General features: G+C 51.5%; 2 protein-coding genes across 7 annotated transcripts; both read right to left on the bottom strand.

The window, feature by feature from the left end:
* Positions 1-23,769: 23,769 nt before the first annotated feature.
* KCNA2 (potassium voltage-gated channel subfamily A member 2) lies at positions 23,770-34,525 on the bottom strand. 6 transcript variants are annotated; one of them, XM_066565394.1, is made up of 3 exons: positions 34,486-34,525; positions 32,178-32,565; positions 23,770-31,395 (listed from the first exon to the last, which is right to left on the bottom strand). In XM_066565394.1, exon 3 carries the CDS (start codon positions 31,311-31,313, stop codon positions 29,814-29,816), a length of 1,500 nt encoding a protein of 499 aa, XP_066421491.1. In that variant the 5' UTR covers positions 31,314-31,395; positions 32,178-32,565; positions 34,486-34,525; the 3' UTR covers positions 23,770-29,813. The 6 variants fall into 6 exon arrangements, 4 of the variants coding, with proteins under 4 accessions (XP_066421491.1, XP_066421488.1, XP_066421489.1 ...); XM_066565391.1 differs by lacking the exon at positions 34,486-34,525 and adding an exon at positions 33,348-33,723; XM_066565392.1 differs by lacking the exon at positions 34,486-34,525 and adding an exon at positions 33,125-33,262.
* A 10,665-nt stretch (positions 34,526-45,190) lies between these two features.
* Positions 45,191-63,690, bottom strand: KCNA3 (potassium voltage-gated channel subfamily A member 3). Its single transcript, XM_066565071.1, has 2 exons — positions 60,380-63,690; positions 45,191-51,146 (listed from the first exon to the last, which is right to left on the bottom strand). Exon 1 carries the CDS (start codon positions 63,658-63,660, stop codon positions 61,897-61,899), a length of 1,764 nt encoding a protein of 587 aa, XP_066421168.1. The 5' UTR covers positions 63,661-63,690; the 3' UTR covers positions 45,191-51,146; positions 60,380-61,896.
* Positions 63,691-70,366: the final 6,676 nt, after the last annotated feature.

Raw genomic sequence — 70,366 nt, 5'->3', positions numbered from 1 at the left:
TGAAAAAAAATAAATCAGAAAATAGTCAGTACAGGGAATGAAATCCAACAGTGCCGCTGTCTGGGGGAGGGAAGCACAGCAGCTCCATCCAGGAGGGTTTGCACAGCTCACCACTGTTGTAGCTGAGATGGAGACAATACAAAGCAACACACTCCATTTTCAGAAGGCTTCAAACCTGTTTTATTCTAGTATGCATGCTTTTTATATATCCTTCCAAAACTCCTAAGTTTGCACTTTACCCGTTGATCAGGAGAGACAAACAAAGTGCTCATTGGAACAGGCACTTGCAGGTTTCTCTTATTTATCCTTCTTTGTTTCTTGGTTTCTATGTCAATGACCTTGGTAGAAAATTCTTTCAGGGGTAAACATGGATCCTCTCCTCAAACTGCTCTGTGGCTCACAGGAGTTGCTGTAAAACCTCCTCCACACTCCACAATAATGATTTAATCTCACCAGCACTGGGGACAGCCCAAGGTACACCCTGTGCTCCCCAGGGCCTGCACTCTCAGAGTCCCTGTGGTCAGGATGACCCCGAGATGTGTCAGAGTCTCTTTTCCCAGCCTGGCAGCCAAAGAAGGAGTCAGGGTTCTTCTGTTCTGCTTTTCAAGGTTGTTTATTTGCTGTTATCTATAGCATTTGCTGTTGTCTATAACATTCTTTCTCTGACCTGCTGGGATCTCTCCAGCAGGTTTGGTTTGTGGCACACTGACCACCCTTGGGGTGTTGTTACCTTTTATACTGAAAACTACATGTACTTTATTTACCTTATATTTTTCCAAATAATCTTCCAATATTTACCAAATAATTTTCCAATACCTATCACCTATGTTAGATAGTCTGTCTCTACTCTAAACCAACCCAAAATTGCCAACATCACCCAGAAGATGGAGGCTAAGAAGAAGAAAGAAGAAGGACAAGGCACACCCAAATCCCTCCACTCTGGCTTCTGAACCCCCATTCTAAAATCCCAAAATTCTACTTTTCTATCTTGTGACAAACTAACTATCATTCTGCTTAAACTTTCGTGGCTTGTGAATCCTCATAGAAGGTTGGTAATTGTTTTTTCCAAGGGCTAAAATTGAAGGCACAGGTGGTTTGGACTCCTTGTCAAGGTCTCTGAGCCCCGTGCCAGAGTCCCGAGTCCTCCAGAGCAGCCAGAGGAATTTCCTGGGCTCTGACACAGAGCCCCAAGCCCAGGGTGGTGCTGCTGAGGGAGTGGGGCCTCCCCCCCACCCTCTGCAAGGACGGAACACGGAAAATTCACCCCAAAAAGGCTCCTGGAGATCCCGGCTGTGATATCACAGCTCCAGCCAGAAGAGGACAGTGGTGCCTGTGTTTTATTTAGGGCTGCACCACGAGGGGTTGAAAAGCTCCATTCCCTCTGTGCTGTTCAAATTCCCCTTTCCAACACACAGCTGGGCTTTGAGGGGGGTCCAGGCTGTTCCCAGTGACAAAACCCCTCCAGGTGTGGGTGCAGAGGGGACATCCGCTGCAGCAGGGCTGGGCTCTGGCTGCTGGGAGGGAGCAGGGAGATATTGCAGCAAAGACTGAACCTGAGGATGTAGAGAATTCAGCTTTTGGGGGAAAATTTTCTGCCTCAGATAAATTAGGAGTTACTGGGCTGATGGGAAAAGCGAGGAGGGAGCTGCTTCAGCTGTGCCATCTTTCTCTGAGGAAGAGATAAATAATTTGACAGAAATGTCCCTCTTGTGGGCAGAGACAAAAGAGAATGGAAACACCTACCTGTCAATGTGAATCTCAATATGACACTTACCTGCACGTTGATATGTAGATAAATATCATATAACTGCACAGGAACAGGTATTCAAGCTGTTCCCTGCAGCTCAGCAGATTTTCCTAACCCCAAAATTAACCCCACAGAGGAGAGCTGCCCCTGGCAGAGGGGCTGGCACAGCCTGCAGGGGTAATTTCTTGCTTGGAGTTAAAAAACATGAGGATTAAAGTGAAAGCAGAGCTGGAAACGTGCCAGACCCCAGCCATGCAGCAGGGTGCTGCTGCTGCTCCTGCTCTGGGGAGGAAGGCAGGGGTGGAAACACAGGGAGAGACCCTTCTGCTGCCAAAAACCACCACTTTTAGGGATCTAGGATCAAAATGTCCCAGGGATCTGGCACCAGCTCTCAGGTGCTGCAGGAAGGCGCTGATTCACAACTCTTTCATATGCTGAACCTCAAATCTAAATTTGTTCCTTTAAAAGTCTGGGATTCACTCTGGGATGGAAAGCCAGAATTGTCCCATGCTGGGGTTTTCTGGAGCAGGGGCAGAGAGGGCTCTTGGTGATAGACTCATTCTAAAACATCACTGTTGAAGATTGCCATGCAAGATGTTTTCAATTGCCATCTGCAGGGCAGATTACCTTTGTCAAGTGGGCAGTTTGCCTTATCTCTCTGAGTGACCACAGTCACACCTCCCTGGGAGGGGACATTGCTGATAACAGCCATTGAATGTCCCTGCATGGCTGATAAGAACTACAGCATCCCACTGGGAGATGTGAGCCCAGAGGGAGGAGCCAAGCATTCCTACCTGGATATAATCCAGAGGTTTGGAGACACCAGCACGGCTTTCTCCACGGGATTCCCCAGAAGAACAGCAGCTGCCTCTTCTTCCACTAAATCTTCAGAAGAAAAATAAATCCTTCTCTACAGAACCCCCTTGCTCCAACAGAACCACCCCTGATACTTCAAAAAGACTGCAGCCACAATTCCAATGGCACTGCCACCAACACCCTGACCCACAGGGTGTCAGGTTGGGTTCTGACTCTGGCAGTGTTGTTCTAGTGCACTGCATTGTTTATTTTATCCTTTTATTTTTTTTCCTATTAAAGAACTATTATTTCCTGCTCCCATATTTTCGCCTGAGAGCCCCTTAATTTAAAATTTTTAGCAATTCAGAAAGGTACAGAGAGAGTTTTCATTCTCCATTTCAAGAGAGGCTCCTCCCTTCCTTAGCAAGCACCTGTCTTTCCAAACCAAGACAATTACACTGTACCTTTGAAGTGGCTAAAACTGGGAGACCCCCAGGAGACCCTGGGTCAGCCTTGTATGCAGCTGGGATGGAGAATTCAACACAGCTCTTTTCTTAACACTCTCCCAGATGGATCTATTTTTCCTCAATTGTTTAAACTCCACACTTTGACTGCATAGGAGTTTGACAAATTTTTTGACAGACTTAGGTATGCTTTATAGATATGCATGATATTTCTGATTTTCTTTCCCCCAAAATGTATGCACTTTTATTTTTTTTTTTTAATACAAAGCTCTCCAGTTTGCATCTTTATCTCTCCTTAATGTTAACTTCTGAGAAACATTTCAATGGCAACCACATAAACTATCATTAAGTTCATGTGTTAACACCAACTGAAGTGAAAAGGGCTAGACTTTGTCTTTTAAAATATAACATACTTTGTGTTCTGTAGTTTAAAAAAGACAACTATGCATGAGCTTTCACCAGCTTCTACTCAGTGCATATGCAGAAGCTCTTTTTCAGAAGCATAAAAACTTGAAACATGTATTATTTGGGTGCTGCAGCAGCTGGAAAGGTCCCATTTTCCCCTCAAATTTCTCCAAACCCTCACTCTTCTGCTGCTCCAGAGCTCAGAGGGGCTCTCTGGAGCTCCCTCCTGTGATGGAGGCCGCATGCAAAGGGCAAAGATCCAGCTCAGGAAGGCTCTCAGTGGACACGAGGCTTTCCAGCCTTCTCCCAAAATGCTGTTTTCTTTCCCCAAGCGCCGCTTTTGTGATGCAAAAGCCGAGAGAAGTCCCGGAGCTGGGCTCATCCTCGTGATGAGCTGTCACATTCCTCTCCATCAGCCCCGGCTGAGCGCGCTCCCATGGGCACAAGTGATGGAAAAAGTCCTGACAGATGGAGCCCCTCCGCCTTCCTTCATGTCATGAATAAGAAGCTTGACTAGGCCAATGTTCAAGCAGCAATCAATTTATTAATTCATATGGTAAAGTATGAGCAATACAGCGCTGGGTACAGTGGGGGAAGTTTTCCCTCCAACTGCACACCGATAGTTGAGGCTTACAGGTATTTATAGGGGCACTCATCAGCTTTCTCAGCAGTTTCTATTCCAATTCTTACTCATCAGCAGTTTCTATTCCCAATTTTTACATCACAATTCTATACACTATTGTGATTTAGTTTTTCTCAGGATGTATCCCAAAAGGAGCATCCCCAGATGGTGCTGGTCCGGTTTCCAAAAGAAGGAAGAAGAATCCCATCTGGTGAGGTCCAGCTCTCCAGATGTGGGTCCACCTTTTAATTGCAAGGACTATAAATCTCATAACAGTGATGTCCAGCTTCCCTTGGTCAAAACCATAAATCCTTGAGGTGATGTTCACCTTCCTTTCTCAAGCTGCTTTTCTCTGCTTTATTAAGGTGTGACATAAGCATGTTTCCTTTATATATATTCCAAAGCTATAGTTTCAAGGATACAAGCAATATTCTAAAATTACACTCCAAAAGGTTATTATTGCAGAGCTCTTTAAGGATTAACTACAAGCAAAGAGCAACATCCTTAACGCTTTAATTCCAATGCTCCTAAATCAACGAAGGTTAACTGTAAACAAAAGATGGGTTCAAAGGCCTTCTTCCATGCTTTACTTTCCTCAGTTATTATTAGAATTCGCAACTGTCCCATGGTGGGTCTCCACACATATCACAATCACAAATACACACATTGCCTGTTTGTACCTGACACCAAGCACAGCTTTGTATTTCACATTCAGCCCTTCCCTCCTTTTCCATCCCCTGTGTGATGTTTAAAACCTGCCTTTTTCAACAGCTGCTCCTGGCACTGAAGGGTGGACAGGGGTGCTCTGTAAAATTTGCCCTCTTGGGGAGAAAAATAGGAAAACCCACTCATTCAGCCCCTTTATATGGTCCCTTGGGCTGGAGAGGTGGCACTTTAACATGGAAAAATCCTCAGGAGCTCTTGGGTGTTGCTTTAGGACACAAAATAAAACAACACAGACACTGGACTTTTTAAGGTAAAAAAGAGGGTGTTTAATTTTTGACTCCAGCATTTATAGATTTCCAAGAGTGACAGTGGATTGGAGGTGACAGTGCCACCTCTCCAATGACACTGGAGAAACCAACAGTCCACCAAATTTCTCCTCCTCCATAAAAGAATGCAAAACAATGAGTTATTTACAGAAAGTGTGTGAGAAAGTTTGTTACTAGAATGTAAACTTCAGAAGGCTTAAAAAAACTTAAAACAAACCAGGGCAACACTTGGGCACTGACAGATCCATCACCCCAGCAGCCTTTCCACCCCACAGCCTTCCTGGAGTAAAACATTTTAAAAGAAGCATTTGAAAAAAAAAAAATTTACGTATTTTACCCAACTGCAGCTGGCTCCAGAGGGGCTGGTCCCTCCCTGCTGCCCCCAGCCTTCCCTTCCAGCCCCCAGCCCTCCTCTGCTCCCTCCAGCTCCGCAGGCAGCACCACCCCCAGCTCACGGTGCTTGCCCTGGAACGAGACAGTGAAATTCACTGGTGTAAAACAAACCAGCCCACGGGAGCCCACCTCTCCTCAGCCCTTCCATTAACAATCCTCCTTCCCCCTCCCTGCACCCCGCAGGGAAGGAGGATGAGACAGGAGCTGCCAGAGAGCTGTCACAACATCCCCGGCACCGCTGCCGGAGACGCATCCCACACTCACAGCAGCACCTTTGATTCCTAAAAAAATTTATTTTTTAATTTATATTTTAAAATACTTTATTTTATATTTTTTAATTTGTATTTTTAATTTATATTTTTAATTTATAATTTTTGAATTTATATTTTCATTTATATTTTTAATTTATATTTTTAATTTATATTTTTAATTTATATTTTATTTTTAAAATGTTATTTTTAAAATTTATTATTTAAATTTTTAATTATTTTTAATTTTTTTTTTAATTTTATTTTTTAAAATTTTATAATTTTAACCACCTAAACCCGACCCCTCCTCCCTCTAAGCTCGGCCTGGCCTCACTCACCTGCTCCATCCCGAGACCAGCACATTCCTGGCTGTCCCAGTAAGACCAGAAGCCCAAGGGATGCTCCCAAACTGGTTTCCCTTTTGCCAAAGGTCCTTTCCCAGCCTCAGGCAGGTGGAGCTGCTCACCAGATTATCGCCTCATTCCTCAGGTGCCCAACTAAGCCGGGGCTGGGGAAGGCTCCAGATCCCCTGATAATGCAAATGAGCAGCTTTTCCTGCCGGTGGGGTAAAAATCTGGGTGAAAACCTAGGAATTGGATAGAAAATAGGAAGGAAAGGGTGATGAGGCTGGACTTGCAGTTTGACCCCAGAGATCCAGGGCTGCAGCATCCTCCATTCCCCATTCCCATTCTCCACTCCCCATTCCCAGTAACTCCTGAAATGGTGAAATCATGAAATTCATGTGTCAGATGATATGGCTCTCTGAACCTCCCCTGGCTCTGCTCAGCATCCATCTCACCTGTGCCACATTTCTGATGTCCTGTGCCCATATTCCCCAGCATTTCAAAATCCACTTTTCCTGAATGCCAGGAGGGTTTGTTTTCCCAGTGGAACACAGTTACAGCACTCAGCCTCCACACACTAAGGTTGATTTAGATGTATTGGATGATTAGATTTAGATGTAAAATCAGTCCTCACAGCTTCACTCAGAGGATGAAAGGGAACAATGGAATTGCTGGACCATCCATGGAGATGTTGGATCATCCATGGATATTCTGGACCATCTATGGAGATGTTGGATCATCCATGGAGTTGTTGGATCATCCATGGAGATGTTGGATCATCTATGGAGTTGTTGGATCATCCATGGATATTCTGGACCATCCACAGAGATGCTGGACCATCCATGGAGATGTTGGATCTTCCATGGAGATGCTGGACTATCCGTGGAGATGCTGAATCATTCATGGAGATTTTGGATCATCCATGGAGGTGCTGGACCCTCTCTGGGGGGGTGGCCCATCATCTCTGCCTTTTCTTTTGGTCACAATGCATTATAGACTTTTCTTTTGGTTACAATGCATTATTTACTTTTCTTTCCTGAGCATCTCAATACAGCAGAGCCAATCTATACCTTAACTATTATCTATAGCCTATCATAACTGCTGTAATTACCATATTCATGTCACTATTCCCCAATCACTCAAGGTTAGTACATTACAGTTTAAGCTAGAAGTTGTTCTTCAGTTTTCTTGCAGTGGAAAATTCTGAGACCTTTTTTCTTCTTGCAACTTTGCTGACTTGTTTGCCTGTGCTCTCTTTCTGCTTGGTAAAAGCATCTTCTTGTTTGGGGTGGGTTTATCCTTTGCTCTAAGCCATAAAACCTCTTCTAACTAACACATCCTCTGCCTCTTTAGTTATCCAGTAAGACTGGCTCAGCAATTCCTTTCTTCTATATCAAAACTTGCTTCCATCTCTATTCCTTCTTCAGATTCTACATTTAAAAACCTTTCTGCTAAGCATACATATCTGTGAGACCTTTTTGTCAAACTTTCATCCTTCCCAACACTCCTGGGTTCTGCCCTACTGGTGAGACTGGTCCCAAGCTCAGCTTTACTGGGATGGCACCAGTTTGAGAGCAGGGAGAGGAGACGCAGGATTGTGGGGTTTTTTCTCCAATGTGTCTCACCCGCACTCCTACCCTCCCAAAACTCCGTTTTGTGTCACCTGCTCCTCTCGGGATCCGAAATGGTGCCAAAATCCATCTGCAGGCTGGTGGGAGTCAGCCCTGCTGGGGAAAGGCTGCCAGGCACTGAGAGGCACGCAGGATTTTTCAGCCCCCTTCTGCAGCCGAGATCTGGAACACTTATTTCTGCCTCAAGGGTGTAATTGAAGCCCTTGGGGACCCAGAAAAAAAGTGTCTCGTGTCTCGCAGGGTGTTGTGTGATGCTTTCTGCGAAAAACTGCTCGGGAGTGAGCCAGGAACAGGAGGGACTCGCAGCACCTCCCCAGCACAGCGTTACCTGCAGAAACCTTTCCAGCCACACAGGTGAGCTCCGAGCCCACCTGGTGCCAGGGATGCCCAAAGCCACGGGCTTCAATGTCACAGACATCTTTTATGGAAAATCCTTGCCTTAGGATTTTTCCTCCTGAGAAGCTGAGAGGCCTCAGGAACAAAATGTAACCAATGGTTATCTGCTATTATTGTGGAATGCAACAGGTGCATCTGGGATTGGGCTCATGGGGTTGTTTCTAATTTATGGCCAATCACAGCCCAGCTGGCTCAGACTCTGTCTGAGCCACAAGCCTTTGTTATCATTCCTTCTTTTTCTATTCTTAGCCAGCCTTCTGATGAAATCCTTTCTTCTATTCTTTGAGTATAGTTTTAATATAATACATATCATAAAATAATAAATCAAGCCTGCTGAAACATGGAGTCAGATCCTCGTCTCTTCCCTCATCCTCAGACCCTGTGAACACGGTCACAAATCAACCCTTCGGGAGTCACCTCCTTGCTGATGGCCACAGGGACAAACCTGGGGCAGGGTTTGCCCCGTGCCGGTGGCTCTGCCACAGCCGGACTCCTCTGACGCGCTCCAGCGCCTCCTCCCCGGCTCCATCCCCGGCACCGAGGCACTGCAGGAGGGAAAAACCCCCCTGGCACTGGTGCCAGGTCCATCTCACTGGTGCCAGGTCCATCTCACCGGTGCCAGGTCCATCTCACCGGTGCCAGGTCCATCTCACCGGTGCCAGGTCCGTCTCACCGTGCCCCAGCTGTGCCCAGCCGGTTTCCCCTCGCCCACCGCAGCCTCTGCCTCCCTCCCTGCATTCCCGAGCACCCTTGGCAGAGGAATCCTCCCTGCCGAACACAACAGCCCCTGCCAGGATAAAAGCGAGGCTGTGAATAATTCATGTTTCAATCTTTTTTACCACCGTCTGCTGTAAATATTTAAATAGCTCCAAGATGTCTAGAGCTGAAGTTGGGGAGGATGAACCTGAGCAGAGCCTGGGGCTCAGGGAGCAGCAGGGTGGAGGGGGATGAGCTGGGGATGGAGCACAGGGAGGGTGGCAGATGCTGTGGGGGTATTTTTTTGGCTCTCTGTGCACTGGGGAAGGGACAAGAGAGCTCCATGGTGGAGAAACTGATTTATATCTCCATAAGGAGCAAATCTCCAAGCCTTTCTGCCCTTCTAAATAAAAAAAAAAAAATAAATGAAGGAAAAAGGCAGTTCAGAAAGGAGCATATTCCCACAGAAGGATAGAGGAGTATCCAAAGGACATGGTTCAACTCTCCTCCCCTCTCCTCTGCTGCCTTCCCCTGGCTCAAAACCTCAGTGGAATTTCACTCGAATTTATGATTGCCAAAAAAAAGATCAGCAAATTCCTCTGGTCTGCAGCTCCCTGCGCTCTGCTCTCCACCTGGAAAACAAGAAAACAACATCTGACATTAAAATGAAGACGTGATCCTGGGCCATCTCCCAGCTCCCAGTGCAGCATCCAGCCTGGACACGAGTTATTTACCTAATCCCAGTGGATTGGGAACAGCTGGGAGCTCACTGCAGGAATCAGGAACCCCTCCAGGGACAAACCCTGTCCCAGCAGTTTGTGTTGGTTTTGTTGTCAGTGTGGAGGAGAACAGCACAGCCCTGGGCAGCTGCTGAGTGGCTGCATCTTCTCCTGCTTCAGCATCACTTCAGTGTCCCCACAGCCCTTCCCAAAAGTCTTAGGCTGGAAATGGGGGTGTGTGCTCTATCCCCATCTGTCAGAGCTGGGGCAGTTATCCTCTGTTCATTGGGCAGTTTTCCTTATCTCTCCCACAGCCAATCCTCTCCCCAGGAGATCTCTTCTGTTCATGGGCCATTAATTATTAATTATCTTCTGTTAATGGGCCACTGAGTGTCCCTGCATGGCTGATCCAATTCCATCATCCCATGGGGAGATGCTCCGCCCAGGGGAGGAGCCAAGCATTCCTACCTGGGTACAATCTGAGCCTGGCACAGCACAGCAGCCTTTGCCCAGTGCATTGCCAGAGGAGCAGCTTCTGCTGCCCTGCATGGCCAGAGGGAGCCCAGGCCCATCTGCAGCAGCCCTGGAGCTGCAGAGGAAAACTCCCCCCTTGTGCAGGATCCCTGCTCCAGCAGAGCCACAGCTGGCACTGCAGGAGGGCTGAGCCCCCATGGGATGGGGCTGTGCCACCCCCTGACACACAGGGGACAGGGACTGCTCTCACTCTGGCAGTGGTTTGGTTTCTTTTTTGTACTATTGCATTTATATTTTTAATTTTCTTAGTAAAGAGCTGTTATTCCTATTCCCATATCTTTGCCTGAGAGCCCTTAATTTTGAAATTGTAATAATTTGGAGGGAGGGGGTTTACATTTTCCATTTCAGGGGAGGCTCCTGCCTTCCTTAGCAGACACCTGGCTTTTCAAACCAAGACACCAAATGACTGTTGGAGCAATTATTGCCACTGTGGCTGCAGAGATGGGGACTCCTGGTCCTAAGCTGATGTGTCCCTCAGCCACCTTGTCCCCACACCTCCACATCTCCCCAGGGCTCTGCTTTGAGTCCCCTCTGGGGACGTGCTCAGCTGCTGGAACTCTGGGCATTTTCCTCCTGGGGATTTCAGTGGCTCTCACCAGGACCAGGGGTTTTGCAAGAGCAGCTTTAAATGTGCCAAGTGCTCTTCACTCTTCCATGTCTCCCTGCACCAGCACATGGAAACGTGTTCGTGATGCTCTGAGTCCTCCTCTCCAGGAGACCTTGGCTGCAAATTCCTTCATCATCCTCCAGTGAAAGGTCAAAGAGAAACTCCAGGAGAGGTTGTGCTCTTGCTCCCCAGCCTGGTGGGGTGCCCTATCCCTGTCACCAGAGGAGCAGGGACCAGGCAGCACCAGCAAATCCTGCCTGAGATCCATCACTGCAGAGGCTTTGAGGCCATCCTTGGATAAAAACCGGTCCAAGGTACCTCGACAGAGATAATAATAATAACCCTAATAATAACCCTATAATCCTTTCTTAAAGACAACTTCTGGTCTGGAATGAAGGGGGAATGATTTTTAACTGAAAGAGAGTTAATGGGATATAAGGAAGAAATCCTTAGATGGGATATAAGGAAGAAATCTTTCCCTGTGAGGGTGGGCAGGCCCTGGCACAGGGTGCCCAGAGCAGCTGAGGCTGCCCCTGCATCCCTGGAAGAGCCCAGGGCCAGGCTGGACAGAGCCTGGGACAGGGGAAGGTGTCCCTGCCATGGCAGGGGTGGAATGAGATGAGTTTTAAGGTTCCTTCCAACCCAAACCATTCTGGAATTCCATGGAGCAGCTTTCCCACCTCTGGGGGCTCTTTGGCTTCCTCCTCTGGAATCGGAGTAAATGAAGACTTTGGGACACCAAAGCAATTTGCAGTTTCAGTATTTGAATAACTGTTGTTCTTAAGCCAAGCTCTTAACTCAGTTTACCTTTTAAAAGCCTTTTCTCAACCAACTTAACACCTGAAACAAAAGAGATTTTGTTTCCCCAATGGGATGCTTTGATAACTTCAAATCTTTTTTCCTCATCTCGATTCCCAAGCCAAGATATTCATCAAAACAATATGTTTCCCACAACAGCAACAGCAACAAAAGGCTTGGAGTCAATGAGTCATCATTTTTCTGTGAAGAAAAATAAACATTTTCCCAATTCCCTGCTCAGGGATGGCACAAATCTCTGCACCAGCCCCTGTGGCTGAAGCAGCTGTGGCAGGTCCCAGCCAGATGTGGAGGTTTCCTGGGTGTAGGTGCAGGTTCAGGTTGTCTGGGCAGGGTTTTGTCCTCCCTCTGAGGCTGGTGGCAGCACCTCCAGCCTTTGGGGCACGGTGGGCTTTGCCCTCTTGGCTTATTCCACTCCCCACAGAGATTTTGGAGCTCACCAAGGTGTGCAGATGGACTAAGCACCAAAGTGCTGGGCAGCTGGGAGTGGTTTCCCAGCTCTTGGTTGTCCTCCTACCTCTGGAAATGAAGAGGGAGGGAAAGGTTGGTGCACTGGGGAGATGTGAGCAGCCTGTGTGGATTGAGGCACCCCACGGGGTCACCTCACCCCCTTTGGGGCCAGAGATTGCATCAGGTGCTCCAGAGCCCAGCAGCAGCTGAGATTCCCATTCCATGGGACCTTGGCTGCTGAGAAGGCTCCAGCTGTCCCCAAAATCCTGGGACTGATGGGCACAGGGACAGGAGCTGTGGGCCTTTGTACCACTGCACAAACCCTGGGGCAGGATGGAGCCCAAGGGGAGACCAGGTGGCTTCAGAAAAATAGAGAAAGACAGAGAAAAGGAGCAAAAAAAAAATTAAAAAAAGAAATCAGTGAGCTGAAAGCCTTTGCTGATCAATTGTCCACAGAAGGCCTGGGAGGGTTCACTCTGTACTAAGTGGTTTATAGATTTCCTCTAAATAGGAAGATGCAGCACATGAACCATGGTGAGAGGCACAAGGCTGATGCAGGGGAACAGGAGACAGACTCTGGGGCTGCTGGCCTGGCCCTGTCCTCCTCCAAGCACACCTGGCAGGGGCTGATGGGGGGACACAGCCCAGGAAAGGCTTCTCCCCACCCCCAGGCTGGGACTCGATGCAGGGGTGGGGTTTTAAAGCCTCCCAGGACACTGAATCCTTTTATTTTTGGAGGATGGCGCTAAATGAACTTGCCCAGGGCCTTCCATGGGGAAGAAAACAGACAGAATATCCTTCCCTGCCTTTGTGTACCCCCAACCCTGGCCAAGTTCCAGCAGGGGGACCCCAGGGTGAGCAGCTCCATCCCACTGCCACCCCCTCATCCCAGCCCAGGAAGGAATGGGATCCCGTGAGAGGGGGAGTGAGCAAGACTAAAACCATCCCCGTGTCACAGCCACAGTAAGAGCAAAGGGCAAGGAGGGATTTTCCTGATTCTTAAACATTCCCACTGTGTCCCAAGGGGAATTGCACCCTGGTATCACCTAGGAGAGTTTGGAGCAGTTTCCATTTAAGTCAACAAATGGTCAGAAGTGAGAGGGCTGGAGGTGGAGGGGAGGCATTGATCAATCCCCTCATCCTCTATTGATGGAAAGAGCATGAGCAGAACCACTGGAGCCACGTCCTTGCAGGAGGCTTTGGGAGGAAAAATGGGCAGCCAAGGCAATAGTCTTGAAGGAAAGCCTTATCTGGAGGGCCAGATCAATAGGAAGAAGAACCATATGAGACTTCTTGTCTCTCCCAAAGCCATTGAACATCTGCCAATCCTTCCCAATGCTTTTAAGACCTAAGCAGGAAGTCACTAAAAATGAATGGCTTTGCTCCAGGGTGGAAACATCACCAGGGCATGCTGAGCAGGAAATTCTTCACTCCTGAGACTCTTGGATTCACCCTGATTTCCCTGCTGATGTCTCACCAGATCCCTTGTAATGTCTTTTCCTCCTCTGTTGGATGCAGAAATCCTCTTGTAGACAGATCTGATGGAGAGGACACAGCCTGGCTTGGGAAGGTGTGGCCATGAGGCAAATCCCATGGACATTCAGGCAATATTCTGGGAGCAGGGGGTTGGGGAAGATGGAACAGGAAAGCCTTATAAATATGATGGTCTGGCAAAAGATTTTGAGAATATGGAAACTATAAATGAGATTGGAATGAAAGCAAGTTTTGAGATCCCTCAGTTACTGAACAACTGGAAAACAATGGTGTGGCCGGCTGAAGGTGATCCCCTTTTGATGGAACAACACCCTCTGCTTGCAGACAGGCCCAAGGGTCAGAGCAGACCCTGCCAGCTTGGCAGAAGGGGCCCAAAGAGGAGTTTTTAGGGTTTAAAATGTAACACAATATGGTAATGTAGTGATTCTTATACGCTGTATGGAAATGCTATAGGATTTGTATCTTGTACTAGATTGGTCAGTGAGAATCAGAATATTCAACACAGAAGATGATTTATGGTAATGTAATGGGAACTTTGCACTCTTGCCTCTTAGCTCTTACCTTTTACTCTCTTACCCTCTCATCCTCTCTCCCCCTCTCTTCTCTCAGTCCTGCTCCAGCTGTGGCTGGCAGCTCCCAGCAGGGCCCTGCACCCAGGCCCTTTGCAATAACTCCAAGTTCCAGCCCTGGCTGCAGAGATCTCTCATCTCCATCCATCCCCACTGTCCTACCCCCGGTGCTCCTACACAGGGAATGGGATACCTGAGACAGGACACCCTGTGGCTCCTGCTTAGGAATCTGCATGGAAATGTGAGCACGATATTCACCTCCAGGGAGAGCCTGGGCTCTCCCATGGGACCAGAGGGATGAGCATTCCCACTCCCAGGGGACCCAGAGGGATGAGCATCCCCAATCCCACAGGATTTGGGCACCCACACTGCCACCATCACTCCCCTGCAGCAGAACTCCACCCTGGGTGAAGCCAGGGAAGCAGGGCCAGGATCTCCATGCATTTTAAGGTCCATTAACTTTACACTAAAGGCTGAGCCTCATCAGGCATAAAACTGGAGCAAATCCAGGGACGTGTGCAGGGTTGGAACACCAGGGGGGAGCTGGGAACCAAAGGCTGTCTGAGCTGTGTGCTGGGAGATGAACAATCTTTGTAGCCCAGAAGATGCAGCCCTGAGCTGTCCCAAAGCCCTGGGGACCCTCACACAGCCATGGGTGGGACCTTGGGGCTCCTCTGGGTTCCTGCAGCACCAGAAACGCTGCTCTGAGCAGGGATGACTCGAGGATACGAGAAGATGATGACTCTGGGGTGGGGAAAGATGGGAACACGGAGCCCTTGACTCATCCCTTCATCTCTCACACACAGGGACATTCCCAGAAGAATTTCATCAGGCCTTGCTGCCAGGAGCACACCGTGGGCAGCAGACAGACAGACAGACAGACAGACAGACAGAGGCCTTGCTCCACATCAGCCACCCAGCTCAGCTCAGACAAGGGAAGGGCATTCATGCAGAGCAGCAGAGCCTTAACAAGACCTGGGTTTGTGCATTCCTGGTCAAAGGATTCAGGGAAACAACTTCAGCCGGTCCATGGATGTTGGTGCAAGAGGTGCCACCCTGCAGAGCCACACAGGAGCTTCATTGTCCCCTAAACCTGGTGTGCCATGCCCACACTGGGGCCTGTGGCCAGCGCCCACACTGAGCTCCAGCTGGTGCAGGGGAAGGTGAGGGAGGCTGGTCCCATGTCCCAGATGTTGGCTGAGATGTTTAAGATGCATCCTGTGGAGCTCAAAACCAGGCTGGAAGGTGGAAAGCATGAAGAGAAGCTGGGTCACAACTCCTGCTTTCCCCTTGTGCAGCTGCTGCTCTCTGCCCCCTGCCAGCCCTGCACGGTGGGAGCTCTCTGCTCCAAACCTTGTGTTTCATCCCTGTGGGAGGACAGGGCAGGAGCAGGGCTGGAAGTTGATTTTGCAGCTTCAGCTCTCTGAAGCCAAGCAGTCTGGTCTGCTGGGGTCCCCTGCAGTGCTGTGCTGGTTTCCCATTCAGCTCATCCAGGAGCTCTCTGGGGGCAGAGCAGGCAGAGCACGGCTGGAGGGAGCCCGGGCAGCCAGGAAAGCTCAACCCTGCACACCAAATGTGGGAACCCAGGACATCCCTCTGCTGCCCTGGAGGGCTCCAGCCCCTGCCCAGGGGGCTCAGAGACCTTGGCACAGAGCCCCAGACCCCTGTGCCTTTGATTTAGCCCTTGGAAAAAACAATTACCAACCTTATTTACAAGCCTTAATTACAAGCCATGAAAGTTTCAGTAGAATGATAGTGAATTTATCACAGGGTGAAAAATAGATTTTTTGGGGGGTTTTTAGAATGAGGGTTCAGGGGGCAAGATGGAGGAATCTGGGTGTGTCCAGCCTTTCTCCTTCTTCTTCTTGGCCTCCATCTTCTGCTGTGATGGTGGCTCTTTTGGATTGGTTTAGGGTAGAAGCTCAGTGTCTAACATAGGTGATAGGTATTGGAAAGTAATTGTAAATATTGTACAGATAGTTTTTAGTATAAAAAAATAACACCACCCTGGGGCAGGGAGAGTGCCTGGGACTGTTGCTGAGTGGACCTTGGCAGGACAGGAGAAAACAATTTATAGATAAGAAACAATAAACAACCTTGAGACCGAGAACTGAAGAGCTCTGACTCCGACCGCCGGGCTGGGAAAAGAGACTTTGTAACACATCTCGGGGTCACTGTGAGCAGCAGAGATTCCAAGAGCCAAAGGTTCCAGAAAGGAGCATCCAGAGGGGTCTCCTCTCTTCTCTCTGGGCTGAGAGTGTGGAGGGAAATGTCCTCACGGCTCCACTGTGAGAATTTGGATCCGGGCATGGAGCTGGTGGTGGGAAGCAATTGCAGTCAGGGAAACTCCATATCCCAGCTCTGCTCTGCCTGGACATGTATCAAAGTCATCCCACCCCACACAGTTAGGTCTGAATAAGGGTTTTCCAGGCACTGGTGCCCCGTAAATCTGAGTGCCACCCCTTGCATCATGAGTGGGCATCTATGGTCCATCTGGGCTTGTTTCCCTGACTCCTTCCACCACAAACACAGAAAAGCAGGTTCTTTTCAGGCTTTCCTCTTCTTACCCCCAGGCAAATGGCTAAATTAAGCCGGATGAATCATGCGGAGGACTTTCTGCTGACCGTGACGGGGCTCCCAACACCGAGACCGATGGAGAGTTCCTCCTGGGAATGCTTCCATGAGCATGAGCCGTGCCCGGGGGACCGGCCCGGTGGGGAGCCCGGCTCCAGGGCTCCTGCCTCCCCAGGAGCACCACCAGGGTGACAAATCCCCTCTCCCTGCACAGGGTCAGCCCCGGGGTCAGCACAGGGCGGGTGGGTCCCTGTGCCGGCAGGGAGGAGGGAGCGGGATGAGGACAGGGATCGATAGGACACACTCATCTTCCCGAGCATCAGCGGCCTCCCGGGGTACATTTCATACACTAAAACACATTCCCCCCATTTTCTGTTTATGGGAAACGAGTGGCTGATCCTCGTGGAGCTGCAGCGCTGTGCTGAGCCAGCGCTCCTGCCGGGCAGGGAGGGAGAGGGAGAGGGAGAGGGAGAGGGAGAGGGAGAGGGAGAGGGAGAGGGAGAGGGAGAGGGAGAGGGAGAGGGAGAGGGAGAGCTCCTGGGATGCTGCTGGGGAGGGAGGCGGTGACCGTGTTCAAAGGGGTCCCAGGATGAGGGAAGAGACGAGGATCTGACTCCATGTTTCAGAAGGCTGATTTATTATTTTATGATATATGTTATATGAAAACTATACTAAAAGAATAGAAGAAAGGATTTCATCAGAAGGCTGGCTAAGAATAGAAAAAGAAGGAATGATAACAAAGGCTTGTGGCTCGGACAGAGAGTCTGAGCCAGTTGACTGTGATTGGCCATTAATTAGAAACAACCTCATGAGCCCAATCCCAGATGCACCTGTTGCATTCCATAGCAGCAGATAACCATTGTTTGCATTTTGTTCCTGAGGCCTCTCAGCTTCTCAGGAGGAAAAATCCTAAGGAAAGGATTTTCCATAAGAGACGTCTGTGACATCCATCAGCTCCTCCCTGCCCTCGGGGGATGCAAGGACGGAGCTGCTGAGGGGCTGCGATGCCGGAGGTTGGGAGGTTGTCCCACCCTGCTGCTGTGTCCAGGGCCTGGGATCCGCAGGGCCACGCTGGAGGGCAGCTCCTGTTCCCTGCTGGCCCCCGGCCAGGGCGGGGAGGAACAGCAGAGGAGAATTTGTGCTGCAGAGCTGTGCCAGGAGCGCCGTGATGCCCTTTGTGTCCGTCCTTGTGCAGCACAAACCCCTCAGGGCTGGTGCACCAAGTGTCCTCCCCCGGGGACCTCGTGCCTCCTCCCACTGTGGGAAGGATGCTGTTGCAGGGATGAGAAATGCTGGATTTTGGCGTGTCTGCTGCATTCATTGCAGTGGAATGGGGATGCTCGTGAGGAGGGGTGTCCCCCAGCTCTGCACTGGTTTGTCAGGAGCACAGCCCTGTGTGGAGCATGGGGAGACTTCTGGAAGCTGAAGAATAACTAAAATGCCATTAGGAGCTGAGCAGAGGAGCTCCTTGCCCTGCAACCAGTGAACTGCAGTAAGAGCTTCTGCATCAGACCATTGCCTGCCCTCCTCTGCTGAAATCACTGCAGACGGCCCAGACATCTGAGTCTCTTCTTTCCTAAAGCACTTTAGAGCTCCTAATGAAAAGCACTGTGTAAGAGCCATGCAACATCAGCATCAGAATAATAATAGTTACTCTGTGCCTGTTCCTTGCCAGTCTTACTGGATGCCACATCCTTTTTTTCGGTGTCTGTCTTCATGAAATTATGCCCTGTTATACCAAATGTTCCATTGCTCTGGGGGTTTTTTCATCCTTAAGGGTTTCAGGGCATTACAGTAACCCAAAACCTTTAAAAACATTTGTGAGTAAAGTGCTGTGGGTTGCCTGGCTGGGAGATGTTATACAACTGCAGAACATCCTTCTTTTCTCATTTGATGGAGGTTCTTCAGGGTTAAATTCTTCTGCCTTTTACAGAGTGGAAATAACCAGCATGTGAATGTTCAAGAGCATGGATCAGACCAGTCTGCAAGTGGAAGAAGTTGCAGCCATCTGTGCAGTTGCTGGAGGGAGGCCAACAGCCAAGGGGAGCCTCATCCCTGCATCCCTGTGAGGTGCCAGTCTCTCCATGGAGCACCCTGAGCCCCAGGTAACCCCAGCAGACCAGACTGCTTGGCTTCAGAGAGCTGAAGCTGCAAAATCAACTTCCAGCCCTGCTCCTGCCCCCTGCTCCTGCCCTGTCCTCCCACAGGGATGAAACACAAGGTTTGGAGCAGAGAGCTCCCACCGTGCAGGGCTGGCAGGGGCAGAGAGCAGCAGCTGCACAAGGGGAAAGCAGGAGTTGTGACCCAGCTTCTCTTCATGCTTTCCACCTTCCAGCCTGGTTTTGAGCTCCACAGGATGCATCTTAAACATCTCAGCCAACATCTGGGACATGGGACCAGCCTCCCTCGCCTTCCCTGCAACAGCTGGAGCTGGGTGATGCTCCTGCCAGGTGGGATCCAGCAGACCTCTCCTTGGGATGAGAGGCCTTGGATCCAGAACCAGCTGCCCAGAGAGCAGCAAACCTTTATTTGCTGGGACATGATTCATTCAAACCCTTCCCCACAGCACCCGCAGGGGCTGGTGGCACCTCACCACGGCTTCATGGAGTCACAGAACGGTTTGGGATGGAAGGGACCTGAAAGGTCACCTTGTTCCAATCCCCTGCCAGGGCATCCCTGCTGTCCTGCTCAGGGAGGAGTTGGGAGTTGAGCTGATCCATCCAACTGATCCTTTTGTAAACTCAGACAATACGGGGCTGTATCCTCTGTTGCCTCCTTCTACAACTCAGGAATTTATTATCCCCACAGCCAAAGCTGGTAAGCTGCAAGATAAAAATGCTATTTCTGCCCAGGATTTCTGCAGCTGCCTCCAAGCATTTGCAGCCACTTTCTAGTTATTAAAGCTCAGCTATGAAGAACTGCATTCCTTCAGCAGAGATTTGCCTTTAATTAGCCAAGGATAAAAGGACAGTGCAAGACAACCCCGCTCCTCAGCGGGAAAGGCTCCGCTCTCAAACGCTGCCCTTGGCACTTCTGCCCAGGCAGGGAGCAGGTGCCTGGCACAAGAAATTTGTTCTGCTTCCCTTGCCTGCCCCAAACCTTCCCTTCTCACTGGGTAAAACCCCATCCCTGGGGTTGGCCCTGCCCTGGAGGTGCTGGGGGGCAGCTGTGGTGGGCTGTGCCAGGCTGGGCTCCATGGGGATGAGAGCAGCAGGGTGAACTTGGCATCCCCAGCTCCCCAAACCCCAGCACAGCTCTTGCCAGGAGCGGGTTTCGGCTGCATTGAAGCAGCAGCAAAACAAACTCTGAGCTCTCGCCAGCCCTGGGGTTTCTCTGCAGAGCCCTTGGGTCCCTGTGAACTCAGCAAGGCATCCTTTAAACCAACAGCCTCCCAGAGACTCCTCTCTGGAACATCATGGAGTTCTGGGGTGGATCAACGCCCACAGCTCCTGGGCCCAGGCAGGGTGGTGAGCGAGCTGAGCCCAGCAACAGCAGCCACAGAGAGCAGGAGAGGGGCACAGCTTCTGCTGAGCCTTTGGGGGAAACTTCCCAGATCCCCTGGGCCCAGATTGTCCCACTATTTTTTTAGATGAAAAAGCTGAGGCAGTCTCACTGTGGCTTGTCCCCAGCACAGGGAGGCTCAGGGCACTGAGATGTCCAAGCAGGACCTTGGCATTCCAGGCTGAGGAAGGCACCAAGTGCCTTCTCCATGAAATTGTGGTGACATTGGAACAAGGAGCCCCAGCACTCTAATATTTGGGCACAGCTGGCTTTATTCCTTGGATCTTATTTGTCTTTCCTAATGCTTTGTAGATGTGGGGACTCCACAGACTCAATTCTGCCTCTGTAAAAGCACAGATTCATATTTAATGCACCCAAAGATTCATATTTAATACACCCAAATATTGCTCTCCTTTGCCTAACCCCCTTTCTCCCACCCTGGACACTGTGCTGAGGTGCAGATGACAGAGCTGCTCCCAGGAATAGGATTTTCAACACCCAGCACGAATGCAAAGGAGGGAGAAGAAGGAGCAAGGAGGAAGTGGGAAGGAGCAAGAGAGACCTGGCCTGATTTCCAGAGCTGCAGGATAAATGTTCATCTCGGAGCTCTGCAAGCTCCAAACCTTTGCCTAGAGGTTACCTAAAGATAGATTGTGGGGGCCCCACTTCACACGCCCACCCTTGCAAATGTTTTGTACCCAGCTGCCTGGTTAAGGCTCTTTGGAATCACCAGCACTGCAGCAGGGCTGGTTCAACCCAGCACCAGCTCCCAGCACCCCAGAGAGGCACAAAGCACCACCGGGAGGGCGGCAGCATCCCTGGCTCTGGCATCATTTTCCCTTTCCCACTCTCAGCATCTCAGTTAATGGCCTCCTCCAGCTCCAGCCCAGGAAGTGCTTTCAGGATCCCAGTGCCCACTTTGCCAAATGGAAGCAGATTTGCTGACAGGCAGTCAGGAGGGCTAAAACTTCCTGCTGGTCCCTGAGGCACACACGATGGGCTGTAATGGGGTTTGAGCATCCCAGGCTTTCCAGGAGAGCAGCAGAGGTAGTGCTTTGTTGGCACTTGAATCCCTCTCCTTCCTCGATGGAAATGAGCAGGATTTGGAGGGCTTGAGCCCTTGGCAGGGAGAGGAGCCCCTGCAAATTGTGTGGTGTGGTCTCTGAATGATGAGGAGCATCACCGTGCCCACCTCGGGGGTCTCTGTGAGCTCTGGATTGGATCCAGGAGAGGTTTTGTGGCATTTTGGCTGCCAGAGAGGAAAGGAAAGTGTCAGGAATGAGGTCAGTGAGCACAGCAGAACCAGCCGGGCTCGGTGGGGCCCAGCCAGGACTGCGGGCGGGTGTTGGAGCATCGGGGGAAGCACGGTCAGGATGGATGGAGATGAGAGATCTCTGCAGCCAGGGCTTGGAACTTGTGGGTTATTGCAAAGGGCCTGGGTGCAGGGCCCTGCTGGGAGCTGCCAGGCACAGCTGGAGCAGGACTGAGAGAAGAGAGGGGGAGAGAGGATGAGAGAGGGAGAGAGTAAAAGGGCAAGAGAGTAAAAGGGTAAGAGAGTAAAAGGCAAGAGCTAAGAGGTAAGAGAGCGAGGTTCCCACTACAATACAATAAATCTTCTGTGCTGAATATTCTGATTCTCACTAACCAATCTAGTACAAGATACAAATCCTATAGCATTTCCATACAGCCTGTAAGAATCATTACATTACCACACTATGTTACATTTTAAACCCTAAAAACTCCTCTTTGGGCCCCTTCTGCCAAGCTGGCAGGGTCTGCTCTGACCCTTGGGCCTGTCTGCAAGCAGAGGGTGTTGTTCCATCAAAAGGGGATCACCTTCAGCTGGCCACACCATTGTTTTCCAGTTGTTCAGTAACTGAGGGATCTCAAAGCTTGCTTTCATTTCAATCTCACTTATAGTTTCCATATTCTCAAAATCTTTTGCCAGACCATCATATTTATAAGGCTTTCCTGTTCCATCTTCCCCAACAGGCGGGGAGGCGCTGGACTGGGGGACAAAGAGCAGCTGGGAGAGGGGAGGTCTCCACCTTGGCTGGGTGATTGTCCCAGCCCCTCCTGGCCTCTCTGAACGGTGTAGAAGCCCAAGCAGCCCGGCTGGAGGAGGATGCACAGCCCTGATGGCATCTCCAGCACGCTCCGAGCGCGGCGGGGCCGGTGCCGCACGCTGACTGCCCAGCAATTTAAAATAATTACTGAGTCTGCCTCGCAGCCTCCGCTGCCATCACCGAGAGAGCCCGTGCAGAGCAGCCTCTGCTGCAAACTCCTGGTACCACTTTGTGTTTCGATATTTATGAGCCCACAAGCCAAGAGGACACCGAGAAGGGAAGGGTTTGGCATCTGCCAGAGCCAGCTGGAGCCTCTCTGGAGCTTGGAGAGGGGGCTGAGGAGCACAGAGTGGCCCAGTTTGGGGATAGCTTCCACTCAGCTCTACAGCAAATGGTGTGGCACTTCCCTCAGGGTGCATTGCTTATAAGCACTTCTGTTACTTTTTGTGTAGTCCAATGGTTTTCCACACGTAAATGTTCATAATTGGCTGCTCCTGGACGCCTCTTCTGCCCCCAACAAGAGCTTTCCATGGGTTCAGCCACCCATTTCTGCATTTTCACTGTCCCAATATTGAATGAAGATTTGCAATTTGCTGCATCCAGCCAAGAAAACTGTGTTACAGACAGGGAAACTGAGGCACGGAATGGGACATGGCATCCCCTTGGTGACACAGTGACACTTGAACCCAAGGTCTGACTCTGAGCCCTCACCAGGGGCTCCTCCATGAGCAGTAGGGGGTGGTTGAGGGGGAGGTTTGGCACTAAGCCCTGGGTACCAGGTGGTGCTACATCCCAGAGCCGAGCAGGGCCACCCCATCACGGCAGAAGGAGAATCTCTCTGTTCTCCTTGTGTTTCACCTCTGTCCTCTGTGCACAGAGTGGGTTCTGCCCATGAGAAGGGAAGCCCGGAGCAGCCACATTGCCTGTGAAACGCACCAAGAAAACCCCAAACCACAAGAACCAAGTGCCCCAAGCACCTTCCCTGCCCTTTGCTGCCCCAAGGTGCTCAAAATATCAAGAGAAAAAATCGTTGCAGTTGTTCCCTGGGGATGGGCAAACCAACCACTCCTCTGCAAGGACAGCTGAAGCCATCCCAGGGATCCCATCCCCATTTCCTCCCAGGGATCCCATCCCCATTTCCTCCCAGAGATCCCATCCCCATTTCCTCCCAGGGATCCTACCAGGACACATCTCCATGGACACAGCCCCACAGATGATGTGCTACCAGCACCATCCCTGTCTATTTGCTTCTCCCTCTTCCAAGAGGGATCATTTGCTTTCCAAACCATCCACTGGGTGCCCACAAGTTCTCCAAGAGCAGGCTGACCCCCCACACCACCCAACCCCTGTTACCTGCGTGGGTGTGGCTGATATCCAGGCTGCAGGAGTGGGGAGCCATGGGGAACGTGACCTTGATCAGGTTCCAGCCCCTTCCCCTCTGCTGGAGTCGCTGCTGGAACTTTTTTGGAGCAAATCCCATAGGAATGCTGCACACATCACCAAGGCCCATCAGCTCCTCCTCCCAGGGGTTTTTGGGACTCTGCTCCTGCAGCCTGGCTGATGGTGGAGCACACACTGATTTCCCCTGGTACAGGCTGTTTCTTTCTCTTCTCACAGAGGGTTTAGTTGTAGAGAAAAACATATCAAAAACATAATTACTTGTCCTTTTCCTCTCCCACCCTCCACAGAACTGATATCAAAATAACTCCTCAATAATATACATATTTATTTTCTCTTAATTAGTGCCGATATTTACAAAAATTGTGATACTCTGTGAAGAATAAATTATATACACTGATGATAAACCAGACAGCAAATGCTCATTTGGATATGTATGTACACAGCTCTGTATACCTATATACAACAGGCAGCCTTATTGACTCGGGGGCCCCCAGCCCCTTCCCACGCCCCCCCAGCTGTCAATAAAGCAGGAATTTCTATAAACACTGTGCAAGTCAGATCCAGCTGGTGTCTAAAGTTGTGTCTAGCAAATGCATGGTTAAATGACTTGAAATTCCCACGAGTCCTCCTTTAACAGTTTATAGGCCTCTCTCCATTCCTGGTCCCATTTCTCCCGTAACCATGGAAACAAAAGGTTCAGCTCCAGCATCCTTAGGATGAGTCCTTCTTGGATTTCCTCTTCCCATTGATTTGCTCAAATTAGGCACCACATGCAGGGTTGATCCAATACCCATTTTTTCCCCTTGTGCTTCAGGGATGACATTGGAGGACAAGAGCACAGTCTCAAACAGTGAGGGAGCAAGTGCAAATGGATAATTACATCTTATAGGCAGCAGAAAAAAAAACCTAAAAATAATAATAATCAAAAAACCAAACCCCAGGATACCAACCCCAAGCTCAGGACAGCCAGGCAGGGCTGGGGAGAGGACGTCGTGTGTCCATGTGTGTGAACCTGGTGTGGTTACACAATGTCCAGCAGCTCCTACAAGCCAAACCACCCCCTCTCTGGAGGAAAAACATGAGTTAGGGATTTATCTCTCATCATGCATAACTGGGCTGGGGGATCTTGTCCCCGGGTGTAAATCAGTGCTGTGCTCCCAGGGCTGCTTCACCCCTGGGCTGGGCCCTCTCCCCAGCCCTGATGGGAGCAGGATGGAGCACCCATTTCTGAGCAGGGGGGTGAATTTTGGGCAGCCAAACGCAGAAACATCCCGGGGACACCGAGGCCAGGAGTGCTGACAGGGCTGGGGAAGGGCAGAGCAGTGGCTGGTGCTTGGGTTAACCCTTGTCCCCCCTTGGGGACCCTGGCAGGGGCAGCAGTTGGTCCCCAACAGGAGGGACCAAGGGATGTCACATGGAGAAGGTCAAACGCTGCCAGGGAGCTGAGGGAAGAGCCACAGCCTTCACCTGGGTGCAAACCAGAATGGTTTGGGGCTGACTCCTTTCCTCGGCCCGCTTCACCCCTGCAGCAGACTGACCAGCTGCCATGAGTGACCACCATGGATAACTCCCATGGATAAACACCCCCAGGGATGTAGACCTTGGGATAAGGTCTCATGGGAAAGATCTTGAGAAAAGGATCCAAGACCAGGCTGGATGGGGTTTGGAGCAGCCTGGTCTAGTGGAAAGTGTCCCTGTCCATGGCAGGGGGTGAAACAAGGTGAGCTTTGAGGTCCCTCCAACACAAACCATTCCAGGATTCTGTGATAGCACCACACTGGCTCCAGAAAGGAGCCACCACACTGGAACCAAAAGTCACCATAGTTTAAGAGACTTAAAACCCAACCTTTACAAACAATAACCCCAAAGGCCACTCAGTGCAGCACAGCACCTGCGTCTCACCCAAATCCCTTCCACCCTGCTTGGCTCTCCCTGCACAGCCACAGAAATGGTTGTGACTGGCACCAGCCAGGACTTGGGGCTGGGAACAGAGACCCTGCAAAGCTGCTGTTTGCAGAGGGGTGTGAGGAGCTGAATGCCACCAGACCCTCAGAATGCTTCCACTCCCAAGGCAAGATCCAGATCTCCTTCCCCTGGATCCATCCCCAAGTATATTGCAAGCTCTGGAAAAGCTACAAGGCTTTGGCAGCAGTTTCAAGGGCTGACCCAGGAATTATCTAATAACAAAGCAAGGTCCTTCCTGAAATACCTCCTCCTCCTCTGTCTTTTTCTCTCCTTCTGTGTATTTATGCACAAATATGCCCATATTTATACACCCACGTGCCACACTCTCATAAAGCCAATCCAGAGATCCTTTGCTTCTTATAGCTCAGCATTCAGATCTGTAGGACTTTGACACAGTCACTGCAGGGATTAATTTTGCCAATAAAACATCGTGCTCCAGAGAGATAATTTCTTCCTAATCACTTGGTAGCATCCAGCTGGTACATGAGCCTCACCCCATTGCCCCCAGCAGATATTCTGGAAGATTTGAAAGGGCTGATGGGCTGCCTGCAGGCTTGGGCACGAGGTTGGGTGTTAGAAGACAACTCGCTCTGCAATCACAGCTTTCCATCTCTCCAAAACCGTGGCACAGGGGCTAAAACTAAAATAGAGGCGCTGCCTCCTCCGGGTGCCAAGGCAGGAGCACCTCCACAGACCAGAGAGCTCCAATCTTCCATTCCAGGCCTGGAGAGAGGGAAATGGCTCCTCAGGAGGAGGAAAGGAACCAGACTACCTCTGTTTAGGGGCCTGATGGACCCTAACACAGCTATGGGACCATCCCCTTTCCCAATCCCTGATTTAGCATCCTCAGTCTGAGCCACTTTGCGGCTCATTTTTGCACCTTTCAGAGTCAGGAGGAGATGGGGATGCTCAGCATCTCCACAGAAACAGGCCCAGACTCTCTCAAACTACATTCCTTAAGAAAAAATAATTTAAAAAAGAAGAAAAAAAATATCACAGTCTCCTCCTGAAAAACTGGTTCAAGATCACATCAGTGAGTCAGAAGCAAAGCTAGAAATAGCACTAGAGCTCCGACCTGCAGGCACAAATCCCATTAAAAGCTGTAGGGGAACCATTTCTCTGTGAGAGGCAGAAGTCTGGACCCCTCTGCTCTGTGCAGCCACGGATCCCTCCCAGCCATGGCCCTCACCCACCCTGAGCCAAACACCTGAGCACTGAGCCTGGGCATTTTCCCTGTGCCCCACACCAGGGCAGCCCAGAGCTCTCCCACCAGGGCTCGTTTCCCCCAGGAACATCTGCCAGGGTCAGGGCAGGAGGTGCCAGATCTGTCCCAAGGGAGGGACTGGCTGTGCTGGCCCGGCCCTGGGAGCAGTCATCACCTCCTGTCAGTGACAACGGGAGCTCCTTGCTCCTCATGCCCATTTGCCCCTGCTGTGTGGCTGGGGAGCCTCCCAGTGCAGCCAGGCCCCCCCAGCTTGGAGATTGGGTTTGGATGTTTGGATCCTGCTCACGGATCTGCTCTGCCCTCCTGCCTGGCCCACAGGAGCACCATGCCCAAAACGCCACCTGCCCAAAGCAAAACCTTACCTTCCTCCTCACCAAACCACCACAACACACACCCAAAGCTTTGGCCAGCACTGCTCCAAACCACCCCAAGCCCATGGCGGGTGTTCAACAACCAGAAACTTCTCAAAGTACCACAGAGCACCAGCATCCTCCAAAGAACTGCAGCAAAACCACCAGCAAAACACCTCAACCCTGACCAGGAATGGGATCACCTGGTGCTAAGGGCACCCAGAGGATCCCAGCCCATCAGGCAGCTCCCCTGTGTGAGCCCATGTCCCCACAGAGCCACCAGGAGCTGGATCCATGGAAGTTGGCTGACTTGCCTGGGAATGGTGCCCGAGCTGGTGACTCTCACCAGCCCTGTCCCATCCAACAGGGTGAGCTTCAGAACTCAGGATTTATTGCTTTTGGTTGTGTTGGCTTTTTGGTGTGCATGAAGGGGCTTCAGGGTCTCCCATTCCCAGCAAAGTGGAGTGCAGGACTCCCAATATAATGAGATCCAGTTAAAGACAGGCTGGGAACCTGAGAATCCCTGAACCCCAACTGATCAGGGATCAGAACAGGGATGCTGCTGGTCCCCTGCCCCACACAGGAGCAGGGACTGCCATGCACAAACCATGGGCACTTGGAATTAATTATAGCCAGGCCGCAATCAATCAATCAATCAATCAATCAATCAATCAATCAATCAAATAAAACTGAGGAGTGATTCCACCTGGCCAGTGGAGCCCCATCAGCACAAGATGGATCCTGCTCTGGAGTGGCATTTGGAGCCATTGCTGTAGATACTTTAGCACCAGCTGGATTATTGGCAGGAGCAGGGGTTTCCTCTCTGAGGAAGGAAGGGTCTGGCTGAGCCCTCCCCAGGCTCCTTGTGCTCACCCTTCATGCAATGTTTCAGGGCTGATCACGCCCCAGTTCAGCCCAAATTCACCCCGACTGAACCCTGTTCCACAGCCAAGGAGGCTTTGCTCATCCGTGACCTTGGCAGAGATTTTCCTCCATCTCCCCTGACCTGGAAGAGGAGCAGGGCACCTCTCCCTGAGGATTGTCAGCAATGGGGAAAACACAAGCAAACCCACACAGGGATGGGGAAAGCAGGTGAGATTCCCCATGGACCAACAGCTCTCACCCATCCCCAAATAACACCAGGGATAAAGAAGAGAGAGAACCTCAAGCTCTCTGCACCCTGACCCACTGCTCTTCAACACCCTGAAAGAAGGCAAAGCAAAGGCTCAGAGGTGCCAGCTCAGATCCAGGCCACCTCAGCACCTGCCCACTCCATCATAAAGGAATAAACCCCAGCCCTGTGGGGGTTGAAAAGCACCTTTCAATCCCAAAACACACCTTGCCCTGGTGACCCCATGGGCTCCAGGAGCAGGCCACCCTGCTCCAGCCCATGTCCCACCATCCCAGCAGCCCTGAGCTGGGACATCCCTGATACCCCAGGAGCTCTGTTTGCTGAGGATTCGGCCCTGTAGTCGCTCTCTAAATATCTATACACACACACACACTCAGGAATTCTACGGGAACGGCTGAAAACTGCTGAACAAACAAGTCAGGAGAGCTGGAACCTGCTATTCCACCTGCTCCTCGTGCCCTCTCCGATCCGCCGTGGTTTCTGCTCCTGACACCACGATTAATGACTAATTACCCGCCCCATAATGAGCGCAGGTGTTTAACTTTCAGCTCACCTTCCCTGGCTTGCATTTGTCAGCTCTTGTGTCTGGATGCTCGGACACTCAGGCTCTGCCTTGTTATCTCTCAGGCTTTGCACTGTTATCTATCCAACTGTTGTCAGCACACGCCTTCCCCATCCGGTTTTTAACTATAATGGAGATTTTTTAATTCCCATGAATCTCCTTCGAGCCACCGGAGAATCTATAAACACTATAAACATGAATACTGTATAGTCTACTAAGAAAATATATATTTGTGTGTGTATTAAATATTCAGATTCATGCAACAAATATCCATGCAGCTGTACTGTATTACTGGTTAAATTTCACTGCAGTATAAATATATTATAGGCCACAGCATAGTTGCTCCAGTTTTATATATAGATATAAAAAAAGATGCTTTTTCCAACTCATTTTCAATGTGTCAGTGGAGGTGTCTTTGGTGATCCTGGAAATATTGATGATGGAAGTGTCATCTAAATAAATAAATAAATTCCAAGCTCTTGATTTATTTACTCATCCCTCCCGATGCCTCGCATAGAAAATTTAAGACTTAATAAATAATGTGCCGTCACACTAATTATCCCTCCCCTGGGCCTCACACTGGCACACTGCAGTGGCTGAAACTATTGCAGCATGCAGCATTTTCAGTTATGAAACACGAGCCGGGCGCCGCGCTCGCGCTCGGCTCTCCCGGGGCAGGAGCTGAGCCCTCCAGCAGCCCGGCCCCACACCCACTGCCACCCTCCAGGAGCTCCTGCCTGACCTTCCCCAGCTGCTCCCTGTGCCTGGGAGCTGTGGCTGTCACCCAGGACTGGCACACGGATTCAGCCCTGGACCTGCCCCTTCCATCCCCATCCCGCTGCTGGAAGTGCCCGTCCCCTCCGAATCTTTGGAAACCCACGAGCCTGGGATGGGAGAAGTGCAACAAAATGGTTTTGGATTTGTTGGTTGTTTTTTTGCACGGACGCTTATTCAGTGCGGAAATCAAAGGTTAAAAGTCACTTACACAGCTATTGCTTCCCATGCAGAACCAAATATACACCGTAGAAAATACTGTATTAACTACAATGCAGAGCAGCACTCAATATCTGCAATTGTTCCACTTCAGCTTTAAATACGGGACTAGATTTTAGCAACTAGACATCGGTTAGCATTTTGGTGATATTCACATAGTTTGTGTTAGCTAGGGTGCAATTGGCTGTCTTCAAGTTCTCCTCCCTAAAATCCTCATTGCTATTGTTTACACCTTCCTGGATCTCCATATAATCAGACTTACTAATAGTAGAGGCACTTCTGCTTTTCTTTAGGTCAGGGGAAGAGGGGATCTTTGGGCAGCTGGTTACTTGCAAATATTGAGCCTGCTCCTCTCCCTCGGTCTCCCGGTGGTAGAAGTAATTGAAGTTAGACACTATGACGGGCACTGGTAAGGCAATCGTTAATACACCAGCGATGGCACACAAGGAACCCACTATTTTCCCCCCGATGGTGGTGGGGACCATGTCTCCGTAGCCAACAGTCGTCATGGAAACCACAGCCCACCAGAAGGCATCGGGGATGCTCGGGAACTGGGACTCGCTCTCGTCGGCCTCGGCAAAGTAGACGGCGCTGGAGAAGAGGATGACGCCGATGAAGAGGAAAAATATCAAGAGGCCCAGCTCCCTCATGCTGGCCTTGAGAGTCTGCCCCAGGATCTGCAGCCCCTTGGAGTGCCGGGAGAGCTTGAAGATCCTGAAGACCCGCACCAAGCGGATGACTCTGAGGATGGCCAAGGACATGGCTTGCTGGCCCTGCTGGCCATCCTCTGGCTTCTCGGCCAGCTCTGTTCCTAAGGTGATGAAGTAGGGGATGATGGCTACGATGTCTATAATGTTCATGATGTTGGTAAAAAAACCAGCCTTGCTGGGGCAGGCGAAAAACCTCACCAAGAACTCGAAGGAGAACCAGATGATGCAAAGTGTCTCCACGATGAAGAAGGGGTCTGTGAAAGAAGTGGACTGCTGGTAGCCCATGCTGCTGTTGGAGTAGGGGGGATGGCTCAGCCCACTGCCGTGCATGTCTTCGTTCTCATCCCGAAAAATGGGCAACGTTTCCAGGCAAAAGCTGACGATGGAGATTAAAATCACCATGACAGAGACAATAGCTATAATCCTGGCAGGGCCTGAGCTCTCAGGGTACTCAAAGAGCAACCACACTTGTCTCTGAAACTCATTCTCAGGCAGCGGCCTCTCCTCTTCCTTGATGTAGCCTTCATCCTCCCGGAACATCTCCATGGCCTCTTCCCCCAGCTCGTAGAAGCGGATCTCTTCGGAGAAGATGTCCAAGGGCACGTTAACCGGCCGCCGCAACCTCCCCCCGGACTGGTAATAGTACAAAATGGCATCGAAGCTGGGTCTGTTCCGGTCAAAGAAGTACTCGTTCCGGAGAGGGTCGAAATATCTCATCCTCTTTTTAGGATCCCCTAGCAAGGTCTCTGGGAACTGGGCAAGTGTCTTGAGCTGCGTCTCGAAGCGCAGCCCCGAGATGTTAATGACCACCCTCTCACAGCACTCATGGTCGGTCTCGGGGTTGTACGTGTCCTGCGGGTGACCGGGAAGAGCTGCAGCTTCATCTGCAGGATCTCCAGTAGCAACTGTCATTATTGGGCTTTAAAAGAAATCCTTATGCTAAACTCTTCCCAGCGCCCGGCGGTGGGATCGGGTTCAGGGCAGGGCTACTATCCTGCAGAAGGACAGGTACGTAGGTTTGGAAGAGTCTCATGAAAAGGCGAAGGGATGAGATAAAAATAGAGGAAAAAAACCAAAAAAAAAAAAAAAAAAAAAAAAAGAAGAAGAAGAGGAAGAAAGAAAATCGCCCCTGCTGAGAAAGAGAGAGATGGAATAAAGTTGGTGGGAGGAGAGCAGATCCCTTCTCTAGCACGTCTATCCCCTTCCTGGAGGGGTTAATTTGCCTTCCTTGGGACAGAGTTCAACAACTCCCATCTAAACCCATTAGGTGGAACAGAGAAAACACCTGAGGAACTGTCACCTGTTCAGAACCAGCGTGGAAAAACTGGCATTGGTAAACCAGGGCTTATTTTTTGGCTAAAAATAAAAATTCCAGTTAAAAAAAATAAAGAGGGGCAAGGGAAGAGAAAGGAAGGAAGAAAAATAACCCCATCCAGCCCTGAAGTGGCGAGAGGACCCCGCGGGGTGCCGGACTCAGCTCATTTCCAGGCATGCAGCTAAGGGTTAATTAACATTTAACCGTGCGATCTCAGGCAATCTACCCTCCAGGAAAGCTCCAGCTCCGCTTTTAAGTTTTAACACCTTCCCAATCCTCTTTCCCTGGTGACATGCTGCCCTCCCTGCCTGCAGCCGAGCTCTGCGGCTGCCGGAATGTGGAGCCCGCGGTTCCAGCAGCTGCCCCGCGGACCACCGCAGTCCCCCTCCTGGAGCGCTGGTGTCCCGGCTCCTGTCATCCTCTGCAAACCACCATGGCACACAGAAAACAAATCACATTACCTGGAGAAGCCAAATCTTAGTGTCTCTTAGTAACACCGATTATCTGACCCTGGGGAAATCCTAGAGAGAAATACAGGCTTCCAAGATCCCCATAATTTCCTCTCTCTTCAAAGTTAAAAATAATGGTGAGTCATCGTAGAAAAAGGAGAAGGGGCATAAGAGGGATTAGATTCCCAGATGGTGGAAGTCAGGTCTTGTAATGGTTTGGACTGGAGAGAGAGAGAAAGAGAGACAGAAAGACAGAGAGACAGAGTCTTCCCGGGAGCTGTTGCAGATCTGCACTTCAGGGCAGATGAGCGTCTGTCTGATGCCTTCGGTAAGACGGTGAAAAGCTGCTAAGCTCAGCAAAACCCGATGTCCCCAGTGTCCTCGGGAGGTGTGGCATCGCCTGGAAAAAACACCGAGAAGGTAGCAAGCTGTGGGGCTTCGCCTGGAGCATCCGCAAAGCCGCGGCTCCTCCGGGCACCCCGCTTTTCCCCGGCCGGGAGCTGCCCGCCCAACCCGCACTGCAACACGAGAGAGAGAGAGAGAGAGGGAGAGACGAGGCGGAAAAAACCAGAGCCCCGTGTCCCTGCGCCGTGCTCAGCCCAGCGGGGCCGCTGCCCGCCGAGCCCGTGCCAGGCGGAGAGCGGGGGGGGCAACGACGCAGCCCCCCCGGCAGCCGGGGCTCTGCAAAGCCGCCCGAGGTCCCCGGCAGCAGCCGGGAGTCGGTGTCACCCACCGGGCACAGCACCCACGGTCGCTGCGTGGCGTCGCCCGGTGCCTCAGGAGGCTCCGGTTTCATGCAGCGGAGCGAAGCCCCCGCCGGTGCCCGGGTGTCCCCCCGGCAAGGCCAGCAGCGCCCCGCGGATGGCTCCGAGCACCCACGGGCGGCGGGACCCACGCGAGCTGCATCCACCCTCCCCATCCTGCCGAGAGCCAGCCTCCCCCCCCCCCGGCCGACCCACCCCCGTGGGAATTCCACTGCGTTGGGTGAAATTTCTGCTGGGGATGTTGAGGCTCATGTCCCCGGTGGGCGCCGGGTCCTCAGCATCGCTGCTCTGGATCATCCTGCATTGCCTCGCACCACAGAGATGCTCAGCCCATAGGAGAGGGCCAACCAGCCTCTCATTTTTTTTGCCTTTTTTTTTTCTCCCCCCCCCTCCCAAATGAAATAAAAACCCCTCTAACCTCCCTTCTTCAGCTCCAACTCGACTTGTCTACTTTGAGCCAGGATTATAGAACCGGGCAGGGGAGGCAGGTGGAAAATAACCCCGCGGTCCCAATCTCCTCGGCAAAGATTTCAGCCATCTCCAGGCCATTTATGCCTGTTGGTTCCTCTCTTCATCCCCCGAGGTGCAGATATTGCCGCAGATCCCTCTTTTCTTGGAAATTTCCCTTTTCCGTGCAACCCTCCTCTCCCTTCTCCTTATGCACTAGAAAAAATAGTACAACCCTGACGAGGCTTGCAGCATTCAACCGCTTCTCTTAACCCTTTTCTGCCAGGCCCGGAGGAGAGGAGGTCGCGTTTGTCCCAGTTTTTATCCTTTTCCTGCATTTTCTCCCCACCATTCGCTCCCCAGCGACTCACCAAGGAGTTCAGCTGGATTTGACCTTCCCTGGCTCCTCTGAGCATCACGCCAGAACACCACAAACAACATCTTCCTGCTGCTGCAGGAAAGATCTGGCAGCCACAAACCTCCATCTCACCAAAGATCAACCAACCTTCAACGTTTTATTTTTTTTTTTTTTTAATAAACATGCCGTTTTCCTCCTGCCCATAAACTCTCTCCTCCTCTTTCTCCCTTCCCCAAACACCTCGGATTTGTTTAACAGCACAGAAATTTACTTTGTTTTTATTGAACATGTTGATTTTTATTTGGCACGGGCTCTGGGCTTCTTCCTCCGACTCCAAATCCAAGCGCTGATGCTCGGGGCTTGGCAGGGAGGGTTTTACGGCATCGTCTCAGCTGACATCACCCATCCCAACACTCAGTTTCTCCTACTTTCTCCCCATCGCCGCTTGTCCTGGCAAACAACCTCCACCCCTTCTCAAGCATCTTTAGGGTTAATTCATGCAAATTTGGGGGCTGAAGGGGGGGATGGAGGAGGTGCAGGTTTGCCCGAAGCCCCTCAGTTTGTTCTCCGCCCGCACTGAGCACTGCGGGCGGGAGTCACAGGATTTGGGGTCGTGTTTGCGACTCAAGCTCGACTCCCTCGCTTTGCACCGCTCCTGGCCAGGCTGTGTTCAAGCAGGGGAGCAGCGGGAAGAGGGGGAAGGATGCAGGGATGGGGTGGGGGGGGGGGAGAGAAAAAGGCACCAACTTACACTGGGCTCTGCAGTCAGGCATGCGGAGAATGCACAAGCAGCTGCTCTGCTCCCGCCGCTGCCGGCACCTCTCACCTACAGCCCCCCAAACTCCTACCCCGGAGTCAACCTCTGAAGGCAGCTCAGCTTCTCCATGAATATTCATAAGATTAATATGAGCGTCTTCCCCCCCCCCCCCACCTCCCCCCGCAGCCCTCCTCCCGAGCAGGAGACCTAGATTTCAACCACTGGGAAATAATCATATCCCTGGATATCCCTGGATACACGGGGCTGCTTTGCCATGCGGCTCCGATCCATCCCATGCTCTTGGGAACAGCCTGGATCTGCTCAGGGACACCTGGGGGCTGGAGAAACACCCTGCAGCTCTGGGGAAGGAGATGGGGCAGGGTTGGACTTGCAGAGGCTGGGGTGAGGAGGTGAAAAGCAATAATTTTATATCACTTGGCATTTACTGAGGTCCCTTGATGAGGAGACTCCTCCCATCCCAAAGGAAGGAGATGGCTGAGCTCATACCAATACACAAGACCTATGGGTCAACCCCTGCCTTCAGGAGTGAGGTTTGGACCACTCTCCATCCCCCCGTGGCCCCACAAGGAGCACCAAGGAAGCAACAAGTCCCACCAGGCTCCTGGCACCCAAGGCAATATTTCCTCCAGGTGCTGGAGAAAGCAATGGGGAAAATTTCATTTCCATATAGAGCAGTCAAGTTTGCATGGAGTTACCAGAGCCAGCACTGATCTCTCCAGGGACATCCTGAGGTGGGATGGAGGGCCTGGAACATCCTGAACACCTGAGAAAATCAGTGCTCAGTGTGGTGCCCAGTCATCCAGGGGGATGTGGGAACATGGTAGGGATAAACCCCAGTATTTCAGCTCCCTAGGGATAAATCCCAGTATTTCAGCTCCCTGGGGTGCCTGGAGCCGGGGGTGGCACAGACAGGCAGTGGGTGCAGCACTGGGGGACGTCAGCTTGCTGCTCCTCCCAACACCCCTCTTCACCTTGGAACAAAAATTGCATTTTCCCAAGCTCCAGCCAGATAATTAATATTGAAAATTAATGTCTAACCCTACAGGAAAACTGGGAATCCTTCACAACCAGCCCTGGCACTATGGGTTTCCTTGGGCAGGAGGATACCCTGGGTTTTTAACGTCAGCTGCACCATTTTAGCCTTTTCTGGAGGCAGATCTGCCGTACCAGGGTGGGTTGAATGCAGAAAATGACAAGCCCGAGGCTGATCCTCATGCAATATGTAGAAACTGAGGCTGGGCATGGAACAATTCAAGTGGAGCTGAATTTCCAACGTGCTCCTGCTGCTGCCTCCTTGAGAAGGTTCTGCAGAACCAGGGGGATTTGTCATCCAAACAGCACCAGCTCCGCGCAAAGAGCCCAACTCCCGTCTCCAGCAAATCAGGGGAATTTCTCTGAATTGAGTGACGCTCTCTCCTGATTTACTACCCTAATTGTGAGCTATTATTATCATGCCTGTGTCTGCACCCTCCTCCCCCAGCCGTGCTGACAGCTCCAGACGGATCCCAGCCTCTCGGAGAACCGGGAGAGCTGAGCTCGGCACCCACTTGGCTCTTTCACAAGGATTTAACGAGATGACGCCTTTGCTCGGTGTTATTATGAAATAATCATTTCCTCCTGAATTATTTCTCTCATCTCAGTGGGTTTTATAGACACCCAAACTGGAATTTGTACCTTGTCTGTGTGTGTGGTGCTGGGAAAAGCACTTGGTGGGAGGATGTTCCAGGAAGATCCTGTGGCCAGGGTGATCTCTCCTCCTTTCCTTTATTGCCAGGGATGCCCCCAGGGGCTGTTCTGACCCTCTGTGGGTTTGCCACACAAATAGCAAGAAATAACAAAATGCAAATAGCAAAAAAATGTGCTTTCCACCCCTTTTGCCCCTGTATCCAGCTGGTAGTGTGGCTGGGAGATGCTCCAAGAAGTGGTGCTGTGAGGGAGGGATGAAAGGCACAGGGCAGGGTTATCCCCAGGCCTGGCCTCATCCAGAACAGCTGAATTCGAGTCCCAGGGTCACTGGAAAGCCCAACCCACAGCCAGCCCCACTGCTCAGGGCACCCAGGGTCGGGAAGGGGTGGTTCAAGCTCCCCAAAGAGGGCAGAGCCTGTGGCAGCCCCTTCACTCCTCCTGCACAGCCTCCAACAATGGCAGCTCTCTGGTGTCCCTCCTGGGGACCCCACCCCACCTCCTGCAAGGCCAGAGGCACTTTGAGGGCTGGAGCAAATGCCCACAGCCATTCTGGGAAGGGGGTCCAAGCTGGACCAAGCACTGCCCAGCTGAGGGATGGGGCAGGGCAGAGCACTGAGCCCCATCTCCATCTGAGCCACGGCTTTCCAGCTGAAGGTGTTGACATAACTGGGCCTTGTGTCATTCCAGGAGCTGCGAGAGCTGCGAGAGAGCTCCCAGGGCTGTGATTCACCCTCCAGGGAAAGCATCCGAGCTCCCACCCGCTGCTGACGTCGGGGGATGGAGCTCCTGGACCCCCAGCACCTCCTCACCCCCCTCCGTGGGCGGGGATGCCAGGAGACATCTAAAAATGTCCCAGGAACACGGTGACACGGAGCCACAGAGCCAGCCCTGCTCTGCCAGGGCAGGTGCTGCTGGTGAACCCCAAATTTCCCTGGTGGGATGGGGCACAGAGGCTTCCCCCACCCTGGGAGACGGGCAAAGGGTCGGGATTTGTCTGGAGTGATGTGGGAAAGGAGGAGCAGAGCGAAAAGAGATGCTGGGCAAGGCTTCTTGTCCCTGGGAGAACCTCCTGGAGCCCAGGAGAATCTCCTGGATGGATCTCCTGGATCCTGGGAGGATCTCCTGGATCCTGGGAGGATCTCCTGGATCCTCTGTGCTTCTCCTGGTCCCTGGAGATCCTCCTCACAACTGCTGAAGGGAAAACAGCAAAAATCACCTCTCTGCAAAAGCAACATTAAATATATCCCTCTGTGATTGTCCAAGGTGGTTTTTTTTTTTGTAATAAAATATCCAATTATTTAAAAAGCAGCTCCTCTGGGCTCCAGTCTGAATTCTCTTTGGGTCAGCAAAGCTGAGTTATCACTTTGCCTCCAAAGGTGCTGCACCAGCCTGGAGAGCTGGTCTGGAGAGGAGCTGGGCACTGTTTTTGTTTAAATAGAAATCAAAGCAAGGCAGAGAGCCTCAGTGCTGGGGGTGACTGTGAATATTTCCTGCCAGGCTGCCCCTGCCAGGCCTGGGCTGCTGTGGGGTGGGCATTGGGCCTGGAGGGTGCCTCTCACCAGGGCTGCTCCTGCCACTGGCTAAAAGGCTCTCAAAGCCACTTGGGTTTCACAAATCCAGGAAGGATAAAGGGCTCAGAAGCCTCCTTCCAGCCAGGGGTGAGGAATTCCAGCTCTGGACAGAGCCAGGGCTCACAGAGCCATCCCCCTGATAGAGCCCCAGCATCCCTGGGCTGGGGCTTTAGTGCAGAGCGGCTCTGTGTGGGAATCCACAAAATCAGAGGTAAAAGCTGCAAAAGGCCTCAGAGACAGCAGAACTGTGATTGGAGCCAAGCAGCAGCCATGAGATTGGTCAGCAGAAAAATTATTTAAAAAGTAGAAAAGCAAAGACAAATAGAACAATGGTCTGTGTATTAACACTTGTCTGGAATAACTCCCTAAGCTACAGAGAAGTTTATCTAGTGAGATATTAGGAAGTTCTAAGCTTAATAATGGAGCTCTGTGCATTGTGTTTTAAAGCTTACAAACAGGTATTGTGTTTGAAATAAGCAAGCATTGTTTTCACCAAAGGTAACTGTGCTTATAGTGGTGGATAGAACTGCTGTCAATGTGCTTTTGCTTTGTGTGATTGGTCAAATACTTATAAAGTGAATTGTAACATTGAGTTCTTTGCTGCCTGAGATGTGAGCTGGTGGCATCTTCCCATTGTCATAACCATGGAATGAGAGTGATGCTGGAAAATAAAACAGCCCAAGGCAGTTCCTAACAGCCCCATCCCATTTGTGATTTGTAAATAACCCCCAGCCAGCGTCAGTCTGGGCCACCACATCCTCACCAGGGGGACCCAGCCACGTCCCTCTGTCCTCCCAGTCCTCCTGCTCCAAAGCGACCAAGAGCAGAGCAGCTTCAGGGCTCCAAATGTGCCCAGACCTTTCCCCATGATGCCAATTCAACTCCTGCTTTGCCAAGCCAGGGCTGGCTGTGGCCCCCACGATGAGGGGGAGGTGATGAACATCTGGATTTCCTCTCCCTCAGGTCTGGACCAGCCCATGCCCATCTCCTGCTGCAGCACCCCCCTTCCTCCAGCTGTGGGGGGCTGTTCTCTCACTCCAGGGGTTGGTGCTCACTGAGGAACAGGGAAATGGGGCCAGAAGTTGAAACCTTCTGGTTGTTATTAGGGAAGAGAAGACTGAGAGGAAATGGAGGAAACCTGCAGGGGAGGTGGCACTGCTGGAAATGGCCAAAACCTCAGCTGGAGATGAGCAGTGTCTGCAGACAGATGTCCTTGGCCTGGAGGGAGCTGTGGGTGACCTCAGGGTCCCCTCTGCACTGCCCTGGTGGGACACAACTCCCTCCAGCCCTCAGCCCTGGGACTGGCTGCCCATGCAGGTGATGGCCAGGGTGGAAACCTCTCCCTGACAGCCCAGATGGGATGAGCAGCCCTGCAGACACTGTTTTTAGAGCCTGTGGGCTCAGCCTGAGTGTCTGGTGGTGCTGGGAGGGGGCCAAGAGCTGCTGACAGTCAGATCTGAGCCACGGGGTGGGATGAGATGTTCCCATCACCCCAGAGTTTCATCCCTCCCCAGGGAGCTGCAGGGCTGCAAACAAGCCAGGAGGAAAAGTGCTTTGAGAGGATGATTTCCCTCTTCTCCTCCTCCCACACAGAGCTGCTGCAGGGAGGAGAAGCCAAGGGCTGAGGCTGGGGGTGCCTTCCCCATGGGCACGGTGGCACTGGGGGCACAGTGGCAGACACGAGATGGCCGCAGAGCTGGCCAAAGCCCTGGGCTCTTACAGGACATGCCAGCCCCGTGGCCATGCCAGGTGAGGAGCTGTGCCAAATCATGGAATCCCTGAATGGTTTGGGTTGGAAGGAACCTTAAAACTCTCTCTCATTCCACCCCTTGCCATGGCAGGGGCACCTTCCACTGTCCCAGGTTACTCCAAGCCCTGTCCAGCCTGGCCTTGGGCACTGCCAGGGATGGAGCAGCCCCAGCTGCTCTGGGCAGCCAGGGCCTGCCCACCCTCACAGGGAGGAATTCCTTCCTTGTATCAAATCTAAATCAAACCCTTTTAGTTAAAATCCTGGGTTATGCCCAGCCTGGCCTGTGCCAGGTTCTGAGCTGTGCCAAACCATGAGCTGTGCCAAGCTGTGAACCACACCCAGCCAAATCGTGCATGGTGCCAGTTCGGGAGCTGTGCCAGCCCACTCTGCCTGCCCTCAACCTCTCCAGAAACCCCCAGATGCCCTCACCCTGTGAAGCCCCCCCATGTCTCTGCTGCCCCTCACAGTTCTCCCCTGGAAGTGGCTGTGCCATGGTGGAAAATTCCCAGAAGAAAAGAGCCAAGATTTGATGCACATTTCCAAAGCATTTTGAGGACACTCATTATTTATTGTCCCTGCCCAGCTGCCAGGAGCAGCTGGAGATGCCCCATAGTGGTGGCACTGACCCGGCCCTGGCAAGGTGTCCCCAGCAGCTCTGGGTCACTGCTCTCTCTGCTGACCTGGGCAGGTGACAGATCCAGGGTGCAGCTGGCACGGGGAGATGCAAAGTGACACTTCCAAGGCTGTGTGGGCAGGCAGTGCCAGAGCCCCATCTGCTCCCAGCAGGACCAGAGCCCCTTGCCCAGAACCCATGGGGAATTACACTGGGATCCATGGGGAATGACTGTGGGATCCTGTGGGATCCATGGGGAATGGATGTGGGATCCATGGGGATCCATGGGGAATGGATGTGGAATTCCACTGGGATCCATGGGGAATGCCACTGGGATCCATGGGGATCCATGGGGAATGGATGTGGGATCCTCTGGGACCCATGGGAATGCCACTGGGATCCATGGGGAATGGATGTGGGATCCTCTGGGATCCATGGGAATGCCACTGGGATCCTCTGGGATCCATGGGGAATGACTGTGGGATCCTCTGGGATCCATGGGAATGCCACTGGGATCCATGGGGAATGACTGTGGGATCCTCTGGGATCCATGGGAATGCCACTGGGATCCTCTGGGATCCATGGGGAATGGATGTGGAATCCTCTGGGACCCATGGGAATGCCACTGGGATCCATGGGGAATGACTGTGGCATCCTCTGGGACCCATGGGAATGCCACTGGGATCCTCTGGGATCCATGGGGAATGGGTGTGGAATCCTCTGGGATCCATGGGAATGCCCCTGACAGGCAGGATCCTCTTCCCCGTCATTCCTCTGCTGTATTTACTATTTCTCCATCTCCCACCCCCTCTTTTGGGAAGAGACAGACTTCCCCGTTTCCATGGAAACACTCCCCCTCTCCCCTCATTTCTTCAAAGAGGTTTTCATCCCTTTCTTTCAAAAAGAGCTATTTTAAGCCACGGCTTCCCCTTCTCCCCCTCCCCACACTCTGCTTCCAGCTCACGTTTTCCCAGACAAGCAGCAGCCACCAGGCACCCCTGGGAGCTGTGGAATCACCCCCAGTCCTGGTGACTTGGCTGGAGCAGGAGCAGCTCAGATCCACAGTCCAGGGTTCCCTTGATTTGTGCTCAAACCCTCTGGGGCTGTGGAATTTAATATTGGCATATTAAAATGTGCTGGTGTTTGAGGGAAGGTCCTGGGAGCATCCAAAGTCCCTTCACCCTGCAGCATCCACTGTGATTCCACAGCCCTGGGAAGCCAGAGGAATATTTCCTTCCCTGCCATCAGGATAAACCAAGAGACACCTGACAGAGCAGGAAATAAATTCTCTTCCACCCTTCCCCAATATCAACAGGGCAGAAACACCACCCAGATCCTCAGGATCGGGGCTGCTCGTGGACCAGCGTGGTGAAGCGAGGGGCTGGAAATGCTGCACTGGGAGGACAAAATCAAGAATCTGTCAATAAATCCAATAATAACAAATAGCCTGGACAAGGTGCTGTTAAGTAAAGGAGAATTCCATAGGGGAAATTATAACTTCAGCATTCCCATGGATAAAAATGAGAGCAGAGGGATGGACAAACACCCATTGTAGAAGGATGCCAGGCCTGGTTGGAACACAAAGATCCTTTGGATACCATTGTCCACTCAAAAGGAGGGAAGTGAAATATGGAAGGAGAATTCCATAGGGGAAATTGAAACTTTAGCATTCCCATGGATAAAAATGAGAGCAGAGAGATGGACAAACACCCATTGTAGAAGGATGCCAGGCCTGGTTGGAACACAAGGAAGATCCTTGGATACTTATCCACTCAAAAGGTGGGAAGTGAAGTATCCCAGGCAAGGGCTGCTTAGCAAGGAATGGTTTGAGGAGCAGGGAAATACCTGTAGGAAGCTGGAAGAGCCCCTCTGCAGCATCCTGGAAATGTCACAGTTGGAAGATCTGGATGCTCTGGCTTGGAAAGAGGGACAGGACACAGGTCATTAAAATCCTGCACAGTGCTGAGGAGCTGGGCAGGGAATGATGAATTGATATTTCTTCACCGCGCAGGGAGCAAATGGCTCCCAGGGAAATTCCCAAGCAGGAAATTTCAAGGGGAGGATTTACAGCACAGCTCTGTCGCTGCGCAGGGATGTGCTGCAGGAGCTGCCACAGCCACCAGCCCCCCCAGGGGATGCCCACACTCTGGCACAGCAAAGCAGGAGCTAAAAGGCAGCAGAGAGCATCCTTTGCACAGCCAGGCTCCTCCAGAGCCTCATTGAAGCTGAATTTCTCTGGGAGGAACCCCAGCAGCATCAGGGCTCGCTCCAGGGGACTGCCCTGGAGCCATTCACCCTTTCTGACCTCTGGACATGCAGCAGGAAACACCCAGCCTGGAATCACACAGCCCCCAGCAGCCTCTCTTCCCCCTAGAACCTGGCAAACACAGCCCAGCCCTGGGCAGAGGAGCTGCAGGCACTGAGCACACCCTGGCCCTTTGCAGCTCCATCAGTGCACACATTGATTGCCCCAGGAACGGGCTGGGAACCCTGCAGAGCTCACAGGGGCTGGGGAGGCCAAGATTCCTCCTGGGCTGGGTGGGATCATTGCCCTGCACTCAGCAGTGTGGTGTGGAAGGTGTTTCCTGTAGCTCCTCAAGCAATCCCAGGTTCCAGGCCTGGCTTTTCTCACTGGGGCTGTGTGGGAACCCAGAACATCCCTCTGCCTGTCCAGGATGGCCAGGACCCCTGCCAGGGGGCTCAGAGACCCTGGCACAGAGCCCAAAACACCTCTGGGTTTGATTATGAACCGTGGAGCAAGTTACCAACCTTAGATGAAGATCTGCAAGCCATGACAAATTAAGTGGAATGATAGTGAAGTTATCACGGGGTGGAAAAGTAGATTTTGGGGGTTTTGGTATGGGGGTTCAGGGGGCAAGATGGAGGGAACTGGGCATGTCCAGCCTTTCTCCTTCTTCTTCTTCTTGGCCTCCATCTTCTGCTGTGATGGTGGCTCTTTTAGATCGGTTTAGAGTAGAAGCTCACTGTCTAACATAGGTGATGGGTATTGGGAAGTAATTGTAAACATTGTACAGGTAGTTTTTAGTATAAAGACATAACCCTGCCCTGGGGGCAGGCAGAGTGCCTGGAATTGTCCTGCTGGATGGACCTCAGCAGGGCAGGAGAAAGAATTTTACAGATAAGAAGCAATAAACAACCTTGAGACCAAGAAATGAAGAGCTCTGACTCCTTCTTCGAGCACTGGGCTGAGAAAAGAGACTTTCCAATTTTTCTTGGGGTCACTCTGTCCAGCGAGAGATCCCAACAGGGCTGGGTTTGGCTGGTGCCATTCGTGCCCCAGCTGCAGCTCAGGGTTTGCCCCATCCTTTCTCTCCCCGATGTTCAAGCACCCCCCAGGTAACCACACAGAACCTGCAGCTGGAGACACCACAACCCTTTGGGGATCTGATACAGAGATCAAGGTCACAGCAGAGAATGAAGCAGCAAGAGCTGCTAAAATCCACCTCAGAGGGCCCCTGAGCCAGCCCCAACTCTGCCCTGCCATGTTATCATCTTATTGTAAATCTCCCATACCTCCTCAGGGATTTCTCATGGGCAGCTCCTCGCAGCACAACCAACAAACTTCAGCCCTCTTAACAACACAACCAACAAACTCCAACTCTCTTCAGAGCCCAACCAACAAACTCCAACTCTCTCCTCAACCACCTAACCCACTGTTTTGTAGCACTCGTCTTCTTACTGGACAAAGCCGTGGCCTGTCAAGGGCAGGCCTGTTCCTAATCTTTGCTGATTAGTACAGCTGCTACTCCTCAGGTGTGAGATTACCTTCTGCACTATCTTTATCTTCTTACACTCCATCCCTCCACCCTGCCAGGCACAGCAGCCAGGAGTTACTGTGGGGCCATCCAGCACAGCCACACTGGGAGCATTTGGGAGTTTCTGAGCTGACTTTGCTCACCATGGATCACCTTCCCCCAGCAGAGCTGGTGCCCACAGCAAACCTGGAGAGCAGAGAGAGGTGAAACCACATTTCCAGCACTTAGTGCTGCTTTTCTAGGAATTTCTCTGCCCCTATCACAATTCCTGAGGCTGACAGGATCAAGATGTTTTGTAAAGTTCAGGAGTTTGAGGTTCTCCATCCCTGCTGAGTTCCCCTGGTGTGATCCTGCCCCGGGTGGCTCTGGGCTCACATGGGGCTGCTCTGCTCCCACTCCTGAGCCCCCAGCTCAGCACCTGAAGCCTCTTGCAGGATTTCCTCCTGGATTTCAGCCCCAGAATTGGGATTTGCGAAAATAACCAATTCACTTTGGATAATAGTCCATGCTCCTGGCTCAGTGACCACTAAAATGAAATCCCCCTGCAGCAGCCTGGGAGCTCTGGCCCTGGGACACAGCCCAGCACCACCTGTGCACAGCCCAAGTCATTTCATCATGGAATCACCAAGCCATGGAATCTTGGAATGGTTTAGGTGGGGAGAGACCTTAAAGCTCATCATGTTCCACCCTCTGCCATGGGTGAAACCACCTTCCACCAGCCCAGGTGTGTCCAGCCTGGCCTTGGGTACTCCCAGGGATGGGGCAGTCACAGCTTCTCTGGGCAACACAGGAGAAACAACTTCAATATCTTTAAGGCAACCAAAAACCTAAACCAAAACTTTTGCACTCTTTGGCCACATTCACTTTTGGGTGAAGCTCACAGATGTGGTTTGAAGCCAAGAACAAGGTTTTTAACTGAGCTTCTGATCTCCTTTTGCAGGATTCCCACTGGGATCAGAGCAGATGGGTCCAGCCCCTCCTCCTGCACTCATGTGCCCAAGCACCATTGGTGACATCCCTTCTTGTGACACATCATCAAAATTTTAAGGGTTTGCCTGGAGCTTCCTCAGTCCAGGTGGCTGGGTGGGACGCTGGAAATGTGCAGGTTTTACCCCAGGATTTTATTTCTCAAGCAGGGTGAATTTGATTCCTGTGAATGGCATTAAATTTCAGATTATTTAATCCTGAAAAATGAGTTGACATTAGGGGACACTCCTCAAACTTCATCCTCACACATCCCAACATCTCCTCTTCACCCCCTTCAGTATCAAAGACCACACGCTGCAGTTCAGCTGTTTTATTGAACTTTGTGTATGAAAGAACAGTTTCAAGTTCTAATGAGAAAAAAAAAATTAAAAATAAATTCAGCATCAGGTAAAAAAATCACGCAACTGAAAAAAAAATCACTTTTTTTTTTAACCAGAAACTGAACACAAGGCCCACACCATGGTGGAGTCACCAGGACAAGGGGATGCAGCAGCTGGTTTTAGCATCAGACTGGTATAAAAAAACAAGTTTTAAACAGTTGCAACACAGCTCACTGGAAAAACCAGAATTTTAAATTAACTCAGAGTAACAAGACTGCATTAACATCTCCAGTTCAAAATTGCATCGCTCCTGTGGCACTGATTAGTCAAGATTTATACAGACAAGTTCAGATTCACACAGAATTTCCCAACATTTCACTGCTCACAGACCCAGTGCACGGCCCAGGTGAGACAGTCATGGAAACATTTCTGCATTACCCACTTGCACATGTGAAGGAAGGAAAGCAAAGTCAAAACTATATCCAGCCATCTCCATCCTGGGAAGATTCCATGAAAATCAGTTGCATAGTAAAGGATGGGAAATCGAGAGCTGCTGCTGTGCTGGAGGATGATGCAAAACCTCCCTTTTGCCACCTTTTGGGGTCTGAGGTGATGAATTAAGAGCCTGTTCTCCTTGCAAGGTGCCAAATTCAGCCATGGAGTCCCTTTCCTCCAGCAGTGAGGGGGATTTTCCTGCAAGACCTGAGCACTTGGGATGACCAGGTCTAATTTCAGTGCACCAATGGCACCACAGGGGATGTGGCAGCCAGCACACGTTTTACATTAAAATTCCAATATTTCAGGCACTTCCTGGCTACATTTCCCTTAATACCTCTTGATTCACAATTCCAGCTCTATCCATGACTTGGGTGTTGCCAGGCAAATTTTCCTGCTGTGAAATCATCCTCTGGAATAGGAATGATGCATTTAAACCCCAGCAGCAGTGCCTGGCCTTGCAGTGGTCAGAGCTGTGATATGGACACCACCAGTCAGAACAATCTCAGGCCATTCCCTTTACAGGTGCACTGATGACATCATTGTGGACCAAGCAGGAAAAATGGGAAAAAGAAACATAATTTACCTGTATCAGAGGCTGGTGGAAAATATGGGGATTAGAATGTGTAATTTAATTCACCCAGAGTTGCTACTTGGCTTTAATCTCAGGCTGAGACACAGACTTCTAGCTGGATTGTGCAATGCAGGAGAGAGGGGAGCACTCAGGGAAGAAAAACTCCATCTCAGAAATTCCTTAATTTTAAAAGGATTCAGTAGCAATAACAGCATTTGAACAGCTGGCTCAAAAAACACCCGAGTGTGTGAGGTAATGAAGCCTCCAGCATGCTGGAGGCTGGATTCTGAGATGTCAGTCCTGCAGGGGTTTGCCTGTGGAAAGGGGCTGGAGGCTGGGATGGGACTGCAGGAATTACAGAATCACAAATTAACAGAATCGCAAAGTGCTTCGGGCTGGAAGGGACAGCTCATCCTGTTTCCATGGGCAGGGACACCTTCCACCATCCCAGACTGCTCCAAGCTCCATCCAGCCTGGCCTTGGACACTGCCAGGGACGCGGCACCCTCAGCAAATCCTGACTTTTCCCCCAAATCCAGCAGGGCAGAGCAGCTTCCCAGTATTCCCTCACTGCCTCCAACAACCCATTCCAGCCTCACTGCTAAGCCCTGTCCCTGTGCTGTGTCCCCTGAACCTTTGTAGTGTCCTGAAACACTTTTGGAGATCTTTTGCTTTCTAATTTTGCTGCCTTCTTAAACCAGCTTAAAACATGTCATTAAAAGAAGCGGCTTTACGTGACCCCACACCAGCCCAGCTCCCCAGATCCTCTTTTCCTGCCTCTGTGCCAGCACAGAGCCAACAGCAGAGCTCTCATCACTTTAATTGCACCCTAAAATTAAAAGGAGAAGGGTTTGGTGCGTGTTCAGAGTCTAAAGAGCCCCGTCTGAGCACGACAGCTCCGAGCTGCTCCGGCATCTGGGAGCGCGGCTTTGAAGGGCTATGAATAAAGATGAGCAGCCTGCCTTGGGATGATTATGGGAATCAAAGCACGCTATTTTTTGGATCTTCTCTTGATGTCAGCCATCATTAAATCGCTGCCTTTTTTCCTTTTTTTTTTTTTTGTTTTTTTTTTAATCGACTGGATACATTTTTAATTTGTCTTCCCTTGCCAAGCGCAGCCCTGCCACGATGGTTATCTGCAACACACACCAGGCTGGGCTCAGGGTGGTGGCAACACAGATCAATACACTGGACTGACAGGCAGAGACTATCAAACTCTCAATTATTGTGGAAAAGCACATGAACACCCAGCTGGCTCAGCGACCAAGCACGAGGAACCCGAGAGCACGGAGCGACAGAACGTACAACACCGAGGAGAGGTGGAATTTGGCAAGATTGTCATCAGTGTGAGATGGTTGGGAGGTGGGGATGGGTTTTCCCACCACTTTAATAATCAAAATACAGTTTTGAGCCCTAACAGAGAGATGCTGTAACAAGTGGCTACTGAAAACAGACGAGGTATAATTATGTTACACACACACACACACACATCATAAAAAAGCTCTCTGTAACACTGGTGAAAAATAAAAATAACTTTAGTACTGATACATTCTATCCCCCATTTTAAGGGCTACTAGATCATGTTCCAAAAGAAACTAAATATAACACCTTTGGGACCAGGGCTTCCCAAGATCCACGTCTGTGCTGCAATCCAGAAAATCAATTCTCCTCCTGTTAGTGTGCCCTTACCTGTGTGGGCAGCCTGGGGTCCTCCTCCTTTCATGGGGGTTTGGCTGTTGGCAGCCCAAACCCACCAGGGTGGTGGAAAAGTGGGTTTGGGGTCGTGGAAAAGTGGGTTTGGGGTTGTGGAAAAGTGGGTTTGGGGTCAGCCTCTGATGATTTCAGAGCTGCTAAAGCTTTGTTCATTCTCCTTTGCAGGCTCAAGAGCACACTGAGAACCTGTCACGCTGCAGGGAGACTGCAAACAAATGTGTTTCACAGCTCCTGCGGGGTTTGGGTGGTGAGATGTCCCAAAAAAGGGCAGCTCCATCTCCCCCAGCCTGCCAGCAGCTCCCTCCATGGCGATGGGGAGGAGCACTTGGGAATTCCAGCCCTCACCCCAAACACCGGGGACTTCCCCTGGTCTTTTCAAAGGGGTCGTTTAAGGTCTCTGAGATTTTATGGCCCGAGCAATAATTGATTTCAGTGCTGGGGTGGGACAGGCAGGGCACACAGGGACAGGGACAGGGACAGGGACAGGGACAGGGACAGGGACAGGGACAGGGACAGGGACAGGGGAGGGACACCCAGAGGGGCACAAACGCTGAGCTCTCGGCCGCTGCCACAGCCCCGGGGATTTGGAGGAACAATTTATGGGAAGATCCCGTGGAGAAGCTCCCTCTCAGGCTGTCCCCCCGGGCAGGGCACGGCCAAACCACGTTAATGAGAGCCACTGCTCTAATTAGCTGTAATTTGCGCGGGCGGCTTTCGCAGCGCATCGATTTCACACCGCGCCTCGTTTCACCTTCCCCGGCATCCCTGCCCAGCCTTGGCACCCCCTGCTCCTCTCTGTGGGCTCAGGGAGCTGCTCCATGAGGTCTTCCAGCCATCCTGGTCCCCGATCCCAATCTCCCTCTGCTGTTAAAGCCGTGGTAAATCCAGGTGCCAGCAGCACCAGCCCTTTCTCCTCCATTTACCCACAGCTTCAGCCACGGGGTTTCTTCCATGCTGGGAATAAATGCAAGAGGAGCAATGTCCTACTGAGAGCCAGATCCATATTTGCTCTTCATTCTCCAACTGATTAAATTGACTAAAACTGCTGGGTTTAACACTTTTGCTTCTTTTCACCCTCTCAGGCCATTCTGCCCAACCTGCACCTGTGCAGAGCCCTGGAGATTTCTGTGTTTGGGCCCCCAAGCCCAGGAACAAGGTCTCCACCACCAGAGGTGCACCTGCCGTGGCAGGAGGAGGAATTCCAGCCAAGAAATTATCTGTGTTTATAAAACAAACAAAATAAACACAACCTCACCAAAGCCAACGCGTTCCTTGCAAGACTCAAATCGTTCCCCAGTGTTAAGGGAATTTCTCAACCCAAATTTCAGCTGAAGTTTTTGTGCAGGGGTCTTGTTTGTCTTCAAAGCTCTTCTGCAAGAAATGTGGTGCAGACTGGTGGCTGCTTTGCCTTGTACATTCCCAAGTTTTCCTATTTCCAGCCTTCCTTCCAGGGGTTGCTTTCAGTGCATCCTCCCTGGGGCTGTGTCTCCTGTGGGTGTTCTGGGTGAAATGCGGGCAAACAACTCCACTGGGGGAAGGATCCAGGTTTTGGTGCTTCCCTCTGGAAGAGTGGTCCTTCTCCGCCTTCCAGGTACCTGGTGGGGACCTTGAGGCTGGTCCTTGGGCACCAAAGACAATCAGCAGCATCAGCTCAAAGGTCTGTTTCACACAGAATAATTTTGGTTCCTGTTACCTCCCCTTGAGCAGCCTCTGCTTCAGAGGAAGCTCCAGCTCACCTGGTTCTGTCCAGTCCAAATTAACATTCCCAAACCATTCCCAGGGAATTATTGCAATGCAGACAAAGAGGTTCCTGTGCTCATCTGAGTCCCTCCAAATCAATTTTCACCCTTAAATCCAACGCTGTTCCAAGTTTCACTCTGCTCCTCTGGTGGAGGCTGAGCTGGGAGGGTTTCAGTCCCCAGGCTGGGATGGAGGCAGCATCAGTAGGTGGATGAAGCTGGGGAGGGGGAAAAGGAGAAGCCAGAAGCAGGAGAGACCATCAACCCCTCTGCCATTTGCATTTATCCCTTTGCACGTCATTTATCCCTTTGCACATCATTTATCCCTTTGCAGACCATTTATCTCGTGGCATCAGGATAATATTGATCTGTGCACTCCTAGGAAACACAGTGAGGTTATAGAAAGCCCAGCTTTAAGAGCTTCCCAGCCCTGTATGGGCAACCCACAGCTCTAAACCTTCCACCAAAAACCTCAATGTGCAAAATGAAATAGCAACAGAAAAAGGAGGGATGGAATTCCCAATTATTACAGAATTAGCAAGGCAACACTACAAAATTCCCACAAGACTGGGGTACTGTGGAAGTGCAGACAAAGGCAGAGAGGCTCTCATGAAAGGAAGTAGGAGCATGGTCAGCCAAGAATTGGGTTTTTAGACCTTTTCTACCCTGGAAATTCAATTTTTCATAGTTTTTTGTGGAGCGATCCTGATAGCAAGGCACAACTGTTCGACACCCTTTTCCTCAGCACCAGCAGAGATGTTTCTTTCTAAATAAGGACTTAAAGTAAATCACAGCCTTTGGTACAGTACAGAGCTACTTATAAAGGGCATTTCCAGGAAAGTGAGAAAAATGGAACAGGAATGATTCTCAAAGAGCTGAGAACAGCCCGTGGCCTTCGCCAGGGAACAGCGACAGCAACCAAATTTCCCCCCACTCCCTCCCACCCCAAGAAAACACTTGGACTGAGTTTCAGCAGCTCTGCTTAACATTTCCTTTCTGGTTGCTTCATCTTTCAAGAGATTTTTTTTTAAACAATATTAAAAAATACTGAAATTATGTCCAAGTGACTTCCACCTCTCCTCCTCCTTTCTCCTGGCTTTGCTCAGTCCTGTTATATTGCACATGAGTTGAAGATAATCTGGCTCCAAAGATGTTCCCTTCCACATAAAGCACTTGTTAGAAAACACAGATAAAGTGGGGAATATTCCATATATAAATACATATATATGAAATATGGACTGGGTTTAGCTGGGGAGGACAGGCCCTCTGTCAGTGGGGTCCACGGCAGCGTCGGTCACCGTGTTGGGATGTTGGGATGTTGGGGATGTTTGGGATATTTGTCATTTCCTTGGAGATGTTTTACTTCTCAACACAGTCCTGAAGGTCTTCATTTCAAAACTTCTTCTGTGATCTGTTGGGCAAAGCAAAGAACCACTTTTATGCACAGCCTGCTTTGGAAAACAAGAACAGGTTCCTTTTTTTGCAAATAAAGTGGAAGAGAAGTTGCACATTGGTTCCCCTCTGACAAATTCCCAACTCCATTTCCCACAAAGGAGAAATGAAAATTTTCTAATTAAATTCTTTAATGGACTAGATGCCACACAGTCTAAAGTGAGCTAAAGATAGGAAAAAGATTCATTAAATTTTTTCTTGTTATTAACTGTTATCTCACATTAACGGCAAGTTCCAAACCCAGAATAATTAGTGCCAAGTGGGTTTTCCTCATGTTTTTATCTTAATCAAGTTGAGTTTGTTCTGAGCTGATGTAATTCATGAGATATTGAGCAACTGGTTGATTTTATAAATCCAGTCCAGGTGCTGGGAGGAGCCAGGGCTGATCCCACTCCCAGAGCTTGGACTGTGGAGTCACTCACAGAGCACAACCCCAAAATTCCATTTTGATGTGGGGATGGGGGTGTCCAGAAAAGGGCTCAAAAACTCCCCCAAATTCTGTAGTGCCAGAATTGCACAACACTCAAGGGACTGACTTATACAGGGAGATGCTCTGCTCTGTCTTTGAGACACTAAAATTTCTAGAAATTTCAGGCAACTGTTTTTAACCCTCTCATCTTCCAAAAGGTCCATGTTCTGCCTTACTTCACACCATGGCAACTGCAGCATCCCAGCTGCCCAGGTCAGATTGTCTGAGCTGGGTCCTTCATCAGCAGCTGGTGATGAGGGGAAGTTTGGGAGGAGCTGCAGTCACAGCCCAGAGCCCAGCCCAAGGCACCAGGACCTGCCTGGTCCCAGCTCAGCCCCGAAAATCAGCCTGTTTTCCCCAAAGGGAGAGGCAGGATGGAGATTGCCAGGTGGGATCCATGCACTGAGGAGGGAGAGACCCTCCCTCTGGATGCTGCAGGCATCAGGATGCAGGGATGGAGATGTTGCAGAGATGAAGCTGCAGCAATAATGAGGATGTGGGAATGAAGTTGCAGGGATAACGAGGATGCAGGGATGATGAGGATGCAGCGAAGATGTTGCAGGGACAATGGGGATGCAGGGCTGATGATGTTGCAGGGCTGATAAGGCTGCAAGGGAGAATGATGTTGCAGCTGTGATGAAATTGCAGATGAAGTTACAGGGATGAAGTTGTAGGGATAATGAGGATGCAGGGATTGCAGGGTTGATGAGCATGCATTTACAGGGATGATGAGGATGTAGGGATGGTGATGTTGCAGGGCTGAAGTAGCAGGGATGATGAAGATGTAGCTATGATGGAGTTGCAGGGATGATGAGGATGCAGGGATGATGATGCTGCAGCTATGATGAAATTGCAGAGATGAAGTTGCAGGGGGGATGAGGATGCAAGGATGATGATGGTGATGATACAGGGATGCTGAGGATGCATCTGCAGGGATGATGAGGATGAAGCTATGATGAAATTGCAGAGATGAAGTTGCAGGAGTGATGAGGATACAGGGATGATGATGATGATGATGATGATGATATAGGGATGCTGAGGATGCATCTGCAGGGATGATGAGGATGTGGGGATGTAGGAATGGTGCCACAGGGATGCTAAAATCCATCAGAGAAAGGAAAGAGGTGGGAATCCCTGGCAGCAGCAAAGATCCCCTTGTGAGGCAGTGCAGCACGGGGAAATGAGCTTCCAGAGGGGCTCAGTGCTCTGAGCAAGGATCCCAGGCAGTTGCTCAAGCACCAGCTTATCCTGAAGTGCCAGCAGGGCCATTCCTGGCTGAAAGCTAACAGGGCTTTCTGCTTTATTGCACTGGGTTTGCTGGGGGATTAAACCCCTCCCACCTGGCAGCCAGCAAGGGCTCCAAACTGCCAGGATCCTCAAGGATCACTGGAGCATTACACACTCAGTGAATAAATTAATAAATAAATACACAACTTAGACCCAAACAGAACCTTCAGCCCAGGAAATGGCACTGGGCAAGAAGGTGGTGGTGGAGTGGGGACTCTGCAGATGAAGTGGTAAGGAACAATTTTAATTCCCACCAGGCAAATAATGCAGTGCTTTGGGGTACCCCAGGGTATTAAATAACAATTTTAATTCCCACCAGGCAAATAATCCAGTGCTTGGGGTACCTGGAGCCTATCCAAGCTGTATCCTTGCCAGGGAAGAAAGAAATGCCAAACCCTCAGCCTAACAATGGTGTTATTTCTCTGGATCCAGTGAGTGGGAGTGAGAAGTCAGGATCATTCAGGAGCTATCACTGCTCCAGCTCCTGAAGGGATCCAGATGTCTTCAGGAGTGAGGAAATCCTCTCCATCCCAAGAGAAATAGAGGATATTAAACAGCAGCCATAAAAATTAGATGTTTTTAAATTGACTGAGCCAAACAACTTCCATCTAAACACTCAGAGCTGGCAAAGCAGCTCCTGGGAGTGCAAGTACTGAGCATCTCCTGAGTCCTTCCAGAGCACTGGAAAACAGCTCCTGTTTGGGACAGCTTTTTAAGGGATAAACAAAGTGACCTGCAAAAATGATGTGTCTGGCCATCTGTCACAGATCCCAAACAATGTGATGAAATGGCTGAGAGTCTTAATACAGAATCAAAGAGGAAGATTTAATTGATGCCAATCAACACAGGTTTTCTGTTGAGAAAACAGATCTTATCAAATTAACTGATATCTCTGACTAAGTCCCAGACTTGGCTGATAAAGGTGCTTGTGTAATGCCCTCCTCCAAGGGAATTGCATGGCTGATGGACAAGAAAATTGAGCAATAAAGCAAAATTCCCAGGAGATGTCCCAGGTGAGGAACCCAGCTGGACCCAGGTGCCATTCCCCACTCACTCCTCCCTGTGCTTTCTCAGAGCATCTTGCAACCAGGATGGGAGACACATCCCTGAAAATGTCCAGCCCTGGGAGAGAACAGCCCAAGCTTGTTTCTGATGCTGCAGAAAGAAGATTGCCTGCCTTAATTCTGAGGGATTTAAAGTGTGGAATATCATTCAGGCACCTGCACCCACTGAGGCACAGACAGAGGTAGAGAAGCCCTCAAACCTTCAATGCTACAACCAGGTCACAGCAACTCCTTCCTCATCCCTACTGAAAACTCAAAATCCCAGCAGCCAGGGCCATTTCTAAGCCCAAATTTCTTATGTCTGGTTCCTGACACAATGCAAAGGTGTGAGGTTAAATTGTTCCAGAGACACAGGGGCAGCTCCGAGCAGGGACCAGCAAGGAGGGAGAAGAGGGCTCTCAACCCTAAATTCACAGAGCTTTCAGGAGAAATGGGCCAGAAGGGTGGGAAAGGGAAGATGCAGAGTGAAGAAATCACAGGAGAGGAGGATATTGATGGGGAGCTGAAGGCAGAGCTGGCAGCTTGGGAGGCTGTGTGAAACCTCAGGCTTCCCTCCAGCCAAGGGAAATAACCGGGATTATTGGGGTACCCAGGGCAGGGTCTGCAGGCTTTTTCAGCCTCAAGAAAGCTGAATCCCATAAAACCTTTGGAGGAGTCCTCACTCCTTGCTCCATGTTTCAAAGCTGCCTCTTCCTTCCCCAGGAGTTTCATTGCAAACACCTCCTGAAGCTGCTTGGGGCCATTTACAGGTGGGGAAACTGAGGCACAGAGGAGCCCAGGGAGCAAATCCCACAGAGCTCACAGAGGGAGCAGGGACACATTTCCCTGGAGCACCAACCCAAACCTCCTGCAGGTGCCAGCATCACCCCCTGCCCGCTCTGTGCACAGCTCCTTCCTGGCACCAAGGGGCCCAAGAGCAAACGGAGCCCTCTGCAAACGCAGAAAACACTTTGCAAAGTGTGTGCTCATCCCCTCCATCCTCCCTCCCAGCCTTCAGCTTCCCGTGGAGCAACGCCCCAAGCACAGACCCTGCTGCAAGCCCCGATCCTGCTGCCAGCACTGAGCAAACCGTGAGAAAACCACAAAGGATTTTCATCCCCTGTCCTCCATGTGGGAATGAAGCCGCAGGGATAACGAGGATGCGAGGATGATGAGGATGCAGGGAAGATGTTGTTGTGCTTTGGAGGGAGCAAAGCAAAGCAGCTGGGCTGGCCAGCCTCAAAATAAAGCTGACTGCACTTTGCAGCCTTGTTGGGGTGAGCAGAGGGGGCCACGGGCTCATCTTCCACACACATCCCACCCCAGCCCGCCCAGCCAGCGTGTTCAGAGATGCTAAAAATGAAATGCAACCACTGGAGCAAAGCAGCAGAGCTCCAGCACGCTCAGAAAAGCATCGGAATCACAAGTCTGAAGGAAATGAATCATTCCTAAACAAACCCAGCAGCGCCTGCTGCCGTCGGTGCGGCTGAGCCGGGGCTCTCACGATGAGTGCACGGAGCCAGCAGGGAACGGCTGCTCCCGCCCTGAGCACGGAAAAGCAGCGATCAGGGGGGAGAATTCCAGCTCCTCCTGGCTCCAGTGAGAAGCTGAAGGAGATGGGAGACATGTTCGAATTGATTTGAGCGTGTCTTGGTTGATAAGGAGGAGCAAAGTGACGGTGCCCTGCGGGGATGCTCATGCGGGGAGGATTCCCTGCCCTGCTGCCGAGCACCCTCAGCACTGAAAATTCAGGCTCTGAGCGGTGATGAGACACAGACAGACCCTGATGAGACACAGACAGACCCTGAGCCCTGTGGGTGTCAGAGCAGCACGTTAATCGTGGAAGGAAAAGCACAGAGAGGCTCACGGGGTTTATGTTTGTGGTGAGTTTTGCCAGAATCGGGGATAGAAGGGCTCCAGCTCTTCCACACATGGGATGGTTTTCAGGAGCACAAACTGGGATTCGCTGAGTGACAAAGAGCAGGAGCTTTGACACCTTCCCAGCAGGGAGCAGCCAACACGAGGGGACAAACAGCCCTGGGACAGGGACAGCATCACCCACCAGCCTGTGCCAAGCATGGAGCGAGAGCTCTCCATGGCATCCCAGGCTCAACCACAGCAGAGGTTCACCATGAGGAAGAGCTGGGAGGGGCCTGGAGATGGAGCTGGGGCTGCTCTGCAGGGATCCCCTGGGGCTGGGACCCTCTGCAGGGATCCCCAGGCAGTGAATGTGTCCCTGCTGGGGGATGGCTCTGCCCTAAGGCACAGCTGGGACTGGATGCTCCTCCTGGTGCCAGTCTCATTTCTGACCTAAGGAACCTCCTGAAATGGGTCAAACACCCTCCACTGCTGGACAAGCGATTCCCAGCTCGGATGAGGCTCCTCAGGGCATCCAAAACAACCCCCAAGTGTCCTCCTCACAGTGGTGATGGCCACGTGCCCAGGTCTGTTTCCAGCAAAAGAAGCACAGAGCTCCAGCCCTCCGTGCTCAGTGCCCACCTCTCACCTCTGGCACAGGGACAGGGCTGATGCCACCTTGCACCCATCAGGATTGCCTGGACTCAGCCTTGCAAACAGCACCCAGGGAAATGGGGAAAGGCACCAACATCTCACCCTTAACACATCCTCCAGCTGAACAACACCCCAAAGCCCAGCCAAGGGACCCAGAGCAGGGAGGGTGCAGGGGAGCAGCAGCAGCTCCAGAGGAGTGAGAATTCCAAGGATATGGCCCTGCCCAGAGCACCCTGTGACCATCAAATCATCAAATGCTTTGGGTTGGAAGGGACCTTAAAGATAATCTGTGACAAAGATCATATAATATCCAGAAATCCCTTATTTCCCTGCTCCCTGGGAAACAAGTCCCTCATATGACTGCCCTTGTAGGAGGATGCTGGGACACTGAGCTCTCCTGCCAGGTACACACAGAACTGAGACTGAAGGGCAAGATAAGGCACAGTTAAACCCTATTTGCCTGTTTGCACTGCCAGCTTTGCAGCCTGCCCAGAGATCGTTTGCTGAAGCATTTAAAAGCAGGGAAAGCCAAGCCCTGCTTCCCTCGGGCGGCGGTGGAGCCTCCGTGTGCTCGCACCAAGATATGCATATTTTAAAAGCTTGGCAGGAGAGGGCTCCAAACTACACAATTAAACGGATTTTACACACAACGCTCCCCGTACAAGCCAAGCACTGCCAAACACCCTTTCCTTGTGTACATCCCTGCAGTAGAGACCACTTCGGAGCAATGACCCAGGCTGGCTCCTTCCATTCTGCCGGGGAAAGCGCTTGTCTGCCCTTTGCCGCTGCTTAATTGTCCATAAACTGGGGATTAAAAACAAAACCGACTTCTTTTGTCAAGGCATGGAGCAGGAACAATTGCCTGGGAGGAAATTTAACCCTCCCGGAGGAAAGAGATATCTGCAGCCCTTGTCTGTGTCCACACGTGGGGTGGGATGGATACCCCAGGCACCCGAAGGGCATCTATTGTGCTGGAGAACAACAGAACCTTTTGGAGGAGCTCAGGCCTGAAAACACACAAAAAAAAAGAGGGCAAAGAAGCAGGAGAAAAAGGTGATGGTGTCAAAGCACCAAGTGGAGGGGCCAGGTTATGGCTGCTGCACCCTCCAGCACCAAGGATGTGTTTCAAGGAGGCATCCAGGGCTGAAACAGGGGAACAGGTCCTAAAATACAGGCAGAGGGAAAGGGAGACTGGAAACAGGGGAACAGATCCTAAAATACAGGCAGAGAGAAAGGGAGACGGGGAACAGGGGAACAGATCCTAAAATACAGGCAGAGGGAAAGGGAGACTGGAAACAGGGGATTAGATCCTAAAATACAGGCAGAGGGAAACTGAGACTGGAAACAGGGGAACAGGTCCTAAAATACAGGCAGAGGGAAACTGAGACTGGAAACAGGGGAACAGGTCCTAAAATACAGGCAGAGGGAAAGGGAGACTGGAAACAGGGGATTAGATCCTAAAATACAGGCAGAGGGAAAGGGAGACTGGAAACAGGGGAACAGGTCCTAAAATACAGGCAGAGGGAAAGGGAGACTGACAGCAGTGTGTGAAAGAGAAAACAGGAGGTACAAGGCTCTGCAGCACCAGTGCCCCTCTGTGGGGGTTGGAACAAGATGTTCTTTAAGGTTGTTTTCCACCCCAACCTTTCTGTGACTCTGTGATAAACTGAAGGCACCAGGGGTGGGAGCTGCCTCTTCCCCCCTCACTCCCATCCTTCAGTGTCACTGTGTCTCTCAGGTGACAGCACAAAGGGACATGGCTGTGGAGACCAGGGATTGCCCAGAGCTGTGGGGACCCTGCTCCCCTGCTCTTGGGATGCTGGGCAGCATCAGCAGAGCCTGTGGTAAGACCCTTTCCTCCATTTAATGTAATCAGCCGGGTCTGGGCGAGCCCTTTGCCTCACGATGATGCTAATCCCCTAATGCTGCCCCTCTAAGCACATTAGGGACAGGCCAGCCCAACGCAGCCCAGGCTCCTCTGGAATCCCCAGTGGCTGCTGAAACGCTGCCTTGTCCTAATGGGGCAGGAGAGCAGAGCCACTTCAACAGCAGCTGGCTGTGGAGAGCCCAGGGGTTCAGGGATCTCTCCAATTCCTGGCACAACACGTGCAGCAGCCAGCGCCAGAGGAGCTGTCAGACCACAGAACAGAAGGCATTTCTCAGAGTCACCGAATGGTTTGGGTTGGAATGGATCTTAGAGATCATCCAGTCCCAGCTCCCTGCCATGGGACACCTTCCACTAGAGCAGGTGGCTCAGGTGGCTCAGTTTCTCTCACTGAATGGCACCCATGAGACAGCAGAGAGAGGATGCAGAGAGGGCAGAACATCCAAAGGATATCCCCAGTTTTCCACTTCCACCTTTGGGGGTGTATCTAAAAGACAGAAGCAGTGAATTTTTGTCTTTCAGTGATACCACTCAGTACTGAAAAGTATTTTTCTGAATGTGAAAAAGGGGAGATTTAGGTCAGATATTGTTTGCCCAGAGCAGCTGTGGCTGCCCCTGGATCCCTGGCAGTGCCCAAGGCCAGGTTGGACAGAGCTTGGAGCAGCCTGGGACAGTGGGAGGTGTCCCTGCCATGGCAGGGGTGGGACTGGATGATCCTTAAGGTCTCTTCCCACCCAAACCATTCTGGAATTTTACCAGAGCCAAATTGCCTTTTATCCCAATGGGTGAAGAGGTTTCCTTGTCACCTCTCCCATAAAGCATCTTTTGCTGTCAATAAAATCCCTTTTAAACTACTCTGCTCCTACAAAATCAGGCAGGGAGGAGTCAGGAAAACAAACCAACAGCCTGCAAGGGCTCTGCTCATTTTAGATGACAGAGAAACTGAAAATCGTTCTGTGCCATTTCAAGAACCTGTGGTTTCCCTACCCTGTGCAGCTGCCACGGGGAAATCACCAACCCAGAACCCTTCTGCAAACTCTCCTGAGTGCCATGTTTCCACTGCTCTTAAACTCAGACCCTCCTTTTAGGAACAGGCATGTGGGAAAGCTTTAATAACAATAAAATTTAATAACAATGAAAGAGAATAGGAGTAAAAAGTGAGAGCTTGTAGGCAGAAATGACATTTCAGCCCACTGGCAGCCCGGGGAAAAGGCACACTGAGGTATTCCCAGTTATCCCAGACAAGGAACCCCAGTTACTCTGGACAAGGAATCTCAGGTTTGTAACTTCCCATGATGTTCCAGAGCACCTCCCTACTAAAGATCATCTCTTGGACCCTCAGCTGATGAAAACTCTGGTAGCTCAAATAAAACCATCACACCCCAGCAGCCAAGGAGGGGCTCTGATGTTTTCCTTTGGTTCATTGACTGTGGCTAAGGGAGGGTGCTGCAAACCATCTAGATCCTGCTGAGTCTGGGAAAAATCCCAGCTAAACTGCAATTTTGGCATGGCCAGGATCTCTCAGGACAAGGCCCCCCTCTCCACAGCCCTGGGACTTCACAGGTTGGGGCCAAATTTCTCTTTGCTGTAGGTATTTAACAGCCTGCCTGTTCCATGTGCTACCTCAGAGGAATTTGGCTTTTTTTAAACCCAAAATCCAGCAAAACTGAGCAGAGCTGCAGCCAAAGCTCTTGAGGCCAAGCTGCTTTTGGCCTGTGTCAGTGTCAGGGGCTGGATGGGAGCACTAAACCACTGAAATCACCTTTTTAGCACAGAAGTGAAGCAATCCAGCTGCAGAGAAGCAGCAGGGTTTTCCTCCTCCCACAGCACTAAAAAGCAAATACAATCAGAGGAGCTCTAGGATGTGATCCCACTTTATCTAACGTGTATAAAAATACCCGAGAGCGGCAGGATAAGCTGGAGAATAAAAGTAAGCAGTGGAAAGCATTGGTCCAAAAAAAACCCAACACTATGACTCCATTGCGTGCAGAGCTCACCTGATCCCGTCAGATGTCCCATGGCCCCTGGCATACATGTGAAGATGAAGCCGGTGATTTTTCCCAGAGGGATTTTTTGGTTATTTTTCAATCCTGATTTTTTTACTGTCCCCCTTGTTTCACAAAGCTGCCGAGGTTCCCCGGCCAAGCTTGCTCGGTGCCAGCTCCCACTGGGTTTGGGGTGGTTCTCGGTGGAGCAGGATGGACCTCCATGCCCAGATTTCAGTGCCCAAGTGAGGGACAGGTGGATCTGGGGGCGCTTGTTGCCTGTGGATGCTTTGTTGGGCACACGGGAGGAGCAGCAGGACAGGAACCAGGAGGGGGGTGCAGAGCCACGATGTCTTGTGGGATGGAGGAGCTGGAACCATCTGGAAAGGCTTTTTGCGGGAAGAGCAAGGACCGAGGGGGATGGGAGAAGGGATGCCATGACAACCTTTGGGGGTTTCCCAGGAAACCATGGTCGCCATGGCAACTGCATCACTCCGGTCGGAATTAGTGACTTCCGCTGGAAGGCGTGTTCGCCACTTTAATCTCCTGGTGATAAGCGGCTGCATCTCCTCCAAAGGCATTGCAAAACGAGGGGGAAACATCCCTTTGTCTCCGGCTGGGCGGGTTGGAGGCTCCCAGGCACAGCGAGGAGCCCGTCGTGGATCCCGCTCCGTGCCGACACCGGCGGCTCCCGACAACATTCCAGGCTGCCTCTCGTGTCCCTCCTCCCGCACACATCCCCGCTGCACGGCCGCAGATTTGACATTGGAGGAAATAATTCCATCAGGTTACAGGGGAAGGGAATCCAGAATAGAAAATGAAGGCTTAGGGAGGTTTTGGGTTTTTTTCGATTTAAATCAGCATTGATTGCACTCGGTCTCTGACCAGATTAGAATTTCATAAACGATCTAATGGGGAGAAAAAGGAAATCTGGGATGTGCCCGTAATGGCACATCACACGTTTCAATATTAAGCATCAGTTAACGATGTGGTAACAGAGACTCTCTGCAGAATTAAATGGTTATTTCCTCCCAGCCCCCTCCCAGTATAATCTGCCTCATGTTTTCCTCGTTCCTCCACCCAGTCCGAGTTTGTTAATCCAACAAGTTATCTTATGTGATGGAAGGGAGATAGGCTACACACTGCCCTTAGGGAGAGAGGGGGAAATTCAGGAGCAAAGCAAGAGGTTCCCCAAAAGCCCAAAAAGCAAAGCAGCCCTGCAACACGTTGCAGAACAAACACCTGTCTTGACAGTGAGTGTGGCTTGTCTTCATCCTCCTTCTCTTTACCCTTTAGCTGTCCTCTTCTTCAGAGAATTTTAAATCCTTTTACTTTTGGATCTTTAGAAAGGAAGGATCTAAAAAAATAAAGGTATAAAAACGAGGGCACACACAGGACCGACGATGGTGCATGTTCCACACAACACCGACACACAGTCACTTTGCATTATTATTGGTATTATTATTATTATTGGTATCGTTTCACCGCATCCTCAGATTTTGTTGCTGTTCGTTTGGTTTGGGTTTGTTTTAAACATCCGTAAAGATCTTTTTGATGTTCACACAGTTGGGATTGTTTGCTGTTGTGCAGTTGCCTGCTTTAAAGGCAGCCTGTTTGAATGCACTGTGGTTGATCCCCCCTTCCTCAATCACCATGTACTCGGACTTGCTGAGGGTGGAATTGCTGCGAGCCTTCTTCATCTCCTCGCTGGACGAGAGGTGCTGGCAGCTCCCGACGTGCATGTACTGGGCTTGCTCCTCACCCTCCGTCTCCCGGTGGTAGAAATAATTGAAATTGGAGACGATGACGGGCACGGGCAGGGCGATGGTCAGCACCCCCGCGATGGCGCACAGAGACCCCACGATCTTGCCCCCAATGGTGATGGGGTGCATGTCCCCGTAGCCCACGGTGGTCATGGTGACCACGGCCCACCAGAAGGCGTCGGGGATGCTACTGAACCCCGAGCTGGGGTCATCGGCTTCCGCGAAGTAAACGGCGCTGGAGAAGAGGATGACGCCGATGAAGAGGAAGAAGATGAGCAAGCCCAGCTCCCTCATGCTGGCCTTGAGGGTCTGCCCCAGGATCTGCAGCCCCTTGGAGTGCCGGGAGAGCTTGAAGATGCGGAAGACCCTGACGAGGCGGATGACCCTGAGGATGGCCAAGGACATGGCTTGCTGGCCATTGCCTTGCCGCTCAGCCAGCTCCGTGCCCAGCGTGATGAAGTAGGGGATGATGGCCACAATGTCAATGATGTTCATGATGTTCTTGGAGAAGGTGGCCTTGCTGGGGCAGGCAAAGAAACGGACCAGCAGCTCAAAGGAGAACCAGATGATGCACAAAGTCTCTACCACAAAGAAAGGGTCGGTGAAGGATGACACCATGGAAGCAGGCGAGGATGAGGAGTTGGTGAAGACATCAGGTGGGAGAGGGCCACCGCCTGTCCCGAAGGTCCCCCCAGTTCCCTCATAATCATGGTCATCCCTGAATTCAGGCAGGGTCTCCAGACAGAAGATGACAATCGAGATAAGGATGACCAGGACAGAGACAATGGCAATGCCTCGGGCCGGCCCAGAGCTCTCGGGGTACTCGAAGAGGAGCCACACCTGGCGCTGAAACTCCTTCTCGGGAAGCGGCCGCTGCTCCTCCCGAATGAAACCTTCATCCTCCCGAAACTTCTCCATGGCCTCCTCCCCGAGCTGGTAGAAGCGGATCTCCTCGGAGAAGATGTCGATGGGGACATTGACGGGACGCCGGATGCGCCCTCCCGACTGGTAGTAGTAGAGGATGGCGTCAAAGCTGGGACGGTTACGGTCGAAAAAATACTCATTGCGGAGGGGGTCGAAGTAACGCATCCTCTTGCGGGGGTCCCCCAGCAGCGTCTCGGGGAACTGTGCCAGGGTTTTGAGCTGGGTCTCGAAGCGCAGCCCCGAGATGTTGATCACCACGCGCTCGCAGCACTCGTGCTCCGCAGCGCCCGCGGGCTGCCCGGCGGGCACGGCCGGCGCCGGGGGCTGATCGTAGCGCTCCCCCCCGAGCAGCGCAGGGGGATGCTGGGGCTCCTCCAGCAAAGGGTCTCCGCCGCCGCCGCCGCCGCCGCCTCCCACCACGGTCATGCTGCCTTCCTCCCCTTCCTCGCCCTCTTCCTCCTGCTGCTCGGGGCCCGGCTGGGGGGCGGCGGGGGGCAGCTGCTCGGTGTAGCCCAGGTTGTGGTGGCTGCTGCTGGAGCCGCCCCGCGGCTGCCGGCCGGCGGAGGAGGCGGCCGGAGAGTAGAGCAAGCTCCGGCGCTCGTCCATAAAGGTGTGGGGCGGAAGGGGAAAGGGGGGAGGGAGGGGGGATCCGAGAGGCGGCAGCCGAAGCCTCTTCTTCCTCCTCTTCCTCCTCCTCCGGGCGGAGAGGGAGCAACAGCCGCCCAACTCCTCCAGCGGCTGCCGCTGCTCTGAAGAGCTGAGGCTCTTCTCAAAAAATCCGCCCCCAGCCCTGGCACCGCCTCGCTCAGTCACCGCTCCCGGAGACACCCACCAGCCCCCCGGCCCTGCCCCGCAGCCCCCGGGCAGCTGCGGGCACCCCCTCCCCTGGCCCTGCTTGGGGGAGCCCCATCCACCCCCAGGCAGCGCCCAGGGGCTTCAGGCTCCTCCCGGGAGCATCCTTTGCTGCCAGCAGGGAGAGGGGCTTTTCCTGGCAGAACTGCTGCCTAGAAAGAGTTTTTCTGCCCTTCCCCAGGTGAAATGCAATTTTGACTCGGAATTTCGGCGTTTGCCTGCTGGCTTTCAGCGACGGTTGCACACGGTGGGAGGCTGTGGGCAGTGGAAAGCCGACAGCGTGGCCAGACCCAACAGTTGTTTTGAATCAGCGTCTGGGTTAGGCTGGGGATTGTTTTTCTCTGTCTAGGAGAGCGTGTGCATGTGTGTGTGCATGTGTCCGTGAGTGTGGGTGCACACGTGTGTGTGTGCGTGTGCTTCCCCCACCAAAATAAACCCAGAAGCAAAGCTGAGCCAGCCCTCTACCAAGGAGGTTCCAGGCTGAACCCAAACCTGCATTTCAGACTTTCCATCAAGAAAGCCAAAACCCTTCTATTTCCTTTTCCTTTCTTTCTGCCTTCAATTGATCTTCTCAAGCAATTTGTTCAATTGTGAGCAAAAGGGACTTTTTCAGGCAAAAGCCTCCTCTGCAGGAGCCCAGAGCTGGAAAACACCCCATCCCCAGAGATGTGCATCCTCTGATCTCTGCATTCCCAGCTCTCCCCCAGATCCCCATTTTTCCAACCCCCTGCAAGAGCTGAAACACTTTAACCCCCAGCCACGTGCCAAGGGGGTTCAGGCAACCCAGGGAGCTCCAGCTTGGGAAAAAGGAATGGAATGGTTTGGGTTGAAAGGGACTTTAAATAAGCTCATGTCATTCCACATCCCTGCCATGGGCAGGGACACCTTGCACTGGACCAAGAGCTCGGAGAGGAGAGGAGAGGAGAGGAGAGGAGAGGAGAGGAGAGGAGAGGAGAGGAGAGGAGAGGAGAGGAGAGGAGAGGAGAGGAGAGGAGAGGAGAGGAGAGGAGAGGGGAGGAGAGGAGTCTACGTTCCCTTCCAGAGCCAGATGGGTGATCCTGCCATGATGGAGGTTAAAACCCCTCCACCATCCCCACTTGAGCTCATCATCCCAGTTATTTTTAACCAGCACAGCCTCCAGAAGGTAGGGAGAACAACAGATGAAAAGATCAAACTTATTTATACTTTAAATCAGAAACAAGCTGTCCAAAATACGCAGCTCTGGGGAGGGAACAACAATAAATATTGGTGCAAGAGCTGACTCCAGACTCTGAATGGCAGATGAACAGTGAGGATGGAGCCTGGCTGAGCTGAGCCCACCAACCTCTTTGAGACTGACAGAGGGGAAGCAGAAACAGCCTCTGCCACCAGAGACCCAGGAGGATTCCTGAGGGAATGGCCCCAGCAAGGTGGGCATGGGCAGGTGGATGCTCACCCATGCCCCACACAAGGAGAGCTGTCTCCAGGCCATGTCACCCCGCCCCAGACTTGGACACAAGTCCCTTGGTGCCACCTCCATCCTTGGCTTTGAGCCCCAATTTTGACGCCTGGTTTTCCTGAGGGTGTGGATCTCCTGGCAGGAGGGAGTTGGGAAGTTGCTCCCCCACCATTCCTGCAGCAGTTTGTGGTGCTAACCAGCACAGTGAGAGCATCCACTCCTCCCTCCCAACCCACAGCATCTCCCAGCCATCCCAAAACCCAGACAAGGCAGGAAGCAATGCCTGGAGCACCATTAACCCTTTAGCTGCCCTTATTGCCTGTAGGTTGGGAAAAAATCCTGTAAGCAACAGTTCACACACAAGTCTGAGGCTTTATTTTCACGAAAATGAAATAACCATCATCCCTTCACCACATATATGTGTGTAGCAGCTAAAAACTTGTCTGGCTCATCCCTTTTCCCTGCTAGGATTTCTGCCAATAAATCAGTGTTGTCTGGTTGAAGGCAAACAAACGAGGCTGCCTCAAACCATAAACATTTATTGAGGACACAAGGCTCAAGGCACGAGGTGCAACTTCCATAATTGTAATAATTTACCCTGCATCTGTCAGGGGCAAACCCATCAGGAATTACCCAGAGAGAGCCACAGACCTTTGGGATGCTGCTTGGAAAAGCCTTTCCTTTAAGAGCAGCAGGATTAAGCCCGTACCCCACAGCTGCAGCAGACATTAACCCTTGAGCTCCGGCGGCTTTGCTCGGGATGGGATTTCTCCCGGAGCTGGCCGTGCCCTCCTGGCCCTGTTTACTCCTCCTTACCGCTTCCCTGTAATCCTATCAAAGCCAATTAGGCTGTGCCAGGCGAGCAGCAGCGCTGCAGGCAGGGAGAAGCCGAGGGGCAGATCCTCCCCAGCCCTTCCCGCAGCTCCTGCCTTCCCCTGGCTCTCCAGCCGAGATTTGGGGCAGCATCGCGGGTGCAGCAACAGCATCACCTCCCCTGTGAGCCCCAGCCAGCCTCACACGCCCTCCCTGCATCCAGGAGCTGCATTTTTCAAGCAGAAACAGAGGTGGTTCCAGGTCAAGCTTCAAAAGGTGGAGGTCTGAGCACAAGGGAAGGGGAATAAAAGCCCAGGGGAAGGGGCATCTCCCTGGTGTCCAGCCTGGCCAAAGCTTTCCTGTAATCTGGGAGCTCAATGCAGCACCAAACCATCTCCTCTAGCTGTGCTTTGCTGTCTAATGTGAGATGTCCCAGTGTTCCCTCTGCAAATTTCCTTCTGCTTTTTCATCCATCTCTTCTGCTGCATCTGGTCTCGACAAATTTGATTTTGTTCCTAACGGCCATTTAAGAAATCCCCCTGTGCAATGGTCCAAGGCTGCCCTGGAGCAGCACATGCAGTTTCTGTGAGGAAGCAGAGCAAGCATTGCTCTTTTCCTCCCTTAATGGCCTCCCCAGGCCCCATTTCCAAGCAGAGGGGATGAACAACTTCCCCCTTTCTCACAGCCAGACCCAGACCACGAGGGCAATTCCCCCAGCATCCCTCCCCCAGGGACATGGGCTGCACCAAGCACAAAGCACATGGGAGGGACCTTCAGCCCAGCTCTCAGTTATTCCCAGCCATGGGGCTGCCTTAGCATCCTGCTTCCACCTTGACATTTTCCTTCCTTCTTGATGAATCCCAGTGCCTCTCAAGCAGCATTTTGGGGTTGTCCTTCTCCCCCCAGAGCTCCCCTTGGCAGCATCAGCAGCCAGGCAGTGTGGACAGAATCCAGCCTGGCTGTGAGCAGGATCTCCCCTCCCCTCCCCTCCCCTCCCCTCCCCTCCCCTCCCCTCCCCTCCCCTCCCCTCCCCTCCCCTCCCCTCCCCTCCCCTCCCCTCCCCTCCCCTCCCCTCCCCTCCCCTCCCCTCCCCTCCCCTCCCCTCCTGTTTCAATGGGAACTCTGCTTCCATTGAGAAATCTGGGACAAAGCTGCTCATCTTTACTTTGCAGGATCAGAAACCTCTCAGCGCACACACAGTCCCAATAATACCTTAATGCACTGCAAATGCATTGTCTGTCCTCCCACAGCAAAGCCCCAACTGCTCCAGCCAGGCAGTGCAGCTTTAACTCCCTCCAGGTTTCTCCTCTTGTGAACTTGAGCCCTCCTGTGCTGCTCAGAAGGGACAAATGTCATGGAGAAAGGCTCAAGGTTGTCACTGAGGTCACCAGTCACAGGCAGGACTGCAGGGGCTGATGGCAGCAAACACAGCTCAGCATCAACCCAACCTTCTGAGATTAACTGGGGGCAATCACAGAATCATGGAGTTGTTTGGGTTGGAAAAGCTCTCTAAGGGGATGGAGTCCAACTGCCCACCTAACTGCCAAGGCAACCACTACACCATGTCCCCAAGTGCCACATCTGGGTGTCCTTTAAATCCCTCCAGGGATGGGGACTCCACCACTGCCCTGGTGAGACTGTGATAGTGCCATTTCTTGGGAAATAAATGTTCCCTAATATCCAACCTGAACCTCACCAGCACAACTTGAGGCCATTTCCCCTTGCCCTGAGTCTCAGCAATCAGGGTTGAGCAACACAACCTCTGGCTCCAGACTGGCCAGTCCTGCCATCCTCATCTTCTCCCTTGTGGAGAGAGGAGCTGGGAGCGTCCCCACAGTCCATGAGTGTCACAGGCATCTTTTATGAAAAATCTTTTCTTTAGGATTTTTCCTCCTGAGAAGCTGAGAGGCCTCAGGAACAAAATGCAAACAATGGTTATCTGCTGCTGTGGAATGCAACAGGTGCATCTGGGATTGGTCTCATGGGGTTGTTTCTAATTAATGGCCAATCACAGCCCAGCTGGCTCGGACAGAGAGTCCGAGCCACAAGCCTTTGTTATCATTCCTTCTTTTTCTATTCTTAGCTGGCCTCCTGATGAAATCCTTTCTTCTATTCTTTTAGTATAGTTTTAGTATAATATATATCATAAAATAATAAATCAAGCCTGCTGAAACATGGAGTCAGATCCTCGTCTCTTCCCTCATCCTGGGACCCCTGTGAACACGGTCACACATGAGCTCACACCCTTCCAGAAGAACTTGGATGCTGTTCCCAACATGCTTCCAGATGGGGCCATCTCATTCCCAGAAATCAGGGATCCTATCTCATCTCCTCACCGAGCCACAGAAGCATCCAGTGAGGTTTCCCTCTCTGGGGTAAGACAAATTCTCCACCAACGCCGTCCAGGGAGACAGTGGGAAGGACTGGAGCTGAATCTTGTTTCCCCAGGATGGATTTAGAGCTCTAACTCTGGAGCACAGCATTCCTATTCCTGTCACTGTCTTAGTCAGACTCCAGGTATAGCTCAGCCACGGAGTGAATCCTTCAACCCCTCCGTGCCTCAGTTTCTCCTCTGTACATTGAGGGAGTGTTTCTCACCTCCCACCTGGAGTCTATTTCAATCCTACACCAGAAGTTTTTCACTGTTTTCACAGTTGCAGAATTGTTTCTCCTTTCTCAATTGAGAAAGGCACTGAAATATGGAAGAGGGAGGAAAATCCAGTCCTGTGTAAACCCTGGAGCTTGTTCAGCCCTCGGCACAGGTGGAAAGCATCACTGGGGGCTCCCCAGGGAACACTGGAGATGCTTTCTGGAGCACTCTGAACGCTTTCTGGAGATGCCTCTCTCACACAGCACCAGGCACAGCAGGACCCCAAAGACCCTGGGATCCTCCCTGACTGCTGGATGCCTTCAGAGAACAGGCAGGGGGGAGAGAGGGGAAGTGAAAATTGAACTGATACCCCAAAATAACCGAGCCTGGACAGCAGCTATTTTTCATGGGTTGTTTCCCACAAAGCTGGGGATTGAGCAAGAGTATTTCTTGGGAAGTGAAGAACAAGTTCCAGTGGCCAAAAAAGATCAATCAAATTGCTCAGCATCACCGTCATCCGTCGGCTTTAATGGAGCTAAATCCCATCCAGCCTTTGGGGATCCAGGGGTTACAGATCAGGATGGAGTAAGACCTATTTCAATATCCTAAAAATGTCATTAACAGGGTGGGATTATGATGGCCAAACAATGTTAATGCAAATTCCACTGGAATGAGGATGACATTTCAAGGCCTCCACAATGACAGCAAAATGATACCCAAGGACTCCTGTTGCAGGGCATTATTTGGTCATTAAGGTCTAAGATTACATTGACAAAGCAATTTAACCACAAATCCTGGGAGACAACAGTGTTTTCATTACCAGTGTCCGCCGCAGGGGAAGATGAGCTGCATTTCAGAGAGGGGAGCAGGAAAATCAGGGACACCTCAGGGACTCAAGGTGATGCTGGAAGAGCAGCGGAGCTGAGCCAGATGCAGACTCAGCATAAAGATGTGGAAACCCCAATTTTTGGCAGTAAAAAGCATCGTGTGGGCCAGGGGGGACTGTTTGGCCCCTGAATCATTTATTCCGTGGATGTCACTTCTGGTTGTGATTGGTGACAGTCACTCAGTGAGGTGGCAGAAGCCCTCACAGCCTCCCTAAGCAGAGCAATGCCACCCCACAGCAGGGAAAGCTCTTGGTGTCAGCCCCTACAACCAAAACCAACAACTGATCTCCCTCTAAATCAATGTGGCTGGAAAAAATGTCACTAAAATATGGGTTCAGTCTCTTTCCAGCAGTATTCTAAGCTGAATTTTCAGGGGATGTTCAAGACATTCTGGGTGATTTGGTGCCTAACTCCAGCTGCACAAACAACTCTGTTTTTAAGGGAAAAGGTTTTGCCTTCCATAGAAAACCCAGGGAATCTGTAAGTCACCACTGTGCCACAAAGCATCCCTTGTGCAGGCTCAGAAGTTTATTTTTGAAACACGCCCTCTCCACCTTTTCCCCGCTCTTTAGCCAGTTATATTCAGAAAAAAATAAATTGCATCAGAGAAATGAAGCATTTTTTCCCGTGTTGGGCAGCTGGGCTGGAGCCAGCCTCGACCCTCCCGTGCCTGTGAGCAATGAGATCCATGGGAGCTGGGCGAGGAGGGGACGTTTGGAGGGCAGGGAGCTG

The sequence above is a fragment of the Molothrus aeneus genome, chromosome 24, assembly GCF_037042795.1.
Source record: "Molothrus aeneus isolate 106 chromosome 24, BPBGC_Maene_1.0, whole genome shotgun sequence".
Taxonomy (NCBI): Eukaryota; Metazoa; Chordata; class Aves; order Passeriformes; family Icteridae; genus Molothrus; species Molothrus aeneus.
This window is presented reverse-complemented; position numbering and strand designations above follow the sequence as displayed.

Bases quoted from the DNA above. Each gene is read 5' to 3' on its own strand.
- KCNA3 (XM_066565071.1), bottom strand. From the start codon at position 63,660: ATGGACGAGCGCCGGAGCTTGCTCTACTCTCCGGCCGCCTCCTCCGCC.
- KCNA2 (XM_066565394.1), bottom strand. From the start codon at position 31,313: ATGACAGTTGCTACTGGAGATCCTGCAGATGAAGCTGCAGCTCTTCCC.